Raw genomic sequence first — 64,352 nt, forward strand, 5'->3', positions numbered from 1 at the left:
CAGGTCTACTGGCGATTGATTGAGGTTTTGCAGTCCTTCCATCTTGTAGAATTGTAATAGGCTCCGTAGGGCGATAGGCGGCAGTTGGATGGATTGCTCTTAGGTTCCTGAATTGCTAGTATATCAACGCTAGTGGAGAGTAGATACATCCGAAGATCTGGAAGGCGAGTATTTAGGCTGCAAGCGTTCCACTGTAACATTCTTGGAATTTCGGGTTTATCGTTGGTATGTTTCTAAGAGTTCCGGCTTTGAGCCGAGGCCATCCGTCAATAGTGGTGGAAGGGTCCTACTTTCAAAAAGGATTTCATTACAAGCAGGGTAGGTTGTCTGAATCAGGGATCGCTTTGATTATGGCCATTAGCGCAGCAAAAGCGTTGAAATTAGGGCGTTAGCAAGACCATCAGGCTTTTCTTGTCGTTTGCGCCTTGGAGCTGATGATACCGAGGGTTGTCGAATGGTCGTCTGAGTGGGGGCTGTTTTCAGTAGTTGCATTATTGTTGAAGGAATTTCTCTGGCTGTCTCAGGTGCGTCTTCATGTTGCCGACTTTCTCTGTGCTTTTCTTTCACTCCATTCGTCGTCTTCTTCAATGCGTCGCTGTAAGTTTGCTTTTCTGCTCGCTTATCCCTTGGAACCGGGACAAACAAGGGGACGCGCAGAACTGCAGGGTTTAAGGTGGCCACAAGCCCACGATTTTCCATGCCATTTAAGACGTCCTGTTTTCGGACAACCGAGGCAGTCTTTCCGCATTGACACCCAAAGAAGATAGCGGCTTGTTGGTTACCGCAGTTTGCGCACTTGGCATCTTGCCGATTGGTGCGTCTTGTGGGTTTGTGGTCCTGCACACACTTCGCAGTACCGTGGTCCACGGCAGTATTGCGCAGTGTGTGCGTACCTTTGTCAATGATAGCACTGCACTGGAAGACCAAAGTACTCGTCAACAGTGTGACTTGTGAAGCCTAAGAGAACGCGTGGAGACATCGGTTGGTCGGGGCGCAAGTGGAGGAGCAAGCTTTCAGTCTTGCAGTGTTCCACGTTGCCGTCCTCTTTTCTCCTGTACGAAATTCGCCTTTGAACAGAAATAACTCCAAGATTTTTTTTAATATTCTAGTAGTTCTCCGTCAGTATACTCAATCGGTACTCCTTTGATTTTTCCCAGACTTCGTGAGTAGGAGTGGGGTACACTTGTCGCCATTTCAATAGAGCAAAGGGTCAATATGGCTAGTAGTCTGTTGGCTGCTTGCAGAGATGCAACACTCACTGAAAAGTTCCCGTCTTTGTTTGTCCGATGCGAAAGTAGCTTCTCATGTGCAACATCAATGATCTCTGTGGCCACTTCGTAAAGATTCACCCTCCACAAAGATGCCTGGTGTAGTATTATAAGACCGCGCGCTGGCCAACTGGTCTGCGGGGTGATGAGGTGCCGTTGACCTAAAGGCAGGTTCGCCGGGACATCGCTGTATGCGTGAGGTCCGACTCACCGGGCTGCGGTGTGGGTTCAGGGAAACGGCCGGTCATTTTGGAGCGGTGATTCCTCCGACGACATCAGATCCCGCAGGAGCAAGCCAACAGACACGTTCGTTCTGGATTGTGGTCTGAGCGTGTCCCTGAGCGATCGGCCCGATCGCTCGCCTTTTATTGATTTTATAACAATGGGAACCGCTACCCAATCAGTGCACTCGCGTGATATGATCTGACCTAACTTTCTCTTTTACACATCACTACATTCTCCCTCTCTTATATGAAATAGCGATAAACATGTCTGTTAATAACCAGAGCATTAATTTATGATACTTTTCCCTTTCTTTAAATTAATGAGCCAACCGTTACTGAAAATGGACTAGTCAAACTATTCCAAAAAAAAACTTAAGATGTAATTTTAGACAGTTAAAATTGCTGTGATACTAACAGTTGTTAGACATCCTATGGTTTGTAACCAATAACTAGACTAACCAAAAACTAGTAAGCGCTTGGCTCTAAACGCCTTTAGGAGGCAGGTTAGTACCCTTTCTCGTTAAATAATCACTGACTCGCGTTATGCAAGTTACTATAAGTTACTCTAGGACTTCCGTTATGCACTGCAATAATGTCTTAAAACTAGCGTTATGCACTTAAACAAAGAGAGAAGAAAAATATATTACATCTGTGGTTCTTGTCCAATTTCGTGAATCATGTCCATAAACGTATTACTGTTATTTACACTAAGAAACGAAAGTACGTAGTCTTTCAGTCTTCCTGGAAGTCTCCGTTGCCGCGTAGAACGCCTTGGAACAGCAGGCGATGCTTGATGACCAGCTTGAGATTGTTCGCGTGGTTCACCAGGCCCTGAATCCATGGCAGAACGGTGTGGTACAACTGGTACCACTGAAGACACAGCCACAACCACGGAATCACTCACGTCACTTCGTGAAGATTCGAGAGGTGGCATCGACTGTGGTGTCTCGGGGCGTGATGCCGCAGGGGTGCTTGTGTCGACGGGGTCAAAATACTCCACTGATACGTTGGCTGGAAGAATCTTTACGGGCTCCGGTCGGGCTAGAAGAGCGACCGCTGTTCTCTCATCAGCCGTCGTAGACTCAGGAGTTCTTATTACCAGGTCATTTGATGTGGTCGGTCTCCTTGAAGCTGTAGGCGATCTAGTCGCTACGTAGATTTTTGGGAACTTAAGCGTGTCGGTGACTGAATCGTCGTCATCATCATCGTCAAAGTAATCTACTCGTTGCAGTTGTTGGTTTTCTGTATTTCTTCTGCTTGCGTGTGGCGCACTTGCTTGATCATGAGGAGGTGCAGGAGTGAGTTTCTTAGCGTTCCACTTCCGTCCGTCGCTAAACTGATACGTGGCAGGGCCAACTTGCTTTTCAATCACTTGCGGACCTGTGTATTTGCTGTGCAACTTGTCGCTGTATTGTGGACGAAAAATTCGGACGGCTTGGCCGGCTATGAACTTCGGCCGTCTCACAGCTCGTCTTGCGTCCGAGTAAATCTTCATTTTTGTCTGGTACCTCTTGACTCGCTCTTGGAGCTGAGACGTGCTTCTCTCTGGCACCTTGGGTGTCAGAAGACCCTGTAGATCCAGTCTTGATCTATGTACTCGTCCGTGAAGAAGGACTGCCGGAGTCTGACCCGTTGCTGGGTGAGTAGTACGCCTGTACGCTTCTAAGTAGTCGCGAACTGCTTCAGGAAGTGGTCGTCCTTGAACTGTTGCCAGTTGTAAACATGACTTTAGTACTCGATTGAACCGTTCAACTTGCCCATTTGCTTGCGGATGATACAAGGAGGACTTGAGGTGCCTGATACCTTGCTGTTTCAAAAATTCTTCGAACTCCCTAGAGACGAACTGAACGCCATTGTCCGTGACGAGCTCTCGGGGCAAACCTTCCCGGGCAAAGATGTTTTGTAGAAAAGTAATCACCGTAGCTGTTGTCGCCGCTGATGTGTGTTGAACTTCAGGCCACTTCGAGTGATAATCAATCAGGACCAAGAAATATTTTTGACTTGGTGGAGCTCCGTCGATGGGACCCACGATATCCAAACCGAGCTTGTCCCATGGTCGCTCTGGGAACTCGACCGGCTGAAGAGGAGCAGGCGCTGCTTTAACCGGCTTGTCTGTTGCATTGCAAACGGTACAATGCTGTACTTTAAACTTGATTTCGGCGTCCATGCGTGGCCACCAGTAGCGGTCTCTGATGACGCTGATGGTTCTCGTAATTCCTTGATGCGTCTCGTGCGCGAGATCGATGATATTCTCTCTGAGTCTTTCTGGAACAACTACTTTCTCCCCTTGTAACAATAAGTCGTTGTGAACGGATAGCTGGTCCCTGACGTTAAAGTAAGGGCGCAGTTCAGGTATACTGGTGCTATCTTGCGGCCAAGATGACGCTGTGTAGTGCATCACACCGGGCAAAACCGGGTCGATGGCCGTAGCTTCTTGAAATTCTGAGCGTGATATTGGAGCAATCACAAAGGAAACTATGTCTTCGTCAAAATTCATACCATTCTCTGTGTCTGAAAGGGGAAGTCTAGACAACGCGTCGGCAACGAGATTGTCGGCACCTTTCTGGTACTCCATACGAAAATTATAATTCAAGAGACGCGAAGCCCATCGAGTTATACGCAAAGGGCGAACCCCAGAGCCTTTGTTAGACAACAGCGTGACTAACGCTTGGTGGTCCGTTCGAATGGTGAATGGCCTACCCCAGAGGTACACATGCCATTTTTCACATGCCCATAAACAAGCTAGGGCCTCCTTTTCTCCCGTAGAATATCTACGTTCAGCGTCGGTCAGCGAGCGCGATGCGAACGCAACCGTCCGAAGGTTTTTCCCGTACTTCTGCTGCAAGACAGCTCCTAAGCCATAGTTTGATGCATCCGTCGATATTATGACTGGCAGCGTCGGATCAAACATGGAAAGGATTGGTGCATTCTGAATGCATGATTTTATCTTGGCAAAACTTGCCTGAGCTTCAGGGGACCAAACAAACTGTACGCCTTTACGGAGCAAACGACGCAATGGTTCGACGATGGTTGAACAGTGGGGTATGAACTTACTATAATACTCAATTAACCCCAAAAATGCCTTCAACTTCGACGGGTCTGACGGAGTTTCGAAGTTCCGGACGTCGTCTACTTTTCATGGAAGGGGTGCTAAACCATCCATTGAAAGACTGTGGCCCAGAAACGACAACTCGCGTACGTTAAAAACGCCCTTTCGATTAAGTTTCATTCCCGCTCGAGAGATTGCGGACAAGACTTGACGCAAGTTCGAATCATGCTCTTCCTGTGAAGACCCGTATACAATGATGTCGTCTAGGTAAAATTGGACGCCCTTACAATCTTTTAGAACCCTAGACATGATCTGCTGAAACGCTGCGGGAGCGGACGCCAAACCAAAACAAACTCGCTTGAAGCGAAATAATCCTTCGTGAGTGATAAATGCCGTCAGGTCTCGGCTCACCGGGTCGAGTCGGATCTGGTGGTAAGCCGACGCCAGGTCCAGCTTTGAAAAATGAGATGCTCCGTGCAATGAGTGCAGGAGCTCCTCTATGTGTGGCAGTGGAAACGAATCAATGACGACGGCTTGGTTGGGCGCACGCAAGTCGACGCACATCCTGATGCTGCCATCCTTTTTCCTTACTACAACGATTGGCGAGACCCACTCTGACGCATTTATTCTTTCGATGACGCCTTGGCGCTCGAGCTTGAAAATTTCTTCTGAGACCGCTTCACGCAGACTGATGGGTAGGCGACGTAGCCTGGACTGTACTGGAGGTACGTTTTGGCGCACCTTGACAGTGTGTGTCTGGTTTCGTAGCAGGCCAAGTTCTGATGTTAACAGATGCTCAAACTCCTCGAATCCGCGTGGAAGTTTTGACGTATCTTGTACAGGAGGGCTTGAAGCTTGTGTACAGCTTACCGCAGGCTGCTTCACCTTCGTGGAAAACTCGTCCACGCTGTCTGTACTTGGGGACTGTGATCGGGCGGCGCTGGTGACCAGTGGTGATCTTGACTGAGGGTGGGCTGCGTTAGTACCTGGTGGCACTGACGATTGGCCTGAAGGTTGTGGACCAATGCCATGGGCATTCGGTAGATTTGCCCGTAACTGACTTGAGCGCTGCGACGATACGGTGAACGGGCGCCGCTGACGGTCACCCGCCGGCCTCACATCGGAGCGTGGCGTTTGGCCTGGGTCAGCTGCATCCAGATGAAAACATTCAAATTCAGCTCCTGATAGCCGAAGTTTCAATTCTCTGACGGCGTCAATACCAAGTAGAGAACGTCCTCCACGAATGACGTAAAAATCTAGTGGCGTCTGTCGGTTTTTGAATACGACTTGAGCCGTGAAACATCCCAACACAGGAATCGGTTGATGCAGATAATGCATAAGCCGTCTCGTAGGCTTCCGTAAGCTGATCTTTCTAGTCTTGTTAAGTTGCTCGAAAATCTTTTCGTTCAGAATTGAAACCTGCGAACCAGTGTCGATCAGTAACTGGAGAGGCAAGCCGTTTACCTTTACGTCAGCAATGAAGGCGTCATAAAGGCTGCGGTCCTGTGACTCCAAAGACAGGACGGGAGCATCCCCGTCGATGGTGACGTTATAGTTGAACGCAGTGGTCGGACCAGGCCTCCGCGGGCGTCCGGAGTTCTGTCCACGGCCACGACTTGGAAGTGCAGGTCGCCGGCATCCACCATCCGCGGCTGGCGGCGGCGCGCGGCTTCGACAAACGACGGCAAAATGTCCGATTTTACCGCACTGGAAACACTGCGAGTTGAGTGCAGGGCAGTTCTCCCTGGCGTGATTCCTTCGGCCGCAAAACCAACATGAGTAGTTGTCCTGTTGCGGCCCCGTTCTCGCAGGAGGCGGGTCTCGATGAGGAATGTTACTCTGGCGCGCCGGCGGGCGTGGAGCATGGGCTGTCCCAGGACGCCCCCATTGAGACCTCGGAGCATGTCTGGTGGGGTCACGTGGCCACGATGGGAACCTTGCCCCATGTTCGCTGAAACAGTCGTCTCCCGAGAAGAGTGCTGGAGACTGGTCGTTATGACGAGCAGCCGCTTGTACTTGTTCGGTCTCGGGCCCAGCAACAAACTGTACGGGTGCAGTGGAACAGCTGGCGACGGGCTCCCCCTGACGTGGCTGATGGTACTGCTCTGCTGTGCGTGCCAGCTGCTCAAATTGCAGCGCGAGCTGTATCGCGCGCTCAAGCGTCGGTACCTGGCGACCTACGCAGTCTCTAAGAATGCGATCCTGAACACGGCGCGAGATCAAACCATCAAGAAAAAGATCGCAAAGTCGCGTGTTCTCGGACCCGTCTTCAAACGCGCAAAGCGCGTGCTGATGGCGTAACGCCGCTAAAAATTCCGTGACACTCTCTCCCGGCTGCTGAACGCGAAGACGGAGCTTCTTACGCTCGAGTGCTAGAGAACCGGAAAAAACAAAATGGCTCTCCACGGCCGCTAAAAAGGTCTCGAACTCGTCAAGAAGTTCCGAGTGTGGAAGGTTAGTGAATCCAAATGCGGACACTATTCGCTGCCCTTCAATGCCCAACAACGAAAAAAGAATCTGTTTTTTTCTCTTCGGGTCAACATCCTCGAGGCCCGCCGCACCTAGGAATGACATGAATGTCTCTTTCCATGCAGGCCAGGCCTGTGGTGGCGGTCCCGGAACTGCGAGAAACGGCGGTGGCGGTGGCAACGCCACGGACTGAACGACCGTTATCTGCCGTTGTTCAGTATTCATGATGTCTGTTTGAATATATCGTTAAAGCAAGAGTATACGCTCAACTGTGCATGAAAGAGCGCGGACTCTTACAGCTACTTTACAAAACAGAACCAGAATCGTGTAAAACCCGAAAAACACTTTGGCTTAAAGCCTCTGAGCACCGCTCCGCAAATCAAGAACAAGGATTGCGTAGCTCGAGTCGCACAGTCACGATAAGCGAGTCGAAAAGGTGCGAGGACTGTAATCGAAGCTCACATACTAACTGCGGCAGCTAAGTGCCATAACGACTTTAAAGTGTAAGTTGTGAAAATAGGTGAGCGACTCAAAAGATGCTCGTAGCCAACGGCTACATACAGTTGCTGCAGTATACAGAGCCCTTAGCAGTCGCACACCCTTACGCGGTGTTTAGGACAAAAGGGGAATTCAGCCGGCAAGCCGCGAAACAGAAAATACGGTGAAAAACGAAATGAAAGCAAAGAGCTCGGGGCTTGAAACCGCTACAATAAACCAACGTAGGGAGCCGGGATAGCTACCGGGTGCCCAAGCCGATGACTACCCTAACGTTCCAAACGGCGGTTGGCTGTAGGAAAACGAAGCCCGAATTGACAGCGGAGAGCGGCAGACGCGGAGGACCGTCAGACCACGAACCTTGAACAATCCTCGTCGCCATAAATGTAGTATTATAAGACCGCGCGCTGGCCAACTGGTCTGCGGGGTGATGAGGTGCCGTTGACCTAAAGGCAGGTTCGCCGGGACATCGCTGTATGCGTGAGGTCCGACTCACCGGGCTGCGGTGTGGGTTCAGGGAAACGGCCGGTCATTTCGGAGCGGTGATTCCTCCGACGACATCAGATCCCGCAGGAGCAAGCCAACAGACACGTTCGTTCTGGATTGTGGTCTGAGCGTGTCCCTGAGCGATCGGCCCGATCGCTCGCCTTTTATTGATTTTATAACAATGGGATCCGCTACCCAATCAGTGCACTCGCGTGATATGATCTGACCTAACTTTCTCTTTTACACATCACTACACCTGGGAACTGTTCGGTTTGAGAACCACTGGAATTCCCGCAGGGAGGTTTTGCTTCTAGTGGACTGGGGTAAGTGGCCGATTATCTCCGTCGAGTTCCAGAACTTGCATGGAATCATCTGGAGACTCGTCTTCATTGGGGTGTAAGATAGCACCTTGAACGGAATAGGTATATGTCTAGTCATCATCATATTCTTTTTATTAGTCTGGGTCCGTAATGGGAGCTTTCTTGAGGCCACCGGGGATAATGGTCGACGTTGGGGCGGCGGTACATTGAAAGGGAGGCTCACCGTGTGATGATCCAGGTTTCCCTTTTTTGGGGTTTTCAACTGGTAGTGCTTGGTCCATTGTCTAGGTCGTCGGTCCGGTGTTTACAGGGAATTGTCGACCATGCGCCGCGTCCGAGGACTTGCCGCTTGACGTCAATGAGAAAATGTGACTTGATAATATAAAGAAACTTCGAAAACTTATATTTTTCCAAATTATCAAGAAAACTGGCTTTGATTGCCTGAAAAGGTCGTCGTCTTCCTCCACCGATCGGGCGACGATTATTATACAGCGACTTTACAAGTTTGAGACAAGCTTTTTGCCGCTTCTACTCTTGTTATTTGTGGCAATATGAGTCTATTTGTGTTCCACGCGATCTCACCGAGAAACGGCCCTCTCCGTTTTATTACAAGGAACAAAACAACACAAACAAACAAAGTAGAGAGCTCGACGGGAATCGCTTTCGGGCGTCAGTGACACCCACCGTGACGTCCCTGTCATCCCAAATATGCCCGCGAAATTATGGGTCTAAGGTGTAGGTACGCAGTACTGGACTCTTTAATACTCTATCTACAATATTTTACAATATTTACATTAGATGTGCGAAGTCCATGAACGGTAGCTGCGATCACAGAGTGCTTGTAATGTCACGCCGGTCGTTCCGTCTCTCCAGCTCGTTCTGGTCCCGTGGCACGCGCTTGTCCTTCTTGTCTTCTATGCGCACCGTGCAAATGGGTTCCTACAAAGGAAAAACGTTGCATCTTACGGTGCTCAAACACAGAAATAACTGTGTCAGTAATATAATAGCTACTTCATGCAAGTGAAAACTTATATTTTTGGCACGTTTATGTTTCTGCCCATACATATACAAGCGCACCAACGATAATCACCAGTTCCAATCAGTATAGCGCATGGTGTGGGATTTTGGTATGTCCACGATGTCATTAAGGAGCCCGGGATTGAATCCAGGAGCAGGCAGAATCTATTCAACGGCCACCAGTCGCCTACAAGGCGCGAATAACGCTCCATTTTAGGTGCAGGTCAATTTATTCTCATACGGAATTCTTAACGGATCAAAAGATTGAAAGGTGGGAACTGATTTAAAAAGGTAACGCATTACTTTCGAGCTGATGTAACGTGTTTTTTTTTTAATCTTAGCAATGAGTAACATACTTAGTCACATCTTGAGCGGGTGACGAGCATCTGGATGGCAGTAATGCGCAGTTCGTACACCACCGCCGATCGGAGAGAGGTAAGCGATACGCTCACACTCCCCCTTCCGCACGGCGCAACGCAATTGCTTGCGCGCGCTATGACGTCAAACAAAGGACTGCGCCTGCCCTACTTAGCCGGCGCTCTCTACTCTGGCCTTACGGCGCAACCAACTCCAGCACGAGTAACCAAAGTTCGTACAGGGTTCCCGCAAAAAGATATATTAAAACAAAACAAAAAAATTCAGCGATCTCGGGTGGGTTTCAACGATCAAACAGCGCGCAGTCGGTCCGGCCTTCACCCCCCGAACGTTCTTCGGAGGAGAGGGCCGTTTCCCGGGGCGTTCTGGGAAGTTGAATTGCCGTCGGATCCCGGTCCGGCTGCAAGCTGCGTGCCATCGGAGAAACTCGAGAAGCGCACGGAGCACCACTTTCGACGACTCGAAGAACGCGCGCACGCAGATCGAGAAAATCCAATCGCGACTCGGGAGCATGCACAAGCCGCGCGGGGCCGGCTCGAAAGTTGTTAAAGCGGAAGCAAAGCGTAGCGGTTCTTGCCCTTCTTCGTGGGGGCAAGCGGACCGAGTGTCCGAGGGGACCGTGCGCATTTCGAGTGGACTGAAGGGCCCTCGGCCGGCCTTTGAAGGCCCCACGTCCACGCCGACTCAAAGGGACGCCCCGGCGGCCTGACCGCCGCAGAGCCCCGGGCGAGTGGCTCGAGTTTCGAGTCGAATTCCGAAGCAATTAGGAGAGCTTTGCCATTGATCGCTTCCTTTCACTGGCAGTTCTTGAGAGCGGTACTCGGCTTTAATGCAGCGTGTTTGCGCGTTGGTCTGTCGTCGACCGGGATAGCAGTGTACTCTTCTCCGTTTCGCGATAGGTCCGCGCGCAGCCGGCCTACGAGCTGATGGGGCCACTCAGACATCGGAAAGAGCGCAGTGTCGCCGATAACATCGCTGCAAGCGCAACGAGGATTGGAAACTAAAGGACCCCTCTGCTCTTCCAATCTTGTCATTAACTGTAACGGGGAGTACATTGCTACAAATATTTTGTACTTAAATTACATCACAAATTACCGCTGCGAAATTATAATCTGACATTGCGCAGTTTCCTTAAAATTGATTACAGGCAATCCATTACTTACAGCGGATTACTTCCCAAATTCACGTTGTAGGATTTCCCTCGCAGCTACCCAATAAGGTACCTAAGGGGGGATGGCACCAACGGCAAGTAGTTTTTTTGCGCACCTGATGATGATGGTGATGATGATGATGATGATGATGATGGTTACGCTGATAATAACGATTATGATGATGACGATGTTAACGATTTTGTAACATCCCGCGAGTTCACTAAAACGAACAGGATGTGTCTCAGCACATTCATTTTATTGAGTTTGTTTGGAAGAAACCAAACAAAAAAGCTCCTTTCAGGGTACACCTGTTAATATTCGCCTGGCGCCCATACAATGTGGCAAAAGAAAACTGTAAGCATTTAAAAACTGCATTGGTCCTATATAGCTTTGAATGTTACATAAGAAAAAAAACACAGTGAGCATGTTACCAGTTTGATGAATCGCGAAGGCGCGAAGAAAAGAATAAAGACATAGTCTCCGCAGAGAACTGCTGTTTAGGTTTCTAAGATTTTATATCCCACCTTTGATTATTCGCGGAACAAATATAAAATAAATTAATACGTGTCATTGAATAAAAACTTTAACACAATTTTCTTGCTTTCGGTAATTGAACTGGCCTACGACGTCATCGAAGTCAGTTTGCTCGGTGTACGTTTCGCAGAAAGACAAAAGAAGCGGGCACAAAAGTGGCCGCAGTCCTTACGAACTGGGTGGGCTACGGTTGCCCTCGGGTTTTGCCTTGTGCAGCACCAACAGCAACGGTGTTGTTCTCGGCCTTCTATGACCTGCATTTGCGCAGTTTTTGTATTACATTGTACAACGATTATTTTCGAAGCAACGCAGCCGTGCAGCCACCGCAGTCCACCTACTACGTAGTGGCGTCAGCATAGACAAACATGGAGGCGCCTATGAAACAGAAAAAATGCTGGGCTTATGTGAAAGTAGAAAACAGTAACAAGAAAGATCAGAACGACCCTTGCACTGGCAGTCGTATAGTGTTGCGCGGTGGCATGCCTGGCCTTGTCGCCCGAGCGGCCGCCGTATTTCGGCCAGACTTGTACACGTTACTGAAAAGTAGTAAGGAATTACATTTACAATTACTCAAGGCCTAAATTGTAATTATTTACAATTACAATCACCCACCAATAAAAGTAAGTGACCGTTACCCCAAGAAGTAATCCGTTACTTTTCTGGCGTTACTTTCAACATTATTGTCCTCAAATGAGAAACAAAGGGAAGAGGGTTATTCAAGTTCTTATTGTTGCCACGTGTTCCATTGAATGACCTTGAGTATTTTGAGCAACAGCTGGCTCTCGAAAATCTCGTCAGACATTTTGCGTTATTTCTTACTGAAGATGTCGACTGCTAGGCTGAACACTCTTTGAACTGAGGCACTGGATGTGAGTGGCATATTGTGCCCCACAAATGCTTTATGCTCTGCATTGAGCTTCTTCAGCGAAGCAATAGAAGTACCATATTTGCCTCGAAGATAAAGCAAAGCTTCCTCGTTGCAGCCGTTGCCTGATATTTGAGAGGTTTAGTAGATCGTTCCGATACCTCTGATGCCCCCGATAACGACATGATGCATGCGCAAAGATGGCGGCTGAGTATCGGATATCATTATCTGAGTCATCGGGACGATCTACTAAAACTCTCTATTGTCCAAATCGCGAAGTTGTAGAAGTCGTCATACAACTAGCCAAAACTGAAATAAGAATTGATTTGTGCACATCTTACTAACCGGTATATATTGCTGGACAATAGCAAAACATAGTTCGTACCAGTAAGGTGATAATTAAATAATTATGAAGGTCTGGCTCGGTATTCTTCCTCCTTTGGCTCTGACCAGGTCGAGCATAGGTTGAGGCGCGTTGGTGAATAAGAGAACGTTTTTAATATATAAATGTGACTAATAGCAAAAATACAAAAAACAGGACATTCATAACAACAATTAATTAAAACGTCGGTTAAAACAAGGAAATGTAAACGCACGTTTACCGAGTGTACCTTTCTTGATGCCGTTCAAAAACGCACGGAGCACGGACCGATTGCAGTTTACTCCGGTTTTCTCCAGATAAACTTCCGCTGATGCCACGGGCAGCGAAGAGTAGAGAACTACGCCACACTATGGCGCCACTCATGACTTTCACTCTTTCTCCAAGCCCAGAATCTTAAATTTACGTCAGTCACCATTGTTTTATTTGTAAAATTCTGCTTGAGATAAGATGCGTCCTGCTGGGGTACAAACAGCAACAGAAAAAAAAAAAAGACAATTACCATTTTCGAAGTGAGCGCAAAACTCTGACCCGCTAAAAGAGTGACTGAGATGCGGATAACCTGGCTGAAATTCATAAATAAAGTGGACCACCCCTAGAAGTTGGACCTACAAAAAAGTAAGTAGCTTTCGAAAGCGGTTTAAATAATGTGAAAGCAGCCGAAAACAAATTCATCCTGCTTTCTCAGACAAGATGATATGTGCGCAGCAACGAACGAGGATGCTTGTGCAATAACACCTTCACATATTAACACATCTCTTTTCGTGGATTTTAGGGTAGACGGAGCGTCGTCTCGTGTTGTGACAATAGAGAGTTTTAGTAGATCGTGTTTTCAGGCCACGCTAATCGTAGCGGGAGCTCGCGCTGCCACTTCGATGCATGCACTGAAGCGCGCGCTCGTAGCAGTAGCAGGCCTTTGAAAACGATCTACTATAACACCCTATTATGAAAATGATTGTTGTCACTCTAACCGAGGAGGACGTTGTTAATTCTTGTCTGTGCACTTACCGCTTCGAGCTGCTCGAAGAGGCACACAATCACTCGGTGTCCTCCTCCTCTCCCCGTCTTCGATCGCAAAACAAAAACAAAGGGTCTAAAAAAATAGATTGAGGGGCTTCGTGTTGTAAAGAAAGGCTCTTGGGAACTGAACAGTGCCAAGCCTCCCTGCGCGCTGGTCAATGCGCGTGACAGTGTCACTGCGCTCGACTTTACCAAAATAAAACAACCCTTTTTATAGAACGGCGGGGGGAGGGGGGGGGGGGGGTTGTGAAAAAAATGTAACGAATTACAAGAAATCCGTTATGTAAATATGTAAGGAAATTACTTAAGAATTAAACTAGAAAATATCTAATTGTTCCATTACTCAATTGCCGATAAATGTTAGGGATCACAAGTAATTTAGTTCCTTGTCACGGATTACGTACCACTCTGATTTCGGTACAAGGAGAGTGGTCTGCCCTAGCCGCTCGGGCAGACAGCTTTCGGCCAGCGGTGCCCTTTGTCCAATCCCAAATCAGAGCTTTCTCCTCGGAAACTCGTCATCCCCGTGCCACACCTTAGGTGCGCCACTGCTGCTACCCTCCTCAAAGTATGACACAACGCACTGGCTCAAGAAAGACGTAGTCAATTATTGACTGTTATTGCCGTGCGTCGGGTTCCAAGAAGTTTCGGCGTAATCTGCGGTGGCCTTCTATAAGCGGCGGAGCGTCGGGCGCGTGGTGGAAATGACCAGAGACGATTTAACATGCTTGCAACCTGGTCGAACGCTGTGGATCATCATGTTGCACACAAGTTAATCAAACAGTGAGGTATGGTGTAGCACTATCAACACTACAGCGACTATCTACAGGTGAAATTGCAGGCAAGTGACATCTTTTTCAACGGAAATGTGCAACCGACTACAAAAGAAAAGATATCTTACATCTACGTGTACGTAGACGTATGAACAAACGTTCCGTGCTCAAACCAAACAGTGTATCTCGTTAGCTCGTTGACCTTCACTGCTGCATTGCTCCTCATCCTCAGAGTTTACACCCAAGTTATTGTAAAGAAAAAATGCGAGAGTTAATTGACATTGCGACATACATCCGGCGCTGTTGTGCCCAAGATCGCTGTACAGCATATCGTTGAAAACGGAAACTGTGCAGTTTATTGATGTAGCTGTTGTACAACGATACTCGGCCCAGGTGGAAACGTAAAATTCGCCGAAGCCAGCTGCGCAGTAATCCGAGCTGGGGCTCTTCTGTTGAAAACGAGCACAGTCTTTTGTTGAAAAGCATCTCTGGGCGCCTGTGTGTTATTGTTTGTGCAGTTTGCATGCACAATTTTCAAACCGCCAAAGTCACCATAGCTGAACTTCGCGAGCGTGAACCGTGATCTCTGAAAAGAGTGGAATCGTCCGCAACTGTTGTTCAACAGATGACTGAGCGATGACCCCCTTGTGCAATTCGCCCTTGTGGGATTGGGACTATACGTGGAACTCCGAATACCCAAGGCTGACATCATGCTTCGAGAATACCGTCCTTGCCTACACGCCGGCGACTTTCCTGGTGCCATTCGGTCTTGCCCCGCTGCTTGTAGGACGACGAAAAAAGAAGCAATCCCACTATCGTGAACTTTGCCTCTGGACTCCGTTAAGCTTATCCAGATTTATTGCAAGTATACTGTTGACTTTGACATACACATTCTCCTTCATGTTCAAACTCGTCGCTGGAGCATCATCGGTGGCGTCTGTGACGGCAGACCTTGTACATATCATCACTTTCGCGGTAGCGCTAGAAGTTCAGGAGAACAATCGAAAGAACGGAATTGGATCTTCGATGTTGTTGTTTTTCTTTTGGTTGACGACCGCAATCTGCGGGCTGCCCGAGTTCTTCCGCCACTTGCGGGAAATCTTCGGGACAGACAGTGACTTGCCTGACCTCTCAAAGCTTAAAATCACCGCGTTCGCAACATCTTACTCTCTGGTTTTCTTGCAGCTGCTGCTCTCCTGTTGGACGAACGTCAGAACAGACGCGAAAAGACCCTACATTACCGCTCCACCTTTGTCGTTTCTCCTTCTTAAATGGTTCTCACCACTCGTACTGAAGAAATCCCAACGTGTTCGACTTGATGATCTGTACAGCATACCACCAGAAATGATGACTTTCCGAAGCTATAGTAAGTGGTTTACGTTCTGGAGGAGAGAACTGAGTTCATCTGGATACGTACCGGAAGATGGATCATGTGTTATATCTCGACCACCGCCTTCACTGTTTAAGTCGTTGTGGAGAGCGTATTGGAAACCTTTAGTGATTTCGTGCATCCTTGCCGCACTACTTGCTGTACTGAAAGCCGCCCCTGCTCCTCTATTGCATCTTCTAATGAACTACATGATCGGGAACGATCCCATCTGGAAAGGCACCTTGTACGTCATCACAATGGTGAGCGCCAACTTTGGGTCGGCCCTGCTTGCTACCCACATTGAGAGGACACTCAGTCTTACGGGCCTAAATGTAAAGGCTGTCTTGATGGCAGCCATTTATAGAAAGACACTTAGGCTTTCTAGTGAGTCGCAGAGGAAATACACAATAGGAGAACTGGTCAACTTGATATCCGTTGATGCCGATCGGATCTTCGAACTCAGTACCACTTTTGGTACTGTGATCAGTGGAGTGCCCCTGATCATCATCACGTTAGTTCTACTTTGGCGGTACCTTGGATTGGCTTGCCTCGCTGGCATCGCTGGCATGCTCGTTATAACGTCAGTAATGGCCCTAACGGTACGCGTTAAAAACAAGTACCAGATAGATCAAATGAAGCTGAAAGACAAGCGGCTCAATACAGTAGCAGAGATGTTGAGCAGCGTCAAAGTTCTCAAACTGTTCGGTTGGGAAAACATTTTTATGGCCAAGTGTAGCTCCTTGCGATTAGATGAGATGCTTCTGCTAAAAAAATTCTCCTACCTGACTGCTCTCAGTCGCTTTATTCTGTCATGTTCATCACCCGTGGTCACCTTGGCGAGCTTCGTGACCAACGTGTTGATCGGCGGCGGTCCCATTCTTGACGCAAGCACTGCGTTTGTGTCGTTGACGTTATTTGAATATTTGCAGCAGCCAATGCTTGTGTTTCCAGACTTTGTTTCGAAAGCGGTACAAATGAGCGTCTCAATGACAAGGATTCGAGAGTTTTTACTATCCCCTGAGGTAGACGACTATTCAGTCGGTCGACGAGTGGATGAAGGTGATGCAGTATCAGTAATGAATGCAACGATTTCCTGGTCCATGGATGGAATCCCGGCGTTGAGAAACATTAACCTCGTTGTCAAAACCGGAAAATTGATCGCAATCGTTGGACCCGTAGCCTCCGGCAAGTCGTCTTTGCTTTCTGCGCTGTTAGGAAATCTCAGAGTTTGCTCAGGATCTGTGGATTGCGTAAAAGGTGTAGCGTATGCTCCTCAGTGTCCGTGGATCCAGAACAAGACAATACGAGAAAATGTTATCTTCACGAGTAAGTATGACTCCGAACTGTACAAGACGGTACTGGAGGCGTGTTGCCTCAAAAGAGATTTAGAGGTCCTTCCAGATGGAGACCTGACTGAAATCGGCGAGAAAGGGGTTACCTTAAGTGGTGGTCAGAAACAGAGAGTCAGTTTAGCAAGAGCAGCTTACCAGAAGAAAGACCTTTACCTGTTTGACGACCCGCTGAGTGGAGTGGATGCTCACATTGGCGCTTGCATATTCGGGAACCTCATTGGCCCACGAGGAATGCTGAGAAGAACCACTAGAATCTTGGTCACCCATAACCTTGCAGTGCTTAATGAAGTCGATTATATTTTCGTTATGCAGAAAGGATTAGTTGTTGAGTCGGGAACTTATGAAGAACTCAAGAACAAAGGAACTGCCCTCTCGAGATTGCTAAAGAACGTTTCTAAGAGAGTTCAAGAATTTAATGGAAATGAGGACTCCCCGACAAATTCAGTGAGCAAATGTGAACACGAGGAAATGAAGCCAAAGGCTAGGCTTGTGGAGAGGGAAACAATAAATGAGGGTTCAGTAAGTCTTCGGGTATGTGAAACTTACATGAAACACGCTGGATTTTTACTTATATTTGTTATTTTGTGTTACGGTGTTTGCACAATACTTGATGTGTTCGCAAGCATCTGGCTGAAAGAATGGACTAGTTATTCACTATTTCTTGATGGAAATCAGGACCTATCTAGGCCTACTTACAGAATACAGGTTTACATCCTCCTCCTTACTCTCAAGGCGGTTGTCAAGTTTCTCGCAGTCGTAATGTTGTGGAAGGTAGCTCTCTCCTCGTCCACGTCGCTTCACCAATCGATGCTCAACGGTGTGATGAGAGCGCCTTTGTCATTTTTTGACGTCACCCCCTCTGGACACTTATTGAACCGCTTCGGCAAGGACATCGACCAGCTTGATGTTCAGCTTCCATGGTCAGCACATTTCGCGCTTGAGTTATTGTTTCTTTTTGTATCATCGATTTTTCTAATTTGCGCAAACATTTCCATGTGCCTTTTGATCGTCGTTCTTTATGCGGTGTGTTTTCTGGTTCTGCGTTCCAGATTTGTGGTCCAATCTCGTCAAATGAGGAGGCTGGAGACCGTCACCCGTTCTCCAGTTAATAATCACTTTTCGGAAACGATAGATGGCTTGAGCAGCGTCAGGAGCTACGGCGTTCAGGACATTTTCGAGCGAGATAATGACAAGAAAACCGACATCACGCAGGCCTGTACTATGAACGTCAAACACTGTAAATACTGGATAGACGTCTGGACGGCGGTGATGAAAGAACTGGCCCTGTTTCTTATGCTGTTGCTTCTTGTTATTAGCCGCGATATGGTCGGCACGGGAATAGCAGGTCTTCTGGTGCCTTACATCATGAGTGCTCTCTCTTCGTTCACCTACTTTGTTTTTTTCTTACACCAACTAGAAGCTAATTTGGTATCGGCCGAACGAGTAGACGAGTACAGTCGTTTGACCCCCGAAGGGCCATGGACATCGAACTTTATTACAAACCCACACTGGCCACAGTCAGGTGCAGTGTCTTTCAAGTCTTACTCGACTCGGTACCGGGACGGCTTGGGCCTGGTCCTCAAAAATATCAACCTCGATGTGCGCCCTGGTGAGAAATTAGGGATTTTAGGACGAACGGGTGCCGGCAAATCAACCATGACCTTAAGTCTTTTCCGCATAATCGAAGCAGCGGCTGGCAAGATTGTAATAGATGATGTTGACATTGCCGTTTTAGGGTTACACGAGCTTCGTTCCAGCATAGCCGTCATACCACAGGACCCGGTTCTATTCCACGGTACCATACGGTTCAACCTTGATCCTGTCGGACAGCACGATACTGCAGAACTCTGGACGGCACTGGTCAGATCACAACTCGGAGGTGTCTTCAGGAAAAATGGTGGGCTAGACTTTGTAGTCGCGAAAGGCGGACTCAACCTCAGCGTGGGTCAGAGGCAGCTGATTTGCCTTGCGAGGGCTCTGTTGAGAAAGACGAAGATACTTGTCCTTGACGAAGCCACTGCGTCAGTGGACGTTGAGACAGACTTGCTCGTTCAGCAGACGTTGAGAGATATGATGAGTGGGTGTACTGTCTTGACAATAGCTCATCGTATTCACACTGTTATGACGTCGGACCGTGTTGTGGTGATGGATGAAGGGAGGATTGTAGAAGTCGGTAGCCCCACTAAGCTCTTAGCTGATACGAAGTCGTCCTTCTACTCCATGGCTCGTGAAGCGGGAGTTGTTTGCCACAGAGTTGAGAAGTCCGGGCAGTCTGCGCTCAAAGCGTCTAGTGTCCCTGTTGGACTAGCTAGGGCACTTGTCAAATAGTCACGCGGTAGCACCATAGCTATGGCGGTCTTCCGAATTCCTGTTGATTTGTAGAAAGTAAAAGTGGGCATACGAATGACGCAGCCTTCCGCCATCGACCACCTGATGCTCAATTTACAAGCAACAGAAGTTACAGAAACAACAATGCAGGCATCAACTTCCCCGTTTTAAGGTGCAAAAGGCGCTTTAGAGCAGCAAATTGCCAGGAGACATAGAAGCACTCCTGTAATGCGCTGTAGATATTTAGATGATTTTTGAGTCATTGCGTTGCTTGCTGTATGTTGTGTTTTATATGTCGTAAATAACTAGATAAATGTGAATGTTGATGGACGGTGCACTTAGTTCTTTGAATTTTTTACCCAGTAATATTATTTATAGTTGTGTGTCCTGTTTAATAAAGAACTAAGCTGAACGTCCAGTAATTAGATAAGATATAAACGAGTTTGTTTGGGTTGCATACAAAAAATGAAACTTCGTATTCCTTTCTACCTTATTAAAATATGTACTGTTCTTCGCTTTATATTAAAATACGTTACGTAATCGTAACGGGTACAGCCTGCTTATAAATTATAATAAACTAATTGTGGCGCAGAAAATACTGTATTGTTTGAAAACTACAAATATGATTGAATTGCCAAGCCCATTTTTTTAAATTAATGCACACATTATTCAAATATATAATTTACTAAACGTATTATTTAAACAAAATTGGGTTGTGGGTATGTTTCTACAGCTTGAACTTAGTCTGCCTCAATGGGTGACTTGTCCAGCTGTAGATGAGCAATTCAGCAAGTGCAGTGCAAGCACTAGCCTGGGGTCTTTAACGTGCACCACGCAGTAGTGCGATCGCACGCCGGTACGATGCTCATCCAGTACTCCGAGCTGGTCTGAGCCAGCCCACTCGGCCAGCGATCCCCCAAAGCGCATTATTAGGCATTAACCAAACTGTTTACATTCCCGAACGACACTTCAGGAATATGAAATACTTTGACAAACTATATGGTAAACAAAATATTAATTATCATGCGTTCAATTGAATTGAAACCTATTTCGACATTGTAGTGATTACCTAAACTATAAATAAACAATCTACTAAAACAATTTTTTTGTCGAATGATTTTGCGTATGTTTATTCATTGAAACTGGTTTTCCCGATATCTGCAATTTTCTCGCAACACTGCACTGCGGGTCATTTCTATACACAATTGCAATCATGGCGCCTCACTGATGCTCCATGTGTGCAAGCATGTGTGCAGCGAGCGCGTGAACGTAGCATTGGCAACCTTGTAAATGCACACACTTGCCAGCACGAGCAGAGACCTGGCGGCGGCCAGATCCGCCTACGTATCTTGTTGAGCGCGTCTTCCATTATTTTGCTATATACGGTTGTTTTCTTTTTTAATGAAACTGTTCTCAATGGTTTCTTTCCTGGCGTGTGTTGTCATTGTTCATTATTGTACGCCACACGGACTTTAAAAAATATATAATTATATTTTGGTGATTTTGGTTTTTGTTTTTTCTGTGTTCTTGGAAGTTGTTTTGCGTACGAGTTCCCAGCGTGAAGAATAAAAGCTAAGATAATTTAAATTGTGATTTGAAGACCGATCTGACTACGGTGATCTAAAGGGAAACTGACGCGGTTCAGTATTTAAGTAAAATCACTTAAATCGTTTTTACTTGCCCTCAATGATCAGGCGTCTATATTATGTTTCAATTTTGGACACGGCTGCTGCAGAAAGTCATTTTCAAAGTACCGTTGAAACCCCTCCTCCCCGGAGCATGACGTCATATCCAGAGTTTTCGGAATATCCGCTCTCACGCACCTTCAGCGCTTATCAAAGCTATGCACGCGCACTCTTGCAATTTTCAAAATGTTCAAAAAAGACGTTACGACTGGTGTCAGTGCGAGGGAATACACCTGGCAAGCTTGCAACGGCACGCGTTTCCCACACGAGGGACACGCGCTTGGCGGCCGAAACATTTGAGTATGACGTCACGACTGGTCGGAGTTTTTTCGAGTTTTCTCGCGTTTGGTTACATATTCGGGGAAAACGAACGTGATATTCAGATTCAAGGGATAAAAATACTCTAAAATAAATCTCATTTAAATCAAATAAATTTGATTTACTAGATCTTAAAAACATGATTTTTTCCACTTTGAATTAGGACCTGAGTGTGATTGGAGAGTTAGTCTGGAATTTGGGTAATTAAGATTATGTTTTGATTTTGATCTTGTTGTTTTGCATGTCCCAATGTTTGTTGTTTAGTCTCCTTCGTTATATTGGAACAATTTTGCGCGTGCCTTTTACATGTCGTGCTACTTTGAGCTGCCCCCCCCCCTTTCCCCATACAGTTCATGCAACTTCAATGCACTTCCCCCTATTGTATCGCCTTTCACATGTTTTTATAAAGCAACTGAATATCTGAATGTTTCTTTTTTCTGTGTGTAGTGTCTCCCTTCATTGTTATCATCATTGTGCGCTTAAGTTACACCATTTTAAGAAAAGAAAAATTTTGTTGTGTTTATTCTTTTACTAGTTGTTTTGTAACTGTTTTGTGTATTCAGGACGTTTTTGTAAATGAAAGCCCTCACAGCATGTCCTGACTGAGTTTTATTCTCTTGATGTTTCGATTTTGTTTTTTCTGCCTTGCACATAGGTCTGAATTTTCGTCCGCGTGTTTCTGTTATTATTGCACTACTGTCTTATCGAACGAACTCTGCATGTGTGCTATCGGCCCTAATAAAATCTGATTGGCTAATCCGCTCGTGTGTCTACCTATTAAAAACATATTTAAAAAAAAAAACCTGGCGTTCTTTTTTTTTTTTTTTTTTTTTTTTTTTTAAGGCGTGGATTAGCCGCTTTAGTGGCTTGAAGGTAAATCGCCGTACTACGGATCCCTGCAGGTATACAGGGTTCAAATCCCCACCGAGGTGCCCGCAATCTGATGAATGCTTAGAAGACGCTGTGTAACCAAAGGTTCGGTTTCACGTCAAAAGATCCTCAGGTGGTCGAAATCAACCGCCAGTCCTGCGCTAGGGTGTGCCAGATGTTCTGAATTTGTTGTTTGTACCCGTAAAACACCCACCTTTGACTTTGTCAAACGGCATGGGACGCATGCGCGGTAAGGCCACGAGGCCGCCGTGGTTTGTACGCTATGTAAGTTGCCTTCTCCGCCATTACTGCCACCGTGTATTTGCAGGTTTTCTAGTCTCGCTATCCACACATCATTAACGCGGCGGCTTGCTCGTCGCTCTTGCATGTTTCTTGTCATTTGTTAAGACGCCCACGGGCTATCGACTCCGAGTGTTACATTGAATAGGCGGCATTCACTGGCCGCCACTGCCGAGTTCTCCGTGTATTTTATCCTAATATTTGAACATATAAAGCCGCGAATTTCGAAGCCACCTTATACATGATATTCTGTTAAGTGTATGTACTTTTTTATTTTTGTTGGGGCGGTCAGAGAGTATAGAACGCCCTTTTGAAATAAATTGCGAGTGTTAATAACAGTGACGTGTTTCCGTTTTTCATCGCGTATTTCAGAGACCCGCTAAAATATTTCCCAACAGGCGACCTATAGGTACATACGTCGTAAGTAAAATATATAAATAAAATGGCGCAGAACTGCAATCGTGCAACTGCACAGGTGGACGCAGCGCGCAGCTTTGAGCGATATTTTTTTTTTAAACTTTTGAAAACACAAGTGTTTTCAAAAGTGGCAATACAGCGAAGAGCGGCCCAGAACGCGATGGTTGATGAGACCGTCACTCAGAAGCGGGCCGCCAATCGGTGTAGCTTTTGTGCGCGCGACTTTTTTTTTTCTTTTCTTTTTTTAAGTCTCAATATTTCTACACAAGTAATTCACCGCGTACCTCAATCGAGCAGGTGTACCTCGTAAAAAAAAAAAAAAAAAAAAAAAGAACAGTCAGAAAACTGGAAAAACAATTTCGAGGACACCTCAGCACTTCTTATGAATTGTAAATGCGTAAGCATTCATGTCCATTTCCAATGGCTTCGTTCTGTTTTTTAGCGCGTTGCGCCGCTGTTCCTTTCGGCCGCCGTGTATTCGGAGACTTGGCAACTATGGTGGATTTCGCTGCCTGCGACTTCGCTCGTTTTGCTGCGTTCTTCCTCTCCCTTAGTTCGTCTGCGGTGTACAGGCGGGGACGGTCACGTTTCACTGCGGCCGAGGTTGCGGCCACCAACTCATATTTACAAACAAACCGGAGCGCCCCTAGCGGACGCCACCGGCGCCGCGCATGCGCGGCGGGCGCGTGGTGGAGAAGCTCGCCGGCGCCCATAAACAAACGATGTTGTCGGCGCCGGTGGGAGTCCCCCTGCCCTTTTTCGCGTTCGAATGGTTGATTCTACGTCTTCCTGGCGATGTCTGACTGCTTGAGCGGCGTCAGCGAAATTACTGAGGCTCGTTACACCACAAAACTTCGCGTGAATAATGTGACGTGCGGCGATTCATTCCGCGTGGACGCCGCAGTATCTACGCGTACTTGATTCACATGATGCGACTTCGCTCGCTATTTTTCTAGTCTCAATTTAAGGGTGAACGGAGTATAGAGGAGTGACGTAGACGGGCAGACGGAGCGATTTTTTTTACAAACAAAAACTCAACTTAATAATTTTAGCTCTTTCGGGAACATGTAATGGACTACTTGTAATTGATTATATACAAATAGTAATTGAATTACAGTTAACGTAACCGCAGAAAAAACTTAATTGAAGCATTAAAGAGGTAAATTCCAATGTACTTGATTACAAGTAACCAGTCACTTGTAACTCGTTACGTAGAACTCTCAAAGACAAACTCAAACTCAAACTCTTTTTCTCTAATTCGGAGGTAGAAGGCATAACAAAAAAAGCAACCAAGGTGTTGTTTGACAAACCTCCGCCTGCACAAATAGCAGTAGCAAAAATCAACAACAAAAATATAAAGTTTGCAGCTCAGCAAGGACCTCAAAATGGATAACCCCTTGAGAATGGAGAAGAACCACTTGGAAAATGGAGAGGTCCATGGTTCAATACCAGGGCCAGACGAATTTTTCAGTCGCTCACCGGTCACCTGGCTGCGTTTAGAGATTTCTGTTTGTTTTTTGACGCCCTTGTTGTTGTTGTTTTTTTTTTTTTTTTTTTTTTCTAGGGGTTATTATCGTTATTCTTGTCCACCTCGCTTGTACCTTTGCATTATTTGCATTATTACCATATTAAATGTGGTTGTGTACAGGTTCCCATAAAATATACTATGGATTCTTTTTTTTCGCAAACGCCACCAGGCGGTGCTTCACTCTTTAAACTTCCAATTGATAAATAAAAGTTAATTTACATATATATACTAGTTGAGGCGCGCAGGACACACGCACAGACCCTAGCTTGTACTTATCTAAACACGGATGTGTGGCGCAGTATCACCCTGCTTCTACTCAGTATGAAAAACCGAGAATGCCATTGTCGCAGCAACTCCTGCTCTCCAAGTGGTCCAGTATTCTCTCGCGCAACATTCGAAGCATGGGGATCATTGGGCTAAAACGACGACGCTGAATGCTGGCCCTACATCTATTCTTCCGCAAGACCTGACGTGCTAATATCAGTACCAGTTTCTCAAAGCGATTGAGTGTACGACTTTTGGAATGAACGCGCATCTCAAACACTTGAGACACAAGAGTACAGAATGTGCGCACAACTACACAAGTGGTGAAATCATGCTCGTTTGTCTCTGGGCAAGTACAGTTGGGGCAGATGTCTGTCCCGATAACGCTTCAATGTGACAACCTGTCTCCGGTGGGAAGCACCCCCCCCCCCCCCCCCAATACTTCCAGCCAGTGTCGGTGGCGTCCACTGGCACGTCTGCGGTTAACATGTCATTCAAACTACCTGGGAACTCCGCGCTTGGTGTCGGACAGACACGTCAGCCTCACAAAGTGCCTCGCACATTCGCGATACAGGACTCTCCTGAGCGCTTACGGTGGGCAACTCTTCAGTCACCCGACGCTGTATCGCGACGACAGAGACATAATACAGAGAGGGAGTCCCCACCGTAGGCCACAGCTAGGTTGCCAAGTCCCCAGGAGACGAGAGTTCGGCGCAGGTAATTCAGCCAATACAATATAAGGGGGCGAACAACTTACTCCATGTCGTTCAAAAGATTGAGCCCACCTTTTAAAGCCAACAATCGCTGAGATGGTGGTACGCACAGAATGCTCCAGTCATCACTGGATCGTGGTATAGGCGTGGTGCCGACCAGGCCATAAGTTCAGTTTTTCTGTCCCCAAAAAAGATGAGAGATGTCATTCTACGCGTCAAAACTGGAGCTGCAGTGCGAGTTTAGCTAGAGACCACAGCTTCGCGCATAGTACACTCCTCATAAAAAAAAAAAAAAAAAAAAAAAAAAGCTTTATTTTTCAAGGAACGCTTAAACACAGAATCGAGCTGCACCTGACTCCTCGCGTGGTGGGAGATTTCTTCCCAGGCCAGAGGGTGCTACGCCATTCCTCGAGAAAGGTACCCCAAGAACACGTACAGTTGAAACAAAGACAATACCAATCGATTCCACCGAAAAAAAATGCATTCTGGTGCGCCTTACTTTTGTCGCAATTCAATAGCGCCCCAAAATGTGCGGGGCGAAAATATGCTTCGCAGCCAGAAAGCTGGCAGAGTCACGCAAAAACAAAAAAAGACACGCCATTCGCATAGGCAGAAACACACACAGTGCCCCGTCCAGGAAGATCCTCGGACGAGTTCCCTCTCGTGAATTTTACCTAACAACCGGTCAATACTAATTAGAAAATCCAAAGGAGACAAAGGGTAGCCCTGACTTACCCCCCTGGTAACTGAGAGAGCTGTCGTCTGATAACTATTAACAATAAGTTCGCTAGACGCCATACCCCATCTATAAACCCTCAATCAAATCTATAAACGACCGAAAAAATAAAAATTTCGCTAAGACACTGTATAAAAAAGGTGTTCTTCCTTATCAAAAGCTTTTGCTTGATTGACAGATATTAAAGCGCCATCCAACTGCCGAGGAGTAGCATACGCGAACAAGTTACGCGTCAATGCCAAAGAAGAAAAAAATCGTACGTCTTGGGATACTGCAATTCTGAAAGGGGCTCGTTATCAAAGGCAAAATGTCGCGAAGTCGTCTAGCTAAAACTGTTGCAAGAATCTTATAATCGGCGCTGAGCAAAGTAATCGGACGCCACGCGCGATGCTCGGGTAACGCTTCGACGTTCTTAGGGAGCAGATTTACACTCTATCCACTTTAAAAGATCCAGGCACGTATCTTGTTCTCAAGGAAGTATTGATAAAATTAACAAGAAGGTCCGCCAGCCCATCCCAAAATTTGCTACGTGTAACTTGTAAGTCCAGTTCTGTTTATAACTGGACTCACAAAACCTGTCAAATGATGCAGCGTGTCGCCTAAAACTATTTACAGGGTTTTTCACCACACAAATAAACTATGCATCGCCAAACTCTCAGTCTCCGCTCAAATGTAGCGCTAGCAGTTCAAACCAGATGCCAGTGTATCAGAACTTGCCATCTTATTTAAAAGTTATGACTGACTTTCGAAAAGTTTCATTGGGAAAGTAAGGCCCGTTGCTGTAAGCTCATGCCATTGATCTCCATGTATTCGTGGGTAGTCATTTCTTTACATAAAAATTTCTGAAATTCGCTTATAAGGTTTGAATCAAATAAAGACAAGCTCTGAAACATGTCAGTTGATCCAGATTCCAGACTGCTTGCGCTAAATTTGGGTGCAACCTGAGTGTTCGGCAATGCACAGTTTGTTTTTGCCGTAACAAAAAAAAAAGCACAACAGTTTTTGAGGGGACACCTTGTGAAAAATGGTGAGTGTGCAATCACATGCAAAAATAGAACATCTGCTGGCATGGTTTCCAATAGAACGTATGCCCTTTTTTAACCTGATGGCTCACCTCCCCTAGCTAGCAGCAAACAGCGCCTGTACCATCATAGTTGTGTACGGGACGCATGCATGCTAAATTTGTTGCCACAACGTGTCCCGTACTAAGGAATTATAATTCATATTCTGTAATTCAATGATATGAAGTATGTTGTGGCAACAAGGTTAGCAGTGATAAGTCCCGTCTTAAACGGTCTTTTTTCTAATAGAGATTGTCAAAGCTATGAAAATGAATATCTGTCGATTGAATAATAAAAGAAGCACAAGCGTGAAGCAAACTTGGGAGACCCATGATGCCAGATGTCTTCAGTGTTTTCATTAGCTCCAAGGCGAACACAACTAAATACGGCATATACTGAATATTTATTTTTTTTGCAATTTAGGGCATACCGAAGTGTGACGTCTGATATCTGAAACCCATGAACATACAAAATGTGTGCGCAGGAAAACTAACAAACCGCCATTTCTGTTTAACCTCTAATATTATTTGTACGACAATTCAACGAACTATGGTATGTTCCCTTTCAATTTCATGTTTTTTTGGGGGGTTTTTTTTCGTTTTTCAGAAATGACAGGAGCAGAAGCGATGAAATTCCCATTTGAAACTGGAAGTTTAATGGGGAGAATTTGTGCCAAACAAAATGAACGACCATCGAGACTAGCGGGCGGCGATTTGTCGGCGTAACAGCAAGCGAGAGCTAGACTGACTCGACAAGGTCACGCGCAGTTCCCTATCTAGTGGGAGTCGGCATCTCGGAAATTCGGCTCAGATGGTTTGATCGTTGAGCGTTCGGAGTGAGGACGAACAGGCACTTTCGAGAACAAGAAAGAAGGACGAAAGGATAAAAGTGAAAACCCTAATGCCAAATATCTTCAACGAGTGTTCTCCCTAGCTCCAAGACACCCAAATAATACTGAATATACTTAATATTTTTACAAATGCGGGCATACTAAAGTGTGAAGCCGGATATCTGAACCCCATGATTATACAAAATGTATCCGCCGGAAAACCAACAAACCGCCATATCTGTTTCACCTCCAAATTAATTGTACGAGAATGCAACTCTGTGTTATGTTTCCTCTCAATTTCATGTTTTTCCTGTGAACTGGCAGACAACGTGTGGTTTTCCCTAAACCACGCGTTGCCTGCCCGTACACATCCGTCGTCATTTTCTTTTTGGGTAGTGTTTCAATTTTCCTAACACTCGATAATTTTCTGAAAGATGACTTTCGATAGTATCAATGGATGACTAAAACCTAACTATTGATAGCCGACTATTGATAACACTATCGATAGTTAACTATTGACAGCTTGCGACGCTATCGAGATTCCATTTTTTGATAGTTTTGCATCACTGGCGTCGGTCATTATTTCTAGTGTCTGACGGTCGTCTGTTTTCAAGTGCTTTCCCGTAGAATTTTAGTTTTACATTGGCAGGTGCCTTCTAGGCGAAGATCGCGTATCTGGTCTTTTCAGGTGATAGAATCAGTCCGATTTCTCTTAGATATTTACCGATATTATCTAATCCCTTCTGTTGCATTCCTTGGTAGTTTGTTGGGTAAGCCCTGCTCGTTCATGGCATATATATAAATCTGCCTCACCTTCTCAACGTGGGCTGTAGTAAAGGATACAAGCGCCAGCGACTAGTCCTGGCAGTGACTAGTCGCTGCCATATACCGGGACATCTCCAAGACTGGCGAAGCAATCAACCAACTGAGCTAACCACTGGAGCTAGCCGTCAGTAGAGAAAAAGACAGTTAAGAGTTTGTACAAGTTTTGATCGAAACCACCCCAGGGGTGAGATGAGACTTTGAAAGAAAAACATTAACGTTTCGGTTACGGTTACAGTTTCCTATTGATATAGGTTTCGTTCCGGTTTTTTGCGGTTTTAATTTTTACGGTTTCGGTTACCGGAAAAATGTCGGCGCTGTCGTATCAGGCAGATTCACCTGAAGGAGGCCCACGCTATCGTACTAGGCAGATTCGTGGAAAGGGGGAAGCTCGTTGGGGGAGGCTTCGAGACCAGAGCCTCCCCCAACGAGAGAGGCTCGGCCACCGTTCGCGGCCGGCTTATCCAGCCTACGGGAAATTGACGCGCCCTGGGTAGATGTGTGGCTTAGTCCGCAAACGGGTCGCGTCCACAATCATTCCCAAGGGTGCGCCAGAGGCACATTAACCTAAAAAGGGCAAAACAAAAATCACCCTTTTCGAAGAATGAGGGTTCCCCTCGTATCCGGGAAGCTGCCACCATAGCTGTCCCCACGGCCCGCCTGTGCTAGGCCTATATAGAGATACGGGGAACACGTGGTTCCTACAGTATAAAAAAGTCGATTATTTATGTGCAGTGCCATGAAGGACAGGCACTTTGAACATTATTTATAGAGCACTCGTTCTATGTAAAATCAAAGCCCGATTAAAGCCAATCAACCAAAAAAAGTGATTGCTGTTAACAAGTATCGTGACCACTGCATGGCTGATGTTAAACGAAGCAGAAATGACGTTGCACGAACGTCTTGTAGGAAAAAACTACCAAAACTGATAACTTAAATTCGATGAGGAAAGATGCGATTGCGCTTGTGCGCAAGCGGAGAAAACAACTACAACTCAGAACTACCTTCATTAGGGAGTTTCTGCAGACCGTTTTCGCCGTCCCGCAAGGCTCTCCGCAACCCGCTACTATACTCGAATCTCTACAGTAAAGGCTATCTGCGCGCAGGCGCGGTAGCTGCTTCTTCGTTGCGGAGGGCTTAGCGGAGGGGGAAACGCGGTGTACGAAAACTCCCTATTACCTTAAAGCAATGGGGATCGGTGGCCGAGTGTGCTAGCGCACATCAGGTCGGAGCACGTGGAGCGAAATCTCACGCTACAGAACCCAGATATTCTGGGTTCAATCCCCACCCCTGCCCGTTTTGATCTGGATGAGCATCGTACGGGTGTGCGGTCGTGTATCACTGCTGGTGCACGTTAAAGACCCCAGGTTAGCGGTTGTACGGTACTGGCTAAATTGCTAATCTACAGCTGAGACTCCAGACGCCCACTCAGGCAGACTAACTTCCGGCTGTATAAACCTACACACAACAATTTTTCTTTGCCTCGAAGCAAAATTCACGGTGAAATCTATCAAGTTTAGCGTATTCCCCAGCACCGACATCAGACGCACGCGATAACTTTCGATTTCTTACCTACCCCAAAAAGGCCGCGGCGGGAGCAGGCCGTGAGCCGATTTGAGGTTGGTCCAAAGCTTTTGGTTACGTGCTGACAACAACGTACGCGTCACTACACGTCACGCCCTGACGCCTCTTTCGAAGTGAACCTATTTCCACCCTTAGCGCGCTTTTTCAAAACCTCCTAGATAGATTTCAAGCCTGCGCGTAACGTGATATGACGTCATGTCCCGGAGGCTTGCACTGCCCTTTTGAAAAGACCAGTTTGAAAATCTAACTGGTCAGACTGGTATTTAGACTGGTCAAACTGGTATTTTGCTGGTCAGACTGGTCTAACAGAAAATCAAGCCGGTGCAACTGGTAGCCAGACTGGTCTAACTGGTAACCATATTGATCTAACTGGTCACCAGACTGCCTTCTATGTGGTCACCAGATTGGCCTGACTGGTCACCAGATTGACCGAACTGGTCACCAGATTGGCAGAACTGGTCACCAGATTGGCCAAACTGGTCACCAGATTGGCCAAACTGGTCACCAGATTGGCCGAACTGGTCAGCGGACTGGGAAAACTGGTCACCAGACGCCGAACTGGTCACCAGACTGGCCGAACTGGTCGAACTGGTAACCAGATTGACCAAACTGGTTACCAGTTTGACCCCTCTTTCTCACTTTGATTTATTGGCTTTCAAATAATTACGGCATGATCCAGCGTTTACTTTTTACTAAGACGTTAATCCCCTGAGCCGTTTAAAATACTCTGAGAGGTATGACATTGCTAGAAAAAAATCAGCATGCTGGGAATATTTTTTATTGCTTAGGTGGTCACCGAGAAATTCAGTACGTTCCAAACCACCAGTATAAACGACGGAAACGCAGAGCTCGGTAGTAATGATCAGGTTAGTGTGATGTTGTATTGATGTTTATATATGCCGTTTATGTGTATGCACTCATTCTATGTTCAGCTGATGCTTGTAGAGGCGTATTGTGTCTACATTTGTGTAAAATATTTCCGAAGCGCAATGGTTGCGTAAACATATAAAAATATTTTCTATCGAACCAGTGTGCCCAGTTCAACCATCATGACCAGTCAACCAGTATGACCAGTTCAACCGCCATGACCGGGCAACCAGTGTGACCAGTTCGAACCACCTTGACCAGTTCAACCATTATGAAACTCGTCAAACTGCAGCAATAACCAAGTTTGAAACTGGTACCAGTTTGAACTGGTCTTTCCGATAGGGTGGCGCTGATAGGATACGAGTGCCGCGTCAGCGTTCGCGTGGGACTATGATAGGAAACGAGTCCCACCCAAACGGTGACGCGCAGCGTTCGGGTGGGACTACTCAGTTGGAATCAGTAGTCCTAAGCTGCAATATATATATATATATAGCTACTGCAGGTCAGGACCATCGGTGGTTTTGAAAGAACTGAGTTGGATGGGGATCTCAAAATTATAACTTATAGGTAATACCCTGAAGACGATACGTACTGAATAAATGTGTCGATTCTGGGAGTGTGGCAGATTTCAAAATATAGACTTTTTATTACAAGCTCGACCACTGATTCCAACTAAGTACTCTTAACCCTAAATTTAGATTTACCGAAAATGTATTACCAGATGCACCGCTCTCTGACGGTAACTCTGTCAAATGGCCACGATATTTCAACATTCCTCTTCGAGGTCATTCTGAAGAAAAACTAATATTTTTATTTTTCGATTAATATCGGGTACCGGTAAATAATTTACGGTTACGGTTTTTTTATAAACTACAAATGACGGTTTTGTTTCGGTTACGGTTACTGAAAAAAATATTTCGTTCCTAAACGGTTTTTGGTTTCGGGGTCACGGTTACGGTTTCTTTATAGTTTCAACTGAACGCCAGGTGCTCCGTCTTGGCCAGAGCTTTGCCGTGTTATTACAAAGGCGGCTGTAAAACAAAATAAAGCTCACCATTACCATTGCAATACAGAATGCAAATAATGAATACGTTCTGTGACAACATAAAATCAAATTTTCCTCAATAGAAACGTAACAATAAATATAAAAAGTTCCAGTTCAGTCGGGGCAACTCTTTTTTATATCAAGGCGAGAAATTAACGACAGAAACGTAAGAATAAAAATAAAAAGTTCCAGGTGAGTTGGGGCATTTCTTTTTTATCTCAAGGTAAAAAAGTAACGACGCGGCGAGTATTAAGGTAGTTGACGATTATAAACATAAGACCATTGTTAATTATAACTGCCATATTTTTTTCTTAAACTACGCGTGCCTATGATCTATTATCTCGCGTAAACATGTTTTTTTATATACCTTTCCAGAAATCCAACAACTCTGTTTCATCGTAAAGTGCGCAATCAAAGACAAAAGCCGCAAACTCAGAACTAAAAACGCAATGCCACGGCACGTTCATTGCACCTTGTTTAGAACAAAATGTGTGATGCGGGACCATGTGCTTTTGGCGGTGAGTGCTTGACTCCATCGGCCCGCAGCGTTTGCTACGCTCTGGACTGAGGTAAAGTAAAGCAGAACTTCAGATCTACGAGTTTTACCAGCCAACTAACAAAAGGAGCATGGAACGCCTCAGCGAAAAAAAAAAACAACAGGTCGGGTTAATTCCGATAAACTAGAAATCTTTGAACGTATAACCATAATCTCAGTGCTAGGCCTCCGTCGAATTGCGGGCACCTTGGCCGGGATTCTAACCCGTCGAATGGGGTCCGTAGGTCAGCGCTTTGCCGCTAAACCTCCGATACATTTTTACAGCGATATTACAGAGGTAGCAGTAAGGAAGACACTTTGTCGGTTTCGCGCCGTCGACCGCGCTCCATATCGACGGGGGCCATCTTCGGCACTCCGCCAAAAGATTCCACATTGATGTCACACCGCTGACGTCACGCAGCTCGACACGACTCTGACGTCACTCCGCGCATCGCGTCCCCTGTTACCTGTCGTCAGCTGACAGAATGGCGCGGCATTGTCATGGCAAATTGCACAGTGACTCCACGGGACTTAAGGACATCAGGTGACACCGTGAGTCGCGTGATGTCACGACGGCACATGACACGGTGACGTCACGTGACATACAGGACTGCACGTGACACCGTGACGGCACGTAGAAACATAAACATGAGACTGCTGATAATTAAAAAGAATGAAAACAAAGCGTTTTCGCTAATTATGTTATAAAGGTTCTCGGGTGATAAAACCAATAAATCTAGTTTTCTAGTTTCTGAGATCGCCTAAATAGGGCAATAACTCACTCTGCGGGCTCTAAGCATCCTAGAAATCCATAAATCATAACGATACGCTGCCGATTTCTCTATTAGAAAAGCAATCAAAGATGGAACACCCCGAGGTCATCTCCGGCGATGGGTAGAGCAATGTTCCGGCAGCCAGGACGGCTCGGTTAAATCATAGTCCGGGCTGCGGACAATTTGAGCCGGGCGCATTCGAGATATCACTCCGCGATTTCACCGCTCTGAGGCGCGAGGATCCTTCGCTTGCTATTGGCTGACAGTGGTCCTGGCTTCAGAACATGCTCCTCCCAACGCCGGAGATGACCTCGGTGTGTTGCGATCTTTTATTGCTTTTTTACTAGGGAAATCGGCCGCGTATCGTCATGATTTATGGATTTCTAGGATGCTTAGAGTCGGCAGAGTTGGTTATCGCCATATTTAGGCGACCTCAGGTACCTCTTTGGGCACCTTTAAGCCGGCGAAACCACGGGCGTTATATTAGGTGGAACTACAACGCATAAAACTTGACTGCGCGATTTTGGAAGTGTTCTTCAGTGACCACAAGGCGGTGTTAGTTTGTGTCCAGTAACATTGCATAAGACGTTCAGGCAGCCACACCAACGACAGGGACCGGTTCGTGCATACACATGCAGTTTCGATCTTTTCTGGATTTCAAACTTGGGCGCAAGATTTTTGAAGCGTTCTTCAATTACCACGAGACAGTCCTAGTTTGTGTTCAATAACATTAATTGTTTAACAGGTTCACGAGGTGCCCTCTACTTAATACACCCTCATTCATTCCAAAACGCTATGGAACTTACATCTGGTGTGTTACTCGGTATAATGCGAAATGCCTATGCGTACTCTATGGTGCGCGCTCGCACCTGTACCGTTCATTCAGTCCATCTGCTCCGAAATGACACCTTACGGGCTCCGACGTTACACCTCATCTGTCGTAGTGTTTCTCCTTACAGGTTGCATAAGTGCCCTGATGTTTTCATTACACTCGAGCTACACTCTAAAAAAAGTCTGTGCGTCTACTTTCCCGCACAACACTCGGAGAGCCAATCACCGTATTTTACGGAGGCAGCTCAGCGAATGACGATGCCGAAACATATAGACCAAAAAACGCAGTCTGAGTTGTGACATTAAGCAATACAAGCGTGACGTTTTGCATTGCTTAATGTCACAACTCAGTCAGCGTTTTTTGGTCTAAACATGTGTTTCGGCATCGTCACTCGCTGAGCTGCCTCCGTAAGTTGGGGTGATTGGCTCTCCGAGGTGTTGTGCGTGAAAGTAGACCTACAGACATTTTTTAGAGTATAATGCTTTCCGTGTGAAATCCAGGCCATAAACACATTTTGCCTCAAAGAAGAAAGCCGTTTGATTCGAGAACGTATTCACGCAGGGGAAATGAAGTTTCGAGCGCGTTCTTTTTCCGTGTCACCTAATTGCTGTACTGAGGGAGAGGAAAAGTAAGGCTGCGTTCTTTTGACGTAACGGACCTTTCTGAAGTAACGGTGAAAGTTTAAACCCACGAGTATCGTTTCACTATTACAAACACTCTAACAAATCAGTCGATGAACACTGCACCGTACTTCTACGTTCTGCCACGAGTGTGCACCGCCAACTCCGTCGCCCGCGTACGTGCCTGCCTTTCAAGCAGGCCAAGGCGCGGGGCATAGGCACGCTGAGAGCGATCTCTATAGTCCTAACGAGAAAGCCCTCCGATCCAAACCGCCTAACGACCAAGCACTCTGCTCGTGAACATGCCGAGCGGTCAAAACACGGACGCGGATCCTGCAAAAAAGCGACGACAGCGACCGGGCGCTAACAAGGCGCTCACGCCCGACGGCCGGGGCCATTAGCAGGAGCCTCGGGGCACCCTCCCAGACTCCGATGACTCGACCGTAGACTCCGGCGAGGGCCGCCTCCCGCGTATGAGAACACCTTCCAACGGGAAGGCGCCTGAGAAAGGACAATCCTTCTGATCAGGATCAAATCAGCGAGAGGTTATCGCCGCGTGTCTCGAGGCAATCAGAGGTCCTCGCGAATGACTAACTTACTAACTGACTCGTTTCACCTTCCATGATGTCATTCTTTGTAGTAACCAACGCCGATAGCACGCGCTCACAGGGAAACTACAATAGGCGGAAGAAAACATTTAGGAGCTGGTTTCCCAGCTCTTAAATGCTGTTGGTAATAATTTCATAATTACTACAAACTGAACTACATTTTAAAAAAAATCTACGCTCCTTTTTGATTGCCATTGAGTTGATAATTCTATAGATATGCTGAAATACATTTTTTTTTAATTTTAACCAGCATTTTTTGTGCATCCGCTTTTATTAAAAATCTAGTATACCTTGTGATCACGTTTATATTTTAATTTTATTGTGTGGACAATGCCAGATTGCTATTTTTATATGTGCCGGGAATTTAGGAATGTATTCTAGCTTCTTCACTTTTATGGTTTATACCGAAAGTGCTTTTCTTACTTTTATTTATTTCTTTTTTGCTTGATGTCTTATATTAGTTTTTAATCTTTGTTTTTATGATGTTAAACAACATCAATGTGTGCTAGTATTCATTCTTTACAATTTTATGTATGCATCCATTTTCTCTTGAGTGTATGTAGGTGTGTATCCGTTATATCTTGTATAAATATTTTTTTTCTCTTGTCGAAGTTTAACCTTAATTGCTGTTGCTGCTGGATTTTGCCCCCCTTCCCCCCCCTCCCCCCCCCCCCCCTCCCCCATTGGACCTTGGTGTCCAGTCAGGCGACACGATCGCCTTTTGCACCAAGGTACCATTTCGAGGAGTGTGTACCCCTTGAAAGAAAAAATAAACTGATTGATTGATTGATTGAAAATGCCGCCGTAGCAGAGTCAAGGCCAGAGCTTGCGCCTGGAGACGCTCTTACGCACGCTCCTAAACAAAACAAAAAAAAAAAAAATAGGAAAGTAATTTTTTGCCACAAGATATTCCTAAGCAAATCGAACATGAAGGCACCTATAGTTCTACATTAAAGGGGTCATTAAACGATATTAAGTAGGAATGTTCATGATTTTGCAGAGGCGTAGTAGTCGTCTGGTTCAAGTGCACTCACACAGATTGCCACTGATTCAGAAGCTTCTTTGTTGCGGTGAAATTGCGAGGATAAAAGTGTACTATTTCTTTCAGTCTTGCCTTCGCAAAGCTTGATAACAGAATTGTGGGATCGAAATCACCCGCCTGACGACAATCAAGCGCGGCTCGTGAACCGGGCACACGGTGACCGGGCACGAGAACTGCGTGAGCACTCCCTTTCGGCTTATAACAATCAATGCCTCGGCGGGCACTCAAGTACTGGCTCGTGTCCAAACACTGCGGTGATGAGAATAGCCGAACTCTAACAATGCCTGGGGCTCAGCACGCATTTTCTACTTTGCCCACCCCAGCGCGTGGGCATGGTTAGCGTTGGCGGAATATAGGATAGGCACCAGTAGAGCCACGAAATGAGCTTTTTAGTGACAGTAAACGAGCTTATTTAGTGGCACTAGGCACCAGGCTAAAGTCCCTTGATAAAATGCACGCTTACAAGTTCCGCCAACCATTGTTGTGGAAACGCGCAAGACACGTGCCACGAGCGGGTGCTCCGCCGCCGTTCGCTTCCAACGGTCGCTCATTTCAGTGCTGGGCCGCCATTTGCTTCCAAGTTTGGCTCGAGACTTGGGCCTCGTCCACTGGCGCATGTGACGCTACTTGCGAGACAAACGCAAACACATGAAGGGGCTTTACACCAGGCCACGTGGCCGTTGGTTCTGGCTCCGAGTTGAGGGGGTGAACGATGCTCATATTTCTCGAATCCTTTTGGTTACTGCCATTGATTAGTAAGAAAAACTAAGGCAATTTGATTTTGCTATTAACGTTAGGGAGTGATTCTAAGTAGTATTTAGCGAAAGTAGAAAAATCGTTTCATGATCCCTTTAATTCAGGGCGCGGCCGGTATACGAGCGCGCAAAGCGGATCATGGCGTTCTTCTTGTTACACAGTACCATCGACTAAGCCAGTCATGTCATGTAGAGTGAAGGCCCAGCGACTTGCATTTTTAGTCTGTGCCGCGCTCGATCTTATGATTAAACGAAGTATAGGGATGTTGCGGAGCTTCGTCGAATCTCAGGCTCGACTGGTTCGGCGAACATTTGCACTTTTGTAGTCGCACTGACAAGGCGACAGCGGCGGCGCGTCTCTTTCGGACGCCCGACCTCCAACACGCGCTCGCTGCCCTCCGCCGTGCTATGACTGCGTGTGCACGCTCGAAGATCACGAGGCGCCGAAGCGTTATCGAACGCAGGAAAGCTCGCGCTGGAGGCGGGACAACTGCCCTTCTCATCCTGGAACTGACTAGAGCGAAATTCGACGAAGTTCGACTCGGGAACAAGAAATTTGTGGAGGCGAAGCTGTACAACCTTCTCAAGCAGTTTGCCCAGTCGGTAAGGGAAATCGGGAGCAAGTTCTCCAAGGAGAGGGGTTTGTGAGGCTTGAGAATCAGAACAACTGTTGCTTCCTTCCACTCCTTGGGAAGGGTACCCGACTCCCACACCTCGTTCAGGTAGGTAGTAAGGGGCCTGGTGTCCGAATAAGAGAGGTAGTAGAAGAAAGAGCAGCGGATCTGTTTAGGACCAGGGGATGTTTAGCGGCGTATTTCGCAACACGCAACAATGAGTTTTGATATCACAACGCGAAATCGTGTGGTATTTATGACTATCAAAAGTAGTAGTGAAATGTGGAGTGTACGTTTTATATCGGGAAAAAGGCTTAAATTGCTCTTCCTATTTCGATTCTTCAGAGGATTCTTTATCTTGCGTTCTTCAAATGATCTTTATTTTTATTTAACTTAACCATAAATTAAACAGGCGAATGTTATTTGCGGAAAATGTTCAATGTGTTCAAAAATAAAATTTTGTGAAATCGGTTTGACTTTATAGATCGAAAATTTCTGTTCCTAAACATGTTTATCGCTTCTGGAATATTGGGATTCATGCGGAATAGGACACAATGCTATTTAGTCTCGGATGGTCTAGGTGATATTCAATTAGTTACACACTTTTATGTGACACCGAATAAAACGTATTTCGTTTAATGTTCAGATGTGGCCCGCCATTGTTCTTTCAAAATTACCTACCACATTATTAAAAATCTTTGCCGCGAAGGTTTCGGTAATTTTGTTGAACGCATCGGCGCGCAATTTCCAGCCGGAGGCTTAGTATTTGTCTCCGATTTTCTTTCTGTTTGGACCCTTCCCAGGCAAGCCTTGTGGTTCAATACTCAGGCCTGTTGCTGCGCACGATCTGTGTGAGGCGTGCCAATGCAGGACGCTGTCGTATTAGCCACAATCAATCCCAACTTTGTTTGGCAGGGTACCTGTAAAGGAAAAAAAATCCATGTGTTACTGCCGTGTTTCTTAATTATCATAAGCCCCTTCCCGTCAGTTATCCCACCAAACCAGCTGTAAACACGTTTCCAACTCGTCTTTGCGCTTTTATATTCCCCAGGGCAACGTTTATGATTGTACATGCTCCTTCCAACTTTATCACCTTGATGGAGCGTGACACCGGTGCAAGGCGTGGTTGACAATTACTAGCGTTAGCAGCTTCACTCGGCGTCTGTTTCGCATTCCAGTAAAACGTGACCTACCCGAGCGAACAATTGCCGAAATATAAAGCTATGTGCTATAGACATTGGCAGCCTTGCTTCGCACAAGAGTCAATTGGTTTAATCAATACATAACTCGTATACCGTCAGCCGCCGCTATGCAGATATTTATGCGCCGCGAGCGTTTGGTTTGCCGTGTTAGTTACAGATCGCGAAGGTTGTAACTCGAAGAAACCAGTAAGTAGAAAATTTCTACTAACTGGTTTCTTCGAATTACAACATTTGCTGATAAGTACTGATGGTTATTCCTACTAGGAATAACCATCAGTACTCAGCAATAGTGACACTTGCAAGCTATGAATTGAAAGAAAGCGCGAACACTCGTCAACGTAAAACAAGGAGTCATCAAATCGTCTTTGGGTTGCTCACGGCCTAACCTCCGCATATCGTACTCATCCTCAGCAACCTGGCCATTTTTTTGTTGTTGTTTTAGCCGAAAAAATTAATTTCTTTTTTTTTTTTCTTAAGAACGACGTCTTACTTTTTTTTAATATAAAACAAATATAACCGAGCAAATAGAACTGCGCGGTTCACATGAATCAGTCAGCATTCATTTATCTCACCTGCCATGTGAGACCCATACCGGCGGAAGCAGCCACTGCATTTCTTTGCTGAGGCCAGAGCTGGCATTTTATATCGTTGTTTCGGTACTGATCGTATTGGAGGCACTGCAATTGAAGAAATGATTCCACAAGTAAGGAACGCCGTTTCGTCGATGGGGCCCTACATCCTTTCCACTACTCTAAAAGTGGAAGAAATTAGAAATACTAGCTTTCACTAGCTTTCTAGTGAGCCTTGGACGCCTTTCCCAATATGTTCATCCTTATCCCTCTCGTTCTGCGAGCTGTTGGGAGGTGGTCACTCCTAGAACGAACTACGGAACACAAATGCTCAGATACACTATTCCGAAATTATTCAATTTATTTCCCGAACAAAACTTCGATTGGGAGAAATCTGTCAAGGATATTCGGACCCTTCTGTTTGATGTCGATCGTGTGCATAAATCCTTTTCTCCTGTTTTTTATTAGTTATGTCGAGATTGTATCATGTTTTTTTTCTTTTTTTTTCTCTCTTCAAAAACTAGAAAGTGACAAAAAGTTAACAATCCTGTGAATCAGCCTTAACACAGTGTGTGATGACGAAGGTCTTTTCTGCTATTCTTTCTACAGCTTGTGCTCTGTATGTATTTTATACTGTGAGTATCACGCTGCTCTGCTGCTTGTAGGCGGTCGGGGACCCGTCAAGCTGTTTTCTACAGCTTTTTGTCCCTGATCGCCACCATAAAAATCTTATGGTGAAATAAACGATTATTATTATTATTATTATTGTCTTCATCCTTGGCAGATTGGCCAGACTCTAGATCCAGTGTTACGTGCACTGCCTGGTGGTTCTTTTTTAGCTTGGAGTGCAGCGACAGTCATGGGCGCGAGGTCACAACTTTGAGAGGTGCGGATGTTGTTTGGTAGCACGCGCAACGAAAGCAGCAACCGAAGCTACAAGCTCGCACTCGCAGTCCTCACTTCGGTTCACGGTAGCCATAGGATCTAGAGCCAGACCTGGTTCCCTTAATTTGTACGCGTGTGAAAACACCCTATTGATGTAGTTTCTCCAACTTGCACTAATTTTCGTACTCAAAAAAAAATCTTTTTTTTTAATTTTGAGTTTGATATCGGTGTAGTTTCAGTGACATGCAATAATTTTTGCACTCAAAGTGAAACAAAGTATGTTTTTAATTTTTACGTTGCTAATTGTGTAGTTTCTTCAACATGAACTAATTCACACACTCAAAGTGAAACTGATGATGCTTTTCATTATGAGGTTGCTATTTTCTGCAACATGCACTAATTCTCGCACTCAGAAGAAAACAGAATAGGCTTTTTTTTAATTCTGAGGTTGCTAATGATGCAGTTTCTGCAACATGCTCTAATTCTCGCACTCAAAGTGAAACGGAGTATGTTTTTAATTTATAGGTTGCTAATGGTGTAGTTTCTGCAACATTCACTAATTCAAGCACTCAAAGTGAAACTGATAATGTTTTTCATTATGAGGTTGCTAATGGTGTGCTTTCTGCAACATGCACTAATTCTCGCACTCAAAGTGAAACGGATTATGCTTTTAATTTTTAGGTTGCTAATGGTGTAGTTTCTGCAACATTCACTAATTATCGCACTCAAAGTGAAACTGATAATGTTTTTCATTATGAGGTTGCTAATGGTGTGTTTTCTGCAACATGCACTAATTATCGCACTCAAAGTGAAACGGAGTATGTTTTTAATTTTTAGGTTGCTAATGTTATAGTTTCTGCAGCATTCACTAATTATCGCACTCAAGGTGAAACTGATAATGTTTTTCATTATGAGGTTGCTAATGGTGTGTTTTCTGCAACATGCTCTAATTCTCACACTCAAAGTGAAGCGGAGTATGTTTTTAATTTATAGGTTGCTAATGTTGTAGTTTCTGCAACATTCACTAATTCAAGCACTCAAAGTGAAACTGATAATGTTTTTTTTCATTATGAGGTTGCTAATGGTGTGCTTTCTGCAACATGCACTAATTCTCGCACTCAAAGTGAAACGGATTATGCTTTTAATTTTTAGGTTGCTAATGTTGTAGTTTCTCCAGCATTCACTAATTATCGCACTCAAGGTGAAACTGATAATGTTTTTCATTATGAGGTTGCTAATGGTGTGTTTTCTGCAACATGCACTAATTCTCGCACTCAAAGTGAAACAAAGTATGTTTTTAATTTTTACGTTGCTAATTGTGTTGTTTCTTCAACATGAACCAATTCACACACTCAAAGTGAAACTGCTGATGTTTTTCATTATGAGGTTGCTATTTTCTGCAACATGCACTAATTCTCGCACTCAAAGTGAAACGGAGTATGTTTTTAATTTTTAGGTTGCTAATGTTATAGTTTCTGCAGCATTCACTAATTATCGCACTCAAGGTGAAACTGATAATGTTTTTCATTATGAGGTTGCTAATGGTGTGTTTTCTGCAACATGCTCTAATTCTCGCACTCAAAGTGAAACGGAGTATGTTTTTAATTTTTAGGTTGTTGTAGTTTCTGCAGCATTCACTAATTATCGCACTCAAGGTGAAACTGATAATGTTTTTCATTATGAGGTTGCTAATAGTGTGTTTTCTGCAACATGCACTAATTCTCGCACTCAAAGTGAAACGGAGTATGTTTTTAATTTTTAGGTTGCTAATGTTATAGTTTCTGCAGCATTCACTAATTATCGCACTCAAGGTGAAACTGATAATGTTTTTCATTATGAGGTTGCTAATAGTGTGTTTTCTGCAACATGCACTAATTCTCGCACTCAAAGTGAAACGGAGTATGTTTTTAATTTTTAGGTTGCTAATGTTATAGTTTCTGCAGCATTCACTAATTATCGCACTCAAGGTGAAACTGATAATGTTTTTCATTATGAGGTTGCTAATAGTGTGTTTTCTGCAACATGCACTAATTCTCGCACTCAAAGTGAAACGGAGTATGTTTTTAATTTTTAGGTTGCTAATGTTATAGTTTCTGCAGCATTCACTAATTATCGCACTCAAGGTGAAACTGATAATGTTTTTCATTATGAGGTTGCTAATAGTGTGTTTTCTGCAACATGCACTAATTCTCGCACTCAAAGTGAAACGGAGTATGTTTTTAATTTTTAGGTTGCTAATGTTATAGTTTCTGCAGCATTCACTAATTATCGCACTCAAGGTGAAACTGATAATGTTTTTCATTATGAGGTTGCTAATAGTGTGTTTTCTGCAACATGCACTAATTCTCGCACTCAAAGTGAAACGGAGTATGTTTTTAATTTTTAGGTTGCTAATGTTATAGTTTCTGCAGCATTCACTAATTATCGCACTCAAGGTGAAACTGATAATGTTTTTCATTATGAGGTTGCTAATAGTGTGTTTTCTGCAACATGCACTAATTCTCGCACTCAAAGTGAAACGGAGTATGTTTTTAATTTTTAGGTTGCTAATGTTATAGTTTCTGCAGCATTCACTAATTATCGCACTCAAGGTGAAACTGATAATGTTTTTCATTATGAGGTTGCTAATAGTGTGTTTTCTGCAACATGCTCTAATTCTCGCACTCAAAGTTAAACGGAGTATGTTTTTAATTTTTAGGTTGCTAATGTTGTAGTTTCTGCAGCATTCACTAATTATCGCACTCAAGGTGAAACTGATAATGTTTTTCATTATGAGGTTGCTAATAGTGTGTTTTCTGCAACATGCACTAATTCTCGCACTCAAAGTGAAACGGAGTATGTTTTTAATTTTTAGGTTGCTAATGTTATAGTTTCTGCAGCATTCACTAATTATCGCACTCAAGGTGAAACTGATAATGTTTTTCATTATGAGGTTGCTAATAGTGTGTTTTCTGCAACATGCACTAATTCTCGCACTCAAAGTGAAACGGAGTATGTTTTTAATTTTTAGGTTGCTAATGTTATAGTTTCTGCAGCATTCACTAATTATCGCACTCAAGGTGAAACTGATAATGTTTTTCATTATGAGGTTGCTAATAGTGTGTTTTCTGCAACATGCACTAATTCTCGCACTCAAAGTGAAACGGAGTATGTTTTTAATTTTTAGGTTGCTAATGTTATAGTTTCTGCAGCATTCACTAATTATCGCACTCAAGGTGAAACTGATAATGTTTTTCATTATGAGGTTGCTAATAGTGTGTTTTCTGCAACATGCACTAATTCTCGCACTCAAAGTGAAAGGGAGTATGTTTTTAATTTTAGGTTGCTAATAAGTTTTAGCAACATTCACTAATTCTCGCACTTAAAGTGAAACGGACTATGTTTTTCATTTTAAGGTTGCTAATGGTGTAGTTTGGACAAAGTGCACTAATTCTCACACTGAACGTGAAACGTAGTATGTTGGTTTTTTTTTCATTTTGAGGTTGCCATTGGTGTAGTTCTTGGACCATGCACTGATTCTCGCGCTCAAAGGTAAACAGAGTAGGCTTTTTTTTTAATTCTGAGGTTGCTAATGGTGTAGTTTCTGCAACGTGTACTAATTGTTTCATCGATAAAAATATCGCATACCGACGAGAGTGCCGAGACGCTGGACTCCATAGAGCCAATATTAAGTTCGCAGCGCGTTCGCTGGCGTGCAACGCCATCGGCCACGCAAAAAGCGGACTCCGCCAAAACAAATTTGTTGCCTTTCTTTTTTAATGCGAAAGAATTATCTGTCCCATGGAGCGAAGCCGGCGTTGCCTGTAACCATTGTCTCTAACCGTCTGTAGCAGAAAAACGGCACCTAAATTCCCATTCCCCCAAAAAAACACAAAGAAAAACACAGCAAAGCAGATGCCTCGTCACTGAAGCCGGCGGGTGCGCTCAAGGTCAAAGCGGACGCCCTTCAGAAATAAAACACAAAGAGAAGCACAGCAACGCAATGCTTCGTCACGGAAGCCATTGTGAAGCCGGCGGGGTTCGCCGCGCCTGCGCAGTGGGGGAGCGTGATGTCATTGCCGCAGCGGCGTGTGCGATAGGAAGACGTTGCGCGCTGCTTGTAGGAATGCGCTGCGTGTAGGAATGCTTTCGCATTCCTACACGTAAGCAGCCATAAGTTTCCCTGCCGAATTTTATGCTTCGTAAAGACACCATACAAAAATTGAAAAAAAAAAATGTGTTCTTTAACTATTTATATTATTTAAAGCAATGGAGAGGTGCTCTAGAAAAGCGATTCGCTTTCTGAGTAAATTGCAGAATATATAGATCAAGTTTGGGGCAGGATTGGGTGCACTCAAAGCTGTTCTGCCAATCATCCATCTTCTCAAGGAGCAGACATTATAGGAACCAACCAAACAGCTCCCCCACCGCAAGACAGGACCTTAAAACAACAGCGAAAAATTCTAACCTGGCCGATGCATCCGCTATTTTACTCAGCATATTTAAGACCCTCCAACCGGTTAAAAAAACATTCATTTCGAAAGCCAATCCCGTTGACGACGAAGAATGTATAACGAGCCTCTTACAGCAAAAAATGACAATCTCGTCTAATTGGAAAAGATCGTTTCGTCACAATACTGAAAACGCGCAAGCTGTCCACAATACCGATCCTAAATACCGACTCCTTGGCGATTTTTCGCCCTAGGATATAGAACGGTTGATCTTCGTTTCATTCCCAGATACGTGCCGGCTGCACGTTTTGTGTAGACACCGTTGTCTGCACAAAGCGGTGTCTGTCTGTATCAGCCGTGCCTTACGTGTAAGAAACGTAGACGACTCCAATTACGCGAATCCCCAGGACACGACTCTACTCACCAGTCATCTACTCAACCGTTGCCTGCCTTGTGTGTGTGTGTGTGTGTTTTGCGTTAGGCACGCTGTGGAGTGCGCCTAACTATCTGGTGTCTTTTTTATTATTATTATTATTATCATCGTAGAACCGTCGTTGGTCCCCCAATCGGAGACAAACGAGCAATTACGAATAATGACGGCAGGCAGCGCCCGAGGACGGGTAAGGAATCTGCAGAACGACTCGCATCAGGCGGATCGAGGATGAGCTGATGATGGCTAGATTGTTCTCTCTCTCTCTCTCTATGTCTCTGGAGATCTGGATTATTGCCGTATACCTGTCGTGGAATCGAAGAGGTTTGTTTTAGGACTCCTTTCATTTTCTTGTCTGTTTCTTTTTTTTTTTTTTCTTTTATTATTCCTTAAAGGTTCTTTTATACCTGGCTTTTTTTTCGTCTGGGGATGAGGAGAACCTAGATATGTACGACGCGATACAGTTCAGCGGTGGTTCGTTTCCGCTTACGATTTCTCCCCCAATTAGGACCATGGATTGCTCTATAGGCCTCGAGGAAGTTGTTTCTCTGTGTGCTTTTTTATGTTGCAGAGTCATCTGTCAGAGCAGCTTTATCTTTTCTTTTTTCTTATCATTTTATTTTGTTTAGGAAAAGTGAGCGCGAGTTTGAAGAGTGCGATCTATTTTGGGAAAATAGAATAACTAGCTATCCGAGTCAAGGACCACTTTGTTTTCGTTTCGCAAGCTCATGGTTTGAAAATTACAAATAAACCGTTTGTCTGGTACTCACTATAAGTACGTCACATCGTTGGACCCAGGAGTATAGGTTGGCGATGCAAACAGAACTGCGAGCATGCGCGGCGCGCGCTGCCAACATATTTAGAATAGGGTGTCCCCACGCTTTGGGTCCCTAGGGTAGCTTGGGGCGTCGTATACTGCGCAAGCGCATAAGTTCTGGGCATGCGCAGTGCGAGGCCCCAAGCTGCTTCGGGGACCCAAAGTGTTGGGGCACCCTTTTTTAAAACTCCTTAATAAAGGCATTCTTGTTTAGTACACTTCCCCCACACCCGTAATGGTGAGGTGCATTGCGCGACACAGTATACGCGCGAACATAAAGACTCGATCTTTCGCTAAATTTTTCAAGCATCAAAGAGAATGTTGGGAGCATAGGTAGTACGCGCGTTGCATGTGCTCGCCTTCTCCATATAAAACATTCCAAGTAAATAACATAAATAAAGCGCTCGTGGAACGCGCGTCCGAAGTGCCATTTGTTTTTGATTTTTGCTTTCAAAAAGCTAGAGCTGAAGACGCATACGCGCAACGCGTGTACCTATACCTACGTTATCGGCATTAATTCTGATGTTTGTATAATTCTGCAAGAGGTCTATTGGCGCTTTTTCGCGTTTTACTTTGAATGGTAATAGAGGGCACAACATTTTACCACTTAGGTGAGTGCCCTAAGTAGGCCTTTCCCACCACACTGTAGACAGATACCAGAGTTAAGAATCCGCGAAAGACTCCTTCCATACTCACATCACCGCCAGCCAGTTCCTCCGCCGGGGTGCCTGTATGTGCCTTTGGCATAAAACGCGATAACAAAGCTCTTGCGCGAGCGTGTCTTCATTTAGGTTTTCACTAGACCTAATGTCCTTTGGTAACGCTAACTTGAGTGACAGCCCGTACAAAGCAGCTGCATGGTCGAGTCATACGCTCGCGCTAGCAGCTCTGACAGCGTTATACGCTTAGTGTATAAAACGGAGACGGACATAAAAGTAATGTTAGACTGTCATCTTAGAAATCGAATCGTGCTTTCTACACATTTCATCAAACCTGCCGATTTGTAACTAACTAATATTCTTGGTCGTAACGCCAGGGTATTTATTGATTCCGGGTTACCCCGAAACGCCAAAGAGATTACTACAGAGGAAAGGGTGGACATAGCCGCGTAAAATATTTTCATTTAACGTTCATATACATAGAACGAACCAGCGAAGAACAAAAACACATTGCATAAGCCGCGCCAATTCACCGCACATTAGAAACAAAACGAAAAACACACAGAAAACGAAAGCTGTCTTTCGCTTTAAGCAACCACTTGAGAAAAAAGTTACAAAATGTACCATAAGCAGAACCGATAATTTAGAAACAGAGTTGCCGAAATCATTCCACACATATAACATGTTTAAAAAACATCATCTGCATTTACTCATACGTGCAGCCGTCCCTACAATCGCGCTTCAGTTTATCATATATCAGAACACTGGACAGGATTGAGACGATGTTATCGGCTAATTAATCTCATTTTGTTATGATGTAAGGAAAAAATCAATATTTCAAAATGTTTGCTCGGTATTTGGATTTCCTTATTTTAATTGAGTTGTCTAATTACGATATACAAAGGTAGGCGGGGTGAATTTCGACTTATCTATACCAGTTTGGCCGTGGTATATTGCGTGGAGAAACTTTAAAGTTTAAGCGGAGTCATCTTCTTCCAGATACCAGCGGCTCCCACTCTAGTCGGTGACAGGTCAAGAACGAAGTGGCAGTTCCTCCCACCTTTTTCAACTTTAGTAGTGCGAACGCTGGAGGGGAGGCGAACTCCTCTCCACCGTTCTTTCCGCTGAAGTGGAAAGAGGTGAGAGGAGCTTCCACTTCATTCTTTACCTGTCACCGACTATAGTTGATTTTTCATAGCAGTGACACTTTCCCTATAATTGTAATTATTTTTAACAAAACCTATCCGCCTTCATAAACAGGGAGTTTTCGTAGACCTTTTTCCCACCTCCACTACGCTGTCCGCATGCATCGAAGACGCCACTACTGCGCATTCGCGGTGCTATAGCCTTGCCTGCAGAGTCCCGGATATCGTAGTGGGTTCCGGAGAACGTTGCGGGAAAGCGGAAACGATCTACTAAAACTCCTTAATAGGAAATTTTCGTATACCGCCCCCCCCCCCTTTCCGTTACGCTCTCCGGAGCGAAGACGCCATTACTGCGCATGCGCGGCTCTAGCTTGACTGCAGAGTCCCTGATCTCGTAGCGGGTTCCGGAGAACGTTGCGGAAAAGCGGAAACGATCTACTAAAACTCCCTAATAGGAAGTTTTCGTAGACCGTCCCCCCCCCCCCCCACCCTCCACTACGCTCTCCGGAACGATGACGATATTACTGCGCATGCGCAGCTCTAGCTTGACTGCAGAGTCCCGGATGTCATAGCGGGTGGCGGGGAACGCTGCGGAACAGCGGAAACGATCTACTAAAACTTCCTAATAGGCAGTTTTCGTAGAACGTTTCCCCTCCTCCACTACGCTCTGCGGAACGAAGACACCACTACTGCGCATGCGCGGCGCTAGCCTTGCCTGCGGAGTCTCGGATCTCGTAGCGGGTTACGGAGAACGTTGCGGAACAGCGGAAATCATCTACTAAAACTCCCTAACAGGCAGTTTTCGTAGACCGTCCCCCCCGCCCTCCTCCGCTACGTTCTCGGAAAGAAGACACCACTACTACGCATGCGCGGTGCTAGCCTTACCTGCGGAGTCCCGGATTTCGTAGCGGTTTGCGGAGAACGTTGCGGAACAGAGGAAACCATCTACTAAAACTCCCTAACAGGCAGTTTTCGTAGACCGCCCCCCCCCCCCCCTTTTCCCGCTACGTTCTCGGAAAGAAGACACCACTACTACGCATGCGCGGCGCTAGCCTTACCTGCGGAGTCCCGGATTTCGTAGCGGGTTGCAGAGAACGTTGCGGAACAGCGGAGACCATCTACTAAAACTCTCTAATAGGCAGTTTTCGTAGACCGCCCCCCCCCCCTCCTCCGCTACACTCTCCGGATCGAAGACGCCTCTACTGCGCATGCGCGGCGCTAGCTTTACCTGCGGAGTCCCAGATTTCGTAGCGGGTTGCGGAGAACGTTGCGAAACAGCGGAAACCATCTACTAAAACTCCCTAATAGGCAGTTTTCGTAGACCGCCCCCCCCCCCCCTCCTCCGCTACACTCTCCGGATCGAAGACGCCTCTACTGCGCATGCGCGGCGCTAGCTTTACCTGCGGAGTCCCGGATTTCGTAGCGGGTTGCGGAGAACGTTGCGAAACAGCGGAAACCATCTACTAAAACTCCCTAATAGGCAGTTTTCGTAGACCGTCCCCCCTCCTCCGCTACGCTCTCCGGATCGAAGACGCCTCTACTGCGCATGCGCGGCGCTAGCCTTACCTGCGGAGTCCCGGAGCTCGTAGCGGGTTGCGGAGAACGTTGCGGAACAGCGGAAACGATCTACTAAAACTTCCTAATAAGCAGTTTTCGTAGACCGTTCCCCTACTCCGCTACGCTCTTGGAAAGAAGTCACCACTACTACGCATGCGCGGTGCTTGCCTTGCCTGCAGAATCCCGGATCTCGTAGCGGTTTGCGGAGAACATTGCGGAACAGCGAAAACGATCTACAAAAACTTCCTAATAGGCAGTTTTCGTAGTCCGTTCCCCTCCTTCGCTACGCTCTCGGAAAGAAGACACCACTACTACGCATGCGCGGTGCTAGCCTTCCCTGCAGAATCCCGGATCTCGTAGCGGTTCGCGGAAAACATTGCGGAACAGCGGAAACGATCTACAAAAACTTCCTAATAGGCAGTTTTCGTAGACCGTTCCCCTCCTCCGCTACGCTCTCGGAAAGAAGACACTACTACCACGCATGCCGGCGCTAGCCTTGCTTGCAGAATCCCGGATCTCGTAGCGGTTTGCGGAGAACATTGCGGGACAGCAGAAACGATCTACTAAAACTTCCTAATGGGCAGTTTTCGTAGACCGTTCCCCTCCTCCACTACGCTCTCGGGGACGAAAACACCACTACTGCACATGCAGTAGTGGTGTTTTCTCTGCAAGCAAGGCTAGCGCCTTGCTTGCAGAGTCTCCGATTTTGAAGCGGGTTGCGGAAAATGTTGCGGGACAGCGCCAAAGAACTACGAAAACTCCCTTTTGTATGTAGCGCTTCAGCGTGGTTAGAGTGTTAGAGCACTGGTAACGAGAAAATATGGAATCTTTATCACATGTATTTTAATTAAAGCAGACTGATTGACAAATTTCCCCGATAACTAATAACAATGTGGGAAGAAGAATTACTGTAGATTTGAGGTACAATGCCATTAACAAATTTTTATTGGTGCAACCCCCGGCACAGTCACTGGGAAAAAAACGATTTAATTTTTCTTAACTAGCCGGAAAGCTTCCTTTGCTTTTTCTTTCGCGTTATAATTTGTCTGCAATAGTATGTTACGTAACTGACGAACGATTTTCTCAGGAGAGCAGTGCTTCTTGCTCGTTTTCAGCCTGATATAAATCCATCTTTCTTGATGAGCGGTTGGTTTCTGTAGAAAACAAAACCCCATAAAATTGATCAAATGGTAGACAATATGTACATAAAGACTACTAGTTTCGGGATTATTTTAGTGGGAAAGGTTAGATATAAATCATTATATTAAAACTGGCCTTCATAAAATCACGATTTAAATTATGATTTAAATCATCTTGAATTTGATTCTTCACCCTGACCGGAGATCTCGTCGCCAAGTTGCACAGTGTCCAGAATTCGATAAGAACAGACTTTGTCTAAGAGGAGTTCTGCATTTTGGAGGATTGCGCATGCTTCGGGTGTAAGGGGGCGGTTGAAAATAACGAACCAGAGGCTGGTGTGTGCGAGCTTACGAGGTGCGATTCTCACGTGCCAAGCCGCTCTTTTGGCAAGTTCCTCCAAAACTAACTTTGTACTTACGCTACATGGGTGCCGTCTCGGTGTCGAAAAAAAGTCATTGAATCGTACTCTTTTGCAAATTCTGGGGGACTGAAGTGAATTATGAGCGGGATCATACGAGGGAACGCCGTGGCTCTGATAAGCATGTTTTCCTTTTGTGTACCACTTTAAATGTATATTAACATCGTGTTCTCTTTTTTTTCGTTTTTTTAGAGTACAAGCTACTTTTTCATGCTAACACTTTAACCTCGCTAATACGCTACAAATTATAGGGAGTTTTCGTAGATCGGTTTCGCTGTCCCGCAACGGTGTCCCGCAACGCTCTCTGCAACCCACTACGCCACCCGGAACTCTACAGTCAAGGCCATCGGCGCGCAGGCGCAGTAGCCGCTTCTTCGTTGCGGAGAGCTTAGCGGAGGGGGAAACGCGGTCTACGAGAACTCTTTATTAGACAGTTTTAGTGGATCGTACGCTAAAGCTTTGCGTACGCAAAGATATATCGGGTCGGGAGTGCGCATGCTCAGAACGGAATAGAAGGGCTAGCGTATTGCGTACGCATGCAACGCTGAGGATTTTGCGTTGATAGCGAACTTTGCGGGAAGCTCTTGAGAGATCTCGGGCCCAGCAAGAGCACCAGTTTCAAGATGGCGGTCACCTCGACTGGCGCAGCAGGGACGACGTGGTGTTCGCCAAGTTTAGTCCTACGTGAAATTGCGTCCTTTCGGTACCTATCGCGGTCGAACCAGATCGCCGTGCAGCTGAAGGAGTGCATAGCGAAAACGTTCACCTAGAGTGCCTTCATGTGCGCTTCGCATATGAAGGCTCCCTACGTTCACCGCTCGCAATGTGCGTAAACGCCGTGATCTGCTCAACGCTAAGTCTCTTTACGCATCCCCGAGAGAGGAACGATTCTTCAAGAATTCGTCGAATTTTTCGCTATACACTGGACATCAGTAGGTCACGGATTTTCCCGCGATAGCATTGATAAAAGGTGACGTTTCCACGGGACGATTGACGGAGACCCTGTGATCGAGTTTGGCTTAGTACTTCTAGCCTCGCAGAAAAGCGCGCTTGACCAGGTGGCTGCGGCTTGGTTTAATTTGAAATAAAATGATTGGAAACGTGTTTGTCTAATTTTCAATTTTTTTTAGGAGCATGGTGGTTTTATGAGCGCGCAAAATTTTACAGCTTCGGCAAATTGAATCATCATCATCATCATCATTTATTATTCCTTGAAGGCCCAGGGGGCATTATACAAGGGTGTGAACACTTAAAAAAAAAAACAAGTAACAAAACTATTTATCTACAAAAACACGCTGTAATCTAGTTAAGGGTTAGAAAAAATAAGCTAATGGCTGCAGAAAATTTCTTAGTATCAGATAAGGAAACAATTACGTCAGGCAGTGAGTTCCAGTCGTCAATAGCCAATGGTAAAGTAGACATTTGGTGAGTGACGGTTGACGATGAAATCAGACGGAGTTTAAAAAAATGGGCGAGACTAGGGAAAATGCGATCAGGAGGCGATAGCAAACTGTGTCTGAGATGGCTGTTGGTAATCAAAAAGGTTATGCGGCATATTCACTCGGCAACGTAACGCAAGCCTAAAATCGATACGAGCAGCTTGTTTTTAGCGTACGCCATTGCGTATTGCGTACGTAAGAGCTACCGACGCTATACTAAAACTGTTTATTAGAGAGCTTGCGTAGACCGTTTTCGCGGTCCCGCAACGGCTCTCCGCAACCCGCTGCGATACCCGGAACTCCACAGTCAAGGCCATCGACGCGCAGGCGCAGTGGCGCCCACTTCATTGCGGAGGGCTTAATGAAGGGGGAAATGCGATCTGCGAAAACTCCCTATTTATGAAGGCTTCAGCGGGCGAGTGAAGCTGCTACACGAGCCCAAGAAGTTCCCCTCGTCGCGCAACATTTACCTCGAAAGCGGCTCACGAGCGCAAAGTACTCCCAGTGAGTGAAGCCGAGTTGGAATATTTCCTCGAATGAAACGCGCGGCACACTCGCACCCCTGAGTGCTTTCGCGCTCCCCAACAGCAGCCAGCGCTGCCGCGCGTTCACAAAGAGAGCGAAAATAACTAAAGTCAAGACGCCCAGCGAGCCAATCCAATTTGCCGGCAAGACCGCACCGCGAGCGTCTAAGCGCAAAGAGCGCATCGGCCCGCAGCCGAACGACGGTCGACCACGCAACGAGTGCCGTCTCTCCGCCGACGGCAGCCACCGACAGCGCTTGCCACGCGACGGTCCCGAGAAAAAGAGCTGCCGCGCTGCCTCGACCGCCTTGTCGGCGAGATGAAATTTCTGGATCAAGGCAACCGATTGTAATTCGATAGAGGGCGTAACGGCGAGCCGCTCTCCGGGCTGGAGGCTGCTCGGCGCGCACACCGGGCCAATCGATGTAAAATGGGTCCATTAGGCCCCAATTTAATTTGTCGACGAGGCTCTTACCGGGCCTTCCTTTCATCGGCGCTGACAGACAGCCGGACCCGAGCCAATTCCCTCGTTACCGCCCGAGCACTTTCATTTGCCGCGACGGCGGCACCGACACCGACGCCCCGCGAGAACCGAGCGCTCGGTGCAAAACTCAACCTTGCAACAAAAACAAAAAAAAAATGTGACCGGGGTTTTTGAATGCATGCACCAACTTTGGAGTATTGGGAGTGTTTCTTCCGCATTGGAAAACAAGAAAAGCTAAAGAGAAACGGAAGTGTGAATTCGCTACCGTACATTCGGTAACGCTTCTGAAGTAAATCAACGGCCAATTTCGGTACTCTGATTGGAGCATTTTCATGAACGTCACATCGCCTGGTTTACGAAGAGAGATAGAGGAAGGAGAGGAGGGGAGCCGAGGCTTGGGTAAACACACCTCAGGCATTCTAGCACTCCTTTAGCCAGCTACCAAGTTTGATTAACCTAGAAGCATAAAAAAAAAAATCTGGGAGCCAGATATAATCTCGTGAATCACCGAAGCCTGTTTACCCAAATTTACCACCCCTTCCCTTCCGATTAGACAACCGGCCACTATCGGCGACTCCAGCGAGAAAAGAAAGCTCCGGTAGCAGGTTCACTCGCCAGCATTTTCGAGCGAATCAGACATTCACAGCGCATGGCGGTTAGAAAATACGCGATGAAAATTGCCGATAGGCGGGGGACATGCTTAAAGGGCTGTTTATACTCCAACGTTGAGCGCAGTGAACGCAGCGTAGCGCAGAACGCGCGCCTTTTATTCGCCGAGAACCAGGAACTCAATATTTGCGACCAATCAGTATCTGCGCGCGGTGCGCTACGCCGCGCCCGTCGACGTTACGTTGGAGTATAAACGTACCTTAAGAATTCAGTCGATTCTCTGCCTCCGTCGCGGGCTTTCTGCTTTTGGTAGCACTACGTAGCACGTGCGGCCAACGCCCGGCGGTATACATATTGCCGCGCGCGCAGCTGGCCAAGTAGGCAAATAAAAAAAAAATAAAAAAACGCGCGCGTGGCCGAACGGTTATCGCGCCTACCTCCCACGCGAAACGCCAGGGTTCGATTCCTGGGAGCGACGCATCTTCTGTTATTCCTGCAATTTAGTTTTCTGGTAAATTCGAGAACCCTGTTGGGCTTGTTCGAGGTCCGAATGTTCTACGCGTCGAACATTCTACGCCGACTATTCCAGAAGCTCACTCGTGTACATTAGGGGCTTCGCATAGCGAGCCAGAGTCAGTTTCGCCCAGCTTTCGACTCTGCTGTTACGCCGACTTCGATGCCCGCGACGCTCCGTTATTATCTTTTGTACCCGTTTATTTTTGGCACAAGTTCGCCACATTAAACGTTTATTTCGTTCTGTTTATTTATCGTTCTTTTGGTAACCACCCGTGACATTTTGGTGGAGGTGCGGGGTACGCATGTCCGTTCAGCGCACCCCTACGAGGGCCAGCAGTGCAAGTCCGATCCCGAGCCCCCGAGGACCCAACGAAGAGAGGACCGAGACCCGATGAAGTCGCCGCAACCTCGGCCTACCCCCGGAACTTGGACCACTGGCGGACAGGACGAAGAAGCTACCGAAGCCGACGATGAACACCACGTCGCAGCCAGACGGAACGCCACCGACGTCCATTGTCTACGTGCAGGCCTCACCAAGGACGCCGCCGAATTTCAGTGGCAAATTTCATGAAGATGTGGACGACTGGTTGGGCCAGTACGAACGCGTCGCACGTGTTCAACGGATGGGGTCCTGAGCAGAGCCTGCAAAATGTCTACTTCGCTCTGGAAGGCACTGCACGCACCTGGTTCGAAAACCACGAAGCGTCAATTTCGTCGTGGCAAGACTTCCAGGCGGAGATTCGACGTACTTCTGCCAGCCAGCAGCGACGTCAGCGGGCTGAAGAACTTCTTCAAGCAAGAAGCCAAGGGCCAAACGAGAGCGTCACAAGTTTCGCCGAGGACGTTCTCCGCCTTATGAACCGCGCCGACCCAAACGCTCCTGACGAGAAGAAGCTGCGGTTCCTGATGCGAGGGGTGAAAGAGACCATCTTCGGAGGTCTTGTGCGGAACCCGCCTATCACCGTCCAAGACTTCATCACGGAGGCAAAAAACATCTAACGTGCCCTTCAAGAACGGGCCTCCCATTACCAGCGACTTCCCGGCGTCGCCGCAATCTCGACTTCCAGCTGGAAGGGGGGAGGGAGCGACCCCCCTCCCCCCTCCCACCCCCGTTCCCTCCCGGGGTTCCGCGGGGGGTCCCGGGGGTCGCTCCTATCCGTTCAACCTTCTTGCAGCTGGGTTAAGCACACTTACCACCTGTAACTGAGAACCTTAACGTAACTCAGCTGTTGGCTCGTTGAAAACTACTCATTAGGTGCGATAATCAATGATTCTGGTCACGTTTAAGGTCTTTGCAACAGCGAACACCCATCTAAGCTCGCGGGCGCACTCGGCCGGCCGTCACTACCACCGGTCACGCTGGTGCAAGAAAGCATTGAGCGTCGTGCTATGTTCCGCTCGCTGGCAGTGTAACGAAGTCTACGGGCACGAGATTAGCTGCGAGACGTTTTTTTCACAGGACGAGCGCCCGGGCTGGAGGAGCGTGCAATGTACATACAATGCAAGGGACAGCCGATTCGGAGCACACTACCGCACGCGACGCACGCGCTAGGGCCACGGCAGCCACGCCCACAATAATAATGTCACGTGACACAAAGACAATAAAAATGTATTTATATGCATTAATACTATTTTTATAACTCACAACTTTTGTCAGGCTGCGTTTAAAAAGTTGTAAATAAACAAATATTGTGACAAAAATGTTTAGTCACGTGACCTTTTACTGTAAAGCTACATTAAAATCAAACGGGTTTATTTTTATTTGTACTTATTTTCAAAGGCACATTATATTCTGTATGTATTAATAATTTATATTAGTTAATAATAATTAACAGGGTGACGTCACTTCCGTTACGTCACTTCCGGCGTCGGAGGAGTGATTTGCACACAGATGTCACTCCTTCGACGGGCGTCGGAGGAAGTGCGGCAGTACGAAAAACGAAAATTTGAACAAGATGGCGCATCCTGGAAGATCGCAGACGCCCTGAAAAAGTATGTGAAAGTACACGATGGCCCCTCAAGTTCAGGTGAACCAGCAGAGGGAGAAACATAGCACGAAAAAAGCTCGACAAGCGAAGATTATTCCAAAATAAAGGAAATTGAGACATCGCAGCAATATCCCGACGACGCCGAGGGCTCCGCTGACACTAAACAAGATGGTGACGACACATCGAATGAGATAAAGGCCACCAGCGACGAACTGTCTGATCCTGCATTATGACCTAAGCTGACACCACAAATCCGGGACGCCACAGTCAGGATGGCCTGCGAATATAGAAAGCAGCGCCGTTTGTTTTTAGGATGTGGTTCTCGACTGACAACGACAAAATCGCGACCATTCGCGCTGGGCCACTCTGGCATGTTTACTAAAATGAATAGGAAGTAAAAGCGCTAAAAAACGACGGACAAGTTGAAGAATGACGAACACCACAGAGCGCTATCAACTTGTCCGTCGTTTTTTAGCGCTTTTACCTCCTATTCATGAATAACCAACTAGCCCAAGTACACACCCTTCTACAGTTCATGTTTACTAACAACGTGATGCTGGGTTCGAAAATAGGGGAGGGGGGAAGGGAGGGGGGGGGAGGGGGCGCCACGACCGCAGTTTGCCCAGGGCGCTTGCTGCTCTAAGGCCGGCCCTGAGCAGCCTATTGATGTCAGCTCGTTCTGAGCATGCGCTCTAAACAGCACCCACAAATATGGCGTCCAGTGAATACTCCCTATACTTAGTATAGTATAGGACTTTGTAAAGTCCTATACTATAGTATGGACTATTGTTAGCCGCGCGTGCTAAAAGCGCGAGCTAGTCGCTTTGAATGAAGCCGGGGCGGCTGCACGAGAGCTCGTGCAGCAAGAGCTCTAGTCAAGGCAGTCAAGGCTGGCCGCTCGCGCTAGCCCAGCCTTCGCGGTTAGTCTATGCTAGGGTGAGACGAAGTATAGCCATTCGGCCTCCTGATGGTTTCTCTTGAGGAAGTGGCATATCACTGAAGTTTTAAACAACAGACTGAATATAAATTTTACACCAGTGCGTATTGTAACAATACTTGACCCGTAACGCGAATTGTAACAATACTTAAAAAAAAAAAAAAAAAAAAAAAAAAAAAAAAAAAAGCTGAATGGTCGTGATTCATAGTATTAAAAACCCGAGACTCATGAACACGAAAATTATCGTCTAAAAGAAGCCGAAGGCGCTCTTTATGTGACCTCGGTAGATCCCACAATATTTTTGAGCAGCTCGTGGCCCCTGTGTATGCAGTACCATAGGCGTAGCACCAGATTACGTGATACGGACCCCGAAGGTCAAAGTCAACGCAAAGAACAGTGGCCGAACCGATGAAAATTCACCCAGTTTACATCCAGAACACGTGCACACTGAGCATTAACAATTACACTCTGGAAACTAGCAGTCGTTACGTAATCATATGTTCGTGTCACGACAATAGAGTTTCAGCTACGCAGGTGTGCACGCACAGTCATAGGGGTTACGCAGCGATCAGTTCACTGGAAATGGAACAAATGCACTTCAAGATATCTGTGCAAATAACTCGAAATCAATTATGCAATGTCTTACCGTGATCAATGAGACGGCCAGTCTCTCACCAACAGAAAACATGAATGAAAGAGATCGGAATCAGTGTGGTCAATTTAGCAGTTTTCGTGCAGTTTTCCCGCTGACATCTTTTTTTGTTTTTAATACCACCTGTTGTCACCAGTTTTAAGTCAAACAGGTAAAAGAAGTAAAGTAAAAAAAAGTACCTTTAACAATATTTTTTTATGTTTATACTTGTTCTAAAATATTTAAAGGGATAAAATGCTTTATAAAGTCATTCTTGCGCAAAACTATAAATTTGGCGGTTTTCGGGATTCTTGCGGCGGGTTTCTGAATATTGAGTTGGCAACACTGATCGGCATTGCGAGTCCGGAGTCTTCGCTGGTCGCTCACACCCATGATAACCTCCTTGACTGCCACAGATCAGTGGGACGAGTGGGACTGTCACAGTGAAGACCGACCGGCAGTAGAACAAGCGTCTGCCACTACACCAGAGCTGCTGGGACACCGCCAGGATCGCGATCGGCGACAACATGACACTTCTATGACGTCATCGGGCAAAAATCGAAGGACCACTTTTTTTTGGACGCAGTAAACATCGCAACGCCGCCATTTCTCCCGCAGCGGCCACTCTGGGAACTGCAGTTCTGCCCGCATCGGTTCAGGTTAAAGACCGACCAACGAAACCATTTTCCGCAAGGTAGGAAAATGCCCCTCGCGCCCTCCTCTTTTCACCCTCTCCCAAAAGTCACGTGACGGCAGGGGCTTCTTTTGTGTCGGCTTTTTCTGTAGGGATAATCCTCAAAAAGCGCGAAATGAGCGGCTAGCTGCGAGCGCCACAACGGCCTTGAGACGTCCAGGTGTCTTCCCTCGTTGACGCGGGCACGCGAGATTTAGGAAGCCAGCGCGACCGAACGCTTTTTTCCATGAGCTGCAGGTCCGAGGCCGCTCGGTCGGTGGAGATCGAGGGGTCGTGGTATGCTGGGTTCGTTTGAGCAGCCGCTCTCTGGCGTCGCGAGGCTGCTGGAACCATTCCCGTGTCTGCACAAGGATTGGCTTGCGCACTAAAGGGTTCAGGTCGTCGATAATACATTTATTTCCTAAACTTATAAATCAAGTGGCTTTCCCTAATCTCTTCATTACTGTTTGAAACACATCTCCTCTCATATATATATATCTATAGGTTGTTCACCCCATCTTGGACTCTCTTACGTATTTATCCGTCCTTACCTCTGGTTGATGACTGCTTTATAACTTGATAAAAACCTTTAAATATTGGCGCGGGCTTGCGCGATCAACGATTTACCGAATTTATCCAAAATTGGAAAGATTGGCGCCAGGAGGGGTTGAAGAAGCAAACCGAAATTCTTGCTTCTAATGAAGACGGCACAATCGTAAGATAGGTCTTTGCTTCACTTGCCTCCACAACGCCCCATTGTTTGCACTATCGCAACGTTTCAGTAACATAGCTGTATACCACATTTTACTCATAGTTACTATAGATGTGGCCCCACAGGCTTTCCCGTTATGAGCGAGTCGACTTTTTAACGACCGGCGACTCTCCTGAGTGAGAATAAATATTATCACCTTCCCACAACATCCACACCTTTCTCTCTCCCCCCCCCCTCCCCTCCCTTTCCCGAGTTGGGGAGATATCAGGCAACTCCAGGGAAGTAGCCTGCAGACTGCGCTTTACGGCTACTCATTCTCAACACATTCGAACCTGGAAGTAAACACATCGCATGAACGACGCCCTGTTCACTTGCCACCTAAATAATGGGGCTCTACTGTTGGGGCCCAATCAATTTCATCATCAATCATTATTTGTTACGAGTTCATGGTGAAAGTGTGTTCGTCGTGATGCCACAAAAGTGTTCGATTCAAAGGGAGAAACAGATGATTTGCAATTTTCCCAAGCGCCCCGGCCCGCGCGCGAGGAATTGTGGGAGAGACTGTCCCTCGCCTGGCCGCTCTGCCTTGAGATCGCATTGCCTTTTCGCTTGCCTCTTAATCCTCTGTTTTTCGGTTCCATTACCTATTTTGATCTATTCCAGTGTATTTTTTATTGCTTCTAAGTGTTTCTATTTTCTTCTGCGCGCGACATTTCTTGTATATTTGATGTGAAGGTGTACTTGGCTATGGCATTATTCGTTTAGGAATCAAGCGAAACTTTGTATCGGATCATTATACGTCTACGTTCACTCCCATTCGATGATTATCATGTTTTCGACTATGTACACGGGGTGGTTTTCAGCGGTAGGTTTTTAATCTGATTGCCCGCCGGAGCGCGAGCCAGAGCGCACTACGGCCGCGGGCCGTCGCGCTCTTCTCCTTCTTCTCTGTATCAATATACAATCAAAGACGCGGGCGGAGCCGTCAATCGTGCTGGTGTCGGGAACCAGTAAGTCTGACCCTTGAAATGCAGGCGTGACGCAAAACCCAGAGGCGTCTCGTTCGCCCACTTACGTTCTTACCAGGCGGCGGAGGTTGCCGTTTAGAGGGGATTATCTTCTGAACGGATCCAAGTTACTCGAGCAAACTCGCATTCTGCTCCCAAAGCCCAGCCGCTAAGCAAAGATAAGGGACGGTGGTTCGAGAGGCGTGCAGCCCTTGCCCGCTTGGCCCTCCCAACCACCTCTCCGCTTCCGTAAATTTTGAAAGTTGTAGGTTGGTCCAGTGGCTTAGAGCTCACTTTTTGAAAGGAACCAAAAAAAAAATGGGCCAGTACAAGCTGAACTATGGAAGACGTAATGAAAATGAACTGCTTTTATGTGGCAAGTCGGGTCAATCGGTTCATAATTTTTCATCCCTTTTTTAAAGGCTCCGGAAAAACAAGAAACCAGGAAAAGCTGAGTGACGCAAGGCGCCTCGTATTGTTCAGGTTGTCCCGGTTTTTTATGTCCTTTCGGCGCACCTCAAAACGCACAGAGTTCGGTTTCTAAACGCTGTTTTTATTTTCGCACAGAAATAAAACAAAAATCCGTAATAATTTTACACACCAGTGCAATGCAATAGAGACTTCTATTTCCAGCAAGCTGCTTTCCGTCATGCTTCCATGTCATCCTCCAGGCCGCGAATGTTTGTACACACTGATCAAACTATTTACATGTAGATTGATATGCACTAGAAATCTGGCACTTTCTTTTAGAAGTAGCATGTTAGTGCACATAAATTCCCCCAGCGTCTTTCCTTCGAATGGCCTGGAAGGAAAATAGAAATATCCCGGGCATGATTCGTGCAGAAGGCTAGATTCAATGGTCGCCCATTATTTCTACAAACTCCTTGGCAGATTCACTACCCTAGAGCCTGGTGTCCTTTCTCCAAGAAGCGAGGTTTTGATAGAATTTCGTTGCTCGGCCGCTATTTTTTGAAGTGGCGCGAAAAAGAGAGGGAGGGGGAGGAGCAACGGTGCTCGCAAGCTGATATTTTTTTTTTTTTTTTGCAATTGCGATATTTTGTTGTTTTTCGGTATGCTTTTGTGGTGTAAACAATTTTACGCACTTCCCACAAATATTTCATCGTCTACGACAGTTTTAAAGTATTACGCACTGCCTCGGGTGCGTTGACCTCACGCACTAGAGCATCACAGGAGCGAGTATTTCCGCAAAATAAATACGAGGACCTATTTCTTTTTTTTTTTTTTTGAATCGACCACTTTTGTGGCATCACGACGAACACACTTTCACCATGAAATCATAAGAAATAATGATTGATGATGAAATTGATTGGGCCCCAACAGTAGAGCCACATTATTTAGGTTGCAAATAAACAGGGCGTCCTTCATGCGATGTGTTTACTTCCACGTTCGAATATGTTGAGAATGAGTAGCCGAAAAGCGCAGTCTGCAGGCTGCTTCCTGGAGTGGCCTGATATTTCCCCAACTCGGGAAAGGGAGGGGGGAGAGAAAGCGGTGGATGTTGTGGGAAGGTGATAATATTTATTCTCACTCAGGAGAGTCGCCGGTCGTTAGAATGTCGACTCGCTGATAACGGGAAAGCCGGTGGGGCCCCATCTATAGTAACCATGAGTAAATAAAATGTGGTATACAGCTATGTCACTCAGAAGTTGCGATAGTGCAAGCGATGGGGCGTTGTGGAGGCAAGTGAAGCAAAGACCTATCTTACGATTGTGCCGTCCTTATTAGAAGCAAGAATTTCGGTTTGCTTCTTCAACCCCTCCTGACGCCAATCTTTCCAATTTTAAATAAATCCGGGGCAGCGTTGATCGCGCAAGCCCGCGCCAATATTTAAAGGTCTTTATCAAGTTATAAAACAGTCATCAAGCAGAGGTAAGGACGAATAAATACGTAAAAGAGTCCAAGATGGGGTGAACAACCTATGAGAGGAGATGTGTTTCAAAAAGTAATAAAGAGATTAGGGAAAGCCACTTGATTTATAAGTTTCGGAAATAAATGTATTATCGACGACCTGAACTCTTTAGTGCGCAAGCCAATCCTTGTGCAGACACGGGAATGGTTCCAGCAGCCGCGCGATGCCAGAAAGCGGCTGCTGCAACGAACCCAGCATACCACGACCCCTCGATCTCCACCGACCGAGCGGCGTCGGACCTGCAGCTCATGGGAAAAAGCGTTCGGTCGCGCTGGCTTCCTCGATCTCGCGGATTGAGCGTGCCCGCGTCAACGAGGGAAGACACCTGGACGCCTCAAGGCCGTTGTGGCGCTCGCAGCTAGCCGCTCATTTCGCGGCTTTTGAGGATTATCCCTACAGGAAAGGCCGACACAGAAGAAGCCCCTGCCATCACGTGATTTTTGGGAGAGGGTGAACAGAGGAGGGCGCGAGGGCCATTTTCCTACCTTGCGGAAAATGGTTTCGTTGGTCGGTCTTTAACGTTGGTTCAGGTCGAGTCGTGCAAGGGCCGGTGGCGCCATCTCGTATTGCCGGTATTGCCATTTATGTTTTTTGTAGTCGCTAGAGGATGGCGCTGTTATCGTATTTAGTTCAGATTTATAGCGAGTTCGTTTCACACGCACTGGCACCGTTCGAGTTCTCTCCCAGAATGCATCGCACTCACAGAGTGTTGCACGGAAAACTGGACTCAAACGAACTCGCCAAACGCACCGAGTGCAGAAGACTGATGCTACCGCCATCTATGTTGTAGAAAAGGTACCGACTTCAAAGCGAAACTAGCGCCTTTCTGTTCGGAGTGATGCGTCAGGATGGGAGAATGCAGTCGGCTACCAACTTTTATCTACAAACGTTGGTCGCTGCAACCTGTAGTTTATAGCTGCGATGACTTCAAGCAGCTAGGCTGCGGTAGAGATAATTACAGACGGCGTAAATTTCCGCAACCAGCTGTCTACAAAGCAGCTGGTTGCGATCTTTCAATTCTTATAACCGTTTACACTGAAGAAAACTGATGATGCTGTCGGAGCAGAAGCTTGATCCGTTTGAGCATGGTATTATGCGTGAACCACTGAAAGGGTACGGCTTAAAACTAGCCTGTTGGAATATCCAGCAAACCTGGGACTTTCGACTTAGATCGTCATTATAGGTGGATTAGATATTAGCCTTGGTGAGGGCGGCGAGAACGAGAGCTTTCTCGAACAAAATACGACGGGGCAAGTTAGCTGACGTAGGTAAATGTTAAACATGATGATTTTGCCCAATCCTCGGGTAAAGTCTCCATCTTTAGCTTTCTCTGATGCTTATAGTCAGAGGTTTCTGCT

The 64,352-nt window shown here is 46.2% G+C and overlaps 2 protein-coding genes across 2 annotated transcripts; one reads left to right on the plus strand and one right to left on the minus strand.

Moving 5' to 3' along the window:
- Nucleotides 1-2,224: 2,224 nt before the first annotated feature.
- Nucleotides 2,225-7,298, minus strand: LOC115324541. The gene is made up of 2 exons (XM_040217841.3): nt 6,558-7,298; nt 2,225-2,362 (listed from the first exon to the last, which is right to left on the minus strand). Exons 1-2 carry the CDS (start codon nt 7,233-7,235, stop codon nt 2,225-2,227), a joined length of 816 nt encoding a protein of 271 aa, XP_040073775.1. The 5' UTR covers nt 7,236-7,298.
- Nucleotides 7,299-15,061: 7,763 nt separating this feature from the next.
- LOC120846160 (multidrug resistance-associated protein 1-like) lies at nt 15,062-19,474 on the plus strand. The gene has a single exon (XM_040217842.3). It carries the CDS (start codon nt 15,062-15,064, stop codon nt 19,472-19,474), a length of 4,413 nt encoding a protein of 1,470 aa, XP_040073776.1.
- Nucleotides 19,475-64,352: the final 44,878 nt, after the last annotated feature.

Source organism: Ixodes scapularis, unplaced genomic scaffold, assembly GCF_016920785.2.
Source record: "Ixodes scapularis isolate PalLabHiFi unplaced genomic scaffold, ASM1692078v2 PGA_scaffold0__279_contigs__length_252992795, whole genome shotgun sequence".
Taxonomy (NCBI): Eukaryota; Metazoa; Arthropoda; class Arachnida; order Ixodida; family Ixodidae; genus Ixodes; species Ixodes scapularis.

Coding starts and splice junctions, on each gene's coding strand:
- LOC120846160 (XM_040217842.3), top strand. CDS start 15,062: ATGACCCCCTTGTGCAATTCGCCCTTGTGGGATTGGGACTATACGTGG.
- LOC115324541 (XM_040217841.3), bottom strand. CDS start 7,235: ATGAATACTGAACAACGGCAGATAACGGTCGTTCAGTCCGTGGCGTTG. Junction 2,363..6,557: donor CTGGGCCCGAGACCGAACAA/GTACAAGCGGCT, acceptor CTGTGTCTTCAG/TGGTACCAGTTGTACCACAC.